The sequence below is a fragment of the Somniosus microcephalus genome, chromosome 12, assembly GCF_052327205.1.
Source record: "Somniosus microcephalus isolate GS21.2 chromosome 12, FLI_Smic_1.0, whole genome shotgun sequence".
NCBI lineage: Eukaryota > Metazoa > Chordata > Chondrichthyes > Squaliformes > Somniosidae > Somniosus > Somniosus microcephalus.
Genome location: NC_140998.1, coordinates 122800952 through 122873040, shown reverse-complemented (window position 1 = coordinate 122873040; position 72089 = coordinate 122800952).

Below are 72089 nucleotides of genomic sequence, written 5' to 3'. Positions count from 1 at the left end.
GAACCATGTCAGCCACTCTCGGGCCTTGCTCTCCTCTGCCAAAACTGCTCATTACTCCAGGATTATCCTGGAAAACAAAGCTAACCCCTGGCTCCTTTTCTCCACTACCAACTGTCTCCTTAATCTCCTCTGCCCTGCCCCCTCCACCCTCACCCCAAACAACAAGTGCGAGGAGTTCATGGAGGTCTTTGTCACTAAGATTGAGATGATCCATTCAACTGCTTCTATCGCATCCCCCTGCACCATTGTCCACCAAACTAAACGTCCGACAAAGTTCCCTGGGATTTCATTTGCTTTCTAATTTCTCTCCCATCTCCCTTCATGCCCTTTCCAAGCTTGTCTTGTTCATGAGGCACACCTCCCATTCCTTTGACTCCATTGCCACTAACCTGCTGACTACTGAAACTCCTTTCCTGGCCCCCATGACATTGTAAATGGTTCCTTCTCCTCAAGTACTGTTCCCTTTCTTTGATTTAGTCCCCTCCTCAAAAAACCACCCTTGATGCTTCTGCAAACTACTGCCCCATCTCTGACCTCCCTTTCAACTCCAAAGTCCTTGGAAGTGTTGTTGCCTCCCTAATCGAAGTCCATCTTTCATAAAACTCCATATTTGAATCTGTCCATTTAGGTTTCTGCCCCTGCCATAGCAATCAAGCAGCCCCCAATCAAAATTACAAATGACACCCTCTGTGACTATGCTTCACTATCCCTCTTCGTCCTTCTCAACCTCTCTGCAGCCTTTGAGAAAGTCAACCTCACCATCCTTCTCTCCTCCTTTGCCCAGCTCAGTGCAACTGCACTCATGGTTCAACTTTTACCTATCTGATTGTAGCCAGAGCATCTCCTGCAATGGCTTCCCTTCCCACCCCCACATTGTTATCTCTGGGCACCCCTCCAAGGATCTATCCTTGCCACCCTCCTATTCCTCATCTACATGCTGCCCCTCGGCAGCATCATCCGAAGACTGGGGCCGGGATTTTCCCATTTCCCACCCGCACGGAGCGGGGCGACCCGGTAGACAGCGGGAAACTGTTTTCCCAGCAAGCTGTGGAGTTTTAACAGTGTGTGTGCGACACAATGGGCAGGTTCTGATCCCCGACCGCAGGGGGTGCGATCCCTGACCCCAGGGCTGAGTTGCGATCCCGGGGGGGATCCGATCCCCAACCCCGGGGAGGGGCGGGCTGTTGGTGGGTGAGCTTGGGGGTCTGGGAGGAAGCACTCCTGCTCCTCCAAACCCACAAGGATTGCTCCCCGAGGCTGTGCTAACTTCATTGCAGCTACCGGGAATCCCGACCCCTGGGATCCCCGGCCACCTGCAGCAAAACCTGCACAGCAGGTTAAAGCAGAGGCTTCAGGCCTCATTATAATATTTAAATGCCAACCCGCCTCTTGGCAGCGTGTTGGAGGCGGGTTGGGGTCGGGTTTTAGATTTTAAAAACTTTCACTTCCCCCCCCACCCATTTTTGATGTGAAAATTCCTCCAAGGTGTCAGGTTCTACATGTAAGCTGACAACACCTAGCTCTGCCTCTCCACCACCTCTCTCAACCCCTCTCCTGACTTGGTGTTGCCAGACTGCTTGTCCAACATCCAGTCTTAGATGTGCTGCAATTTCTTTCACTTAAACATTGGGAAAACTGAAACCATCATCTTCAGCCCGGGTCACAAACTCCATACTCTTGCTACTGATTCCATCTCTCTCCTGAGCCTCTTTCTCAGGTTGAACCAGATTGTAATTTTGACCTCCTATTCGACCACGAACTGAGATTCCAACCACATATCCTCTTAAATACAAAAATTGCTTACTCCCATCTCTATAATATCACCCATCCCTGTCCCTGCCTCAGCCCAACCCTCATCCATGTCTTTATCATCTCCAGATTTGACTATTCCATTGCTCTCCTGATAAGCTTCCCATCCTCCACCATCCATAATTTTCAGCTTATCCAAAATTCTGCTGTCGATATCCTATTCTGCACTAAGTCCCACTCACCCACTACCTCTGTGCTTGCTGATCAACATCGGCTCCCAGTCTCCTAATGCTTCAAGTTTAAAATTCTCACCCTTTTGTTCAAATCCCTTAATGGCCTCAGCCCTCCCTATCTCAGTAACCTTCTCCAGTCATACAACCATCCAAGAACTGCATTCTCCAACTCTGGCCTCTTATGCATCCAGAAATTCATTCACCCCACTATTGGAACCAGTGGATGTGGTGTATTTAGACTTTCAGAAGGCTTTCGATAAGGTCCCGCATAAGAGATTAGCGTGTAAAGTTAAGGCACATGGGATTGGGGGCAAGGTACTGACTTGGATAGAGAACTGGTTGGCAGACAGGAAGCAAAGAGTTGGAATAAACGGGTCTTTTTCCGAGTGGCAGGCTGTGACTAGTGGGGTACCGCAGGGATCGGTCCTAGGACCCCAGCTATTCACAATATATATTAATGATCTAGACAAGGGAACTAGATGTAATATCTCCAAGTTTGCAGATGACACAAAGCTAGGTGGGTGTGTGTGCTGTGAGGAGGATGCCGAGAAACTCCAGTATGATTTAGACAGGTTGGGTAATTGGGCAGATGCATGGCAGATGCAGTATAATGTGGATAAATGCGAGGTTATCCACTTTGGTGGCAAAAACAGGAAGACAGATTATTATCTGAACGGCAATAGATTGGGAGAAGGGGAAGTGCAACAAGACCTGGGTGTCCTTGTGCACCAGTCGCTGAAGGTAAGCATGCAGGTGCAGCAGGCGGTTAAGAAGGCAAATGGTACGTTGGCCTTCGTAGCGAGAGGGTTCGAGTACAGGAACAAGGATGTCTTGCTGCAGTTGTACAGGGCCTTGGTGAGACCACACCTTGAGTATTGTGTGCAGCTTTGCTCGCCTTATCTGAGGAAGGATGTTCTTGCCATGGAGGGAGTGCAGCGAAGATTCACCAGGCTGATACCTGGGATGGCAGGAATGACGTATGAGGAGAGATTGGGTCGATTGGGCTTATACTTGCTGGAGTTTAGAAGAATGAGAGGGGATCTCATTGAAACATATAAAATTCTAACAGGACTAGACAGACTAGATGCAGGAAGGATGTTCCCAATGGCGGGGGAGTCCAGAACTAGGGGTCACAGTCTAAGGATAAGGGGTAAGCCATTTAGGACAGAGATGAGGAGGAATTTCTTCACCCAGAGAGTGGTGAACCTGTGGAATTCTCTACCACAGAAGGCAGTGGAGGCCAATTCATTAAATATATTCAAGAAGGAGTTAGATATATTTCTTAAGGCTAAAGGGATCAAGGGATATGGGGAGAAGGCAGGGACAGGGTACCGAGTTTGGATGATCAGCCATGATCTCATTGAATGGCGGAGCAGGCTCGAGGGGCCGAATGGCCTACTCCTGCTCCTATCTTCTATGTTTCTATGTTTCTATGTACGTTCAGCCACCTAGGCCCTAAGCTCTGGAATTCCCTTCCTACACCTCTCTTCCTATCAACCTTCCCCTCCTCCTTTAAGACCCTCCTTAAAACCTGCCTTTTTAACCAAGTTTTTAGTCACCCTCCCAATATCTCTTTTATTGGCTCAATATTGATTTTTGTCAGATTACACGTCTAAGAAGTGCCTTGGGATGATTTTCTACATTACAGTTACTATATAAAGGCAAAATGTTCTTCAATTAGTGAAAAGCAAGTGATAAAATCATATAACATAGAAAAATAGGAGCAGGAGTAGGCTATTCGGCCCTTGGAGCCTGCTCCGCCATTCAATATGGTCATGGCTGATCCTCTATCTCAATACCATATTCCCGCTCTCTCCCTATACCCCTTGATGCCTTTTGTGTCTAGAAATCTATCTATCGCCTTCTTAAATATATTCAGTGACTTGGCCTCCACAGCCTTCTGTGGTAGAGAATTCCACAGGTTCACCACCCTCTGAGTGAAGACATTTCTCCTCATCTCAGTCCTAAATGTCCCACCCCATATCCTGAGACTCTGGCTGCGATAAAGGTGACAATGAACTACCCTTTAGATTTCAAGATGTTAAAGCTTTTCAAACATGGCAACAATAACAATTGATTTACCTGTAACCATGCTCGTAAGATTTCTGAGGCCAACTTTCTGTTTTTAAATTGAGCACTTGTTGGCATTATTGAATTCTTATAAGCACTGATGGAAAGTCGCTCCAGTTTTACAAGTCTTCTGCGTGCATGGTCCAAATTAAACTGAGTCCATAAAAAGTTAAAAGTTTAAAGGTCCAGCCTTCTTTTTTTTTATTCGTTCAGGGGATCTGGGCGTCGCTGGCAAGGCCAGCATTTATTGCCCATCCCTAGTTGACCTTGAGAAGGTGGTGGTGAGCCGCCTTCTTGAACCACTGCAGTCCGTGTGGTGAAGGTACTCCCACAGTGCTGTTACGCAGGGAGTTCCAGGATTTTGACCCAGCGACGATGAAGGATCGGCGATATACTTCTAAGTCAGGATGGTGTGTGACTTGGAGGGGAAATTAGAGGTGATGGTGTTCCCATGCGCCTGTTGCCCTTGTCCTTCTAGGTGGAAGAGGTCACGGGTTGGGGAGGTGCTGCCAAAGAAACCTTGGCAAGTTGCTGCAGTGCATCTTGTAGATGGTACACACTGCAACCATGGTACGCTGGTGGTGGAGGGAGTGAATGTTTAAGGTGGTGGATGGGCTGCCAATCAAGTGGGTGGCTTTGTCTTGGATGGTGTCGAGCTTCTTGAGTGTTGTTGGAGCTGCACTCATCCAGGCAAGTGGAGAGTATTCCATCACACTCCTGACTTGTGCCGTGTAGATGGTGGAAAGGCTTTGGAGAGTCAGGAGGTGAGACACTCGCCGCAGAATACCCAGCCTCTGACCTGCTCTTGTGGCCACAGTATTTATGTGGCTGGTCCAGTTAAGTTTCTGGTGAATGGTGACCCCAGGATGTTGATGGTGGTGGATTCAGTGATGGTAATGCCGTTGAATGTCGAGGGGCGGTGGTTGCACGCTCGCTTATTGGAGATAGTCATTGCCTGGCACTTGTGTGGTGCGAATGTTATCTGCCACTTTTCAGCCTAAGCTTGAATGTCGTCCAGGTCTTGCTGCATTCGGGCATGGACTGCTTCATTACCTGAGGAGTTACTAATGGAACTGAACACTGTGCAGTCATCAGTGAACATCCCCACTTCTGATCTTATGATGGAGGGAAGGTCATTGATGAAGCAGCTGAAGATGTTTGGTCTTGTTGTTGACTCATTCCCAGTTTAATGACAGCACATGCCCAGTGTCAAAAAGTGAAAAGAATGAAAAGGTCCAACATCAGCATCTTCTCTTTGACAAATCGTGTGGAAATATATTGATCACATTGCAAATTGCAGTGAGCCACTATTTCAGCCTATGTGTGTAAATAAATGAGCACATGAACTTGTTTGAATCCCTTCCCCTACTCCTGCTGTGCACCCCGTCATGGCGCTGTGCATTTCAGTGTAAGTAGGTCAGCTGAAAGTGGCACTGGCTATGACTTGGCACAGTTTGAAGTGGAACAGCTGCAGATCCCAGTATAAATGGGGCTATATAGAACTTATGAATCAAAATAACTTTAGACACATTTTTATTTACATAAAAAGTAGTTTAAAGTCAACTTTTTCTTTTCTATCCTCTAATGGAACCATCAGTCAGCACTAGAGCAGTTTCCAACATCAACACTCAATCTTTACAAGACTGATTAAACTTACCAAATATATACCCTATATACTGAATTACACAAGCACCTTCTTACAAGGGCACTTTTTCTTGATGTGAAGAAGGCTTTTGAAACTATATCTAATGTCACACATTTAACAAACTCTCCTACCTCTGTGCTTTGGTTTCAATCTGATTTTTCAGCTAAGTATCAAAAAACAGTCCTTTTGAACCTCTGAGGCAGCTGCAACAAGGGATCTAACCTGGGTCCTTTGCTGGACTCCTCTTACTGAACTGCACAAAAATGTGGAGTTATGTTTAGCTTAATATGCATGCTCGTTATAGTTTGCTTTTTAAAATGTTGTTGACTTCTTTTCTGAACCTTTCCCTTCAGATCTGCGGCATGTTGTAACTTTGCTGGAGAACAGCTGTCCACCCCATACAGATTTATCTTATTTAATATCAGAGGGCTTGGCAAATGCAGGTAAAATGTGCATTTTGAAGTAGTGAACTATGTGGAAATACATCGTAAGCATTCCTTTCATTTCAATTAGATTTTAAGAGCTACAAGGCAGAATTTTAACTCCCTCCACCCGGTGGAAACCGGTTGGAATGGGGGTTAAAATCCAAGTGGTACACTTAGCACACTTTTATCACCTTGCAGCAATTTTAATGCCACTGTTTTCTTGGAGAGGTGAGGCGTCCACCTGACTCAATCGGCAGCCTCCTGAATAGCTGTAAATCAGAGTCTTCTGATGTCATTCGGACCCTAATGTTATTTTAACCACCTACTGAGCATGTTCGTTTGCAACCCACTGCAGCACCTGAGAAAATAGAAATACACTTACCAGCAAACTGCAGGCGATCAGTCATCTGTCCTTCAGACTGCTGGGGAATATGAGCACAGGGGGAGTCTGGTGGCAGAGCTTGTTGAAGCTCCAAGCCTTTGTTTCACAAAAGGGTATCACTGATACTGCGCACAGTGAGTTCTGATCGCAGCTTTGCAGAAATGGGAAGAAGTAAGTGTAGTGATCAATAACATGTCATTCTGTAGTGGACACTAGGTAGAGCTGGGTAGAGCTGTATATAGCTGTATGTATTAAGACTACACTACCCAGCTGTATGATATTAAGACTACATTACCCATGAGGCACTAGGCTACCCACAAGGCAACAGTCAAGATGGCAGCCTGCACACAGGAGCACACATGGAAGCCTCTACAGATACTGTACCTAGAGAATGAGTACTGAATAAATAACTAGCTAGAAGCTAGCTGTGTTCATAATAAGAATGTCTAGTTATTAATGAACATAACATGGTACCAGGGTGGTGAAGATCTGCTGAAAATTGTGAAAAGCGACATGGAGAATTTGAAGCCACCAGAGCGTTTGAATCTCACAGAAAAAATCAACTATAATTGGCAGACTTTTAAACAGCAATTCGAACTCTACACTGCAGCCATCAGATTTGGTACAAAGCCAGACGCAAGGAAGATAGCGTTGCTGCTTACGGTTGCAGGCCCACAGGCGATAGAGGTATTTAATACATTTGTATTTAATCCAGCGGAGAACAGAGAAAAATTAGAAGATGTGCTAAAAAAACTTTGATGCACATTGCTCTCCCAAAAAGAATGAGACGTATGAAAGATACATCTTCCGTTCTCGGACACAGCAACAAAATGAGACTTTTGTTAGCTTTATAACTGATCTGAAACTGAAAGCACAGACATGTAATTTCTCTGAGCTCGAAGCATCCATGATTCGTGACCAGATTGTGTTTGGTATTCATGATAAAAAAGTCAGGGAACGTCTGTTGAGAGAAACCGAACTAAATTTGGAAAATGCAGTGAAAATATGCCAAGCCAGCGAGCTAGCTCGAAATCACGCGAAGACTTTCAGTGAAATCAATAATGATGCGAATGTAATGAGTGATAATGCTGCTGTCAGTGCTGTGTCCTACAAGGGGAAGAAACGTGGGCAGAACAGAAATGAAAAGCAATCGGAGGATGAAATTTTTAATTGTAAATGCTGTGGTTACAAACACCAGTTAAGACAATGCCCAGCGTTTGGAAAAATGTACACAAAGTATAATGGAAAGAATCACTTTACCAAACAATGCTTTTCAAAAGTAAAAACGACGAAAGGGCAACAAGTTAATGTGATTGAGGACACTGATGTAAGTGAGACATTTTTTGTAGGAATGGTGTCATGTGACGATATCAAAAAAGATACAGAAAATGTGCAGCCCTCAGAAATGGACAATGCTGAACATAAAGTTAATGCAGTAAAAGAGGACAAATGGATGATCCCACTGCAGATAAATGGAGCATTAGTTACATTGAAACTGGACACTGGGGCAAAAGCAAACTTAATCAGTATGAGTGACATTAACAATATGAAAGAAAAGCCCAAAATACAGAAAAAGTCAGTATTACTGAAGGACTATAATGGACAGAAAATAGATAGCTTAGGTGTATGCAGACTTAAAGTGACAGGCAAAGACAAAGTGCATCATCTCATGTTTTCTGTTGTGGCTGAAAGGCTTGATTCACTACTGGGTGACAAAGCTTGTGAAGACTTAGAACTGGTCAAGAGAGTCTACCGTATAAACTGTGCCATAAGCAGACCAGATGACTCAGGTGATGAAGCAGAGAGCCCATCAAGGATGAAAAGGCCAAAGGGTATCCATGTCTTCAAAAAGCCTAGTTTCTCCAAGAAGAAAGAAAAAGACTTTAAGGTCAAAGAGAAGCAAAAGGAAGAAAAGCACAAAGAGAAAAAACACAAGGAGGAAAAGTCCAAAGATATAACCGCAGCAGATGTTGGTAAGCAGTGGAAAGAGAAAAAGAAAAAGAAGAAGCCTGCACCAGAGCAGGAAGCAGTTCTGGTGGATACTCCTTCTTCCCTCAGGCCAATCTTTGGTGTTCCATTAGCCGAGGCTGCTGAGAGGACTATGCTGTATGATGGGATCCAGCTGCCAGCAGTTTTTCGAGAGTGCATTGACTACATTGAGAGTTATGGCATGAAGAGTGAAGGAAACACTGAAACCCTCTCCAAGCAAAGATCGCAAGGAGACCTCGATCTATACAAGAGCAGATTGATGACAATGCCGCAACTGCATCTTGTCATTCACCGCCAGAACAATCTCATGAAGACACATCAGACTTACCCGTGTTGAGAAGATCCACATGTGAAGTAAAAGAGCCTGATAGACTTAATCTTTGAGTACAATGTAAAGCTTTGAAAATGTGTTGACTTTTGAAAATGTTTATGTGTATAGAGCACTAACAAAAGTGTTACTGATATTATCTTCATTGTTTTCTTGAAAGTTGATTGATATTGATTTTGTTAAACCTCAAAGAAAGGAGGATGTAGTGATCAATAACATGTCATTCTGTAGTGGACACTAGGTGGAGCTGTGTAGAGCTGTATATAGCTGTATGTATTAAGACTACACTACCCAGCTGTATGATATTAAGACTACATTACCCATGAGGCACTAGGCTACCCACAAGGCAACAGTCAAGATGGCAGCCTGCACACAGGAGCACACATGGAAGCCTCTACAGATACTGTACCTAGAGAACGAGTACTGAATAAATAACTAGCTAGAAGCTAGCTGTGTTCAAAATAAGAATGTCTAGTTATTAATGAACATAACAGTAAGTAGACGTTAAGAGGATAATTTTGTGAGTTCGCTCTCCTGGCAGGGAATCTTGTCCGCTGGCTGCGCCTATCGGGGAATTATGGGTGTGATGCACATGGTTTTCCGTCCATTAAAATTAAGTGACAGAAAATTGTGAGAACACGATTTCCCAATAGGCCTGTCTGCCCATCGAGGCTCCCCACCAGTAGCACAAGTTCAGAAAATCAGCCCCTACGTGCAAATCTACATAGCTGCTCCTCACTTTTCCAACTATTATTAGAAGCCTCATGCTGGAATAAACGTTTACCCTGCTCCCAGGTGAAACACCATTACAGTTAATGCAGACGTTCAGTCCTCAGTTCGATGAATAGCTCATAAGTACGGGTCCCCACAAGTTTGTAATAATAAGCTTTAACTGGAAATTGAGCTGAGCAGAATAACCTTCGGAATGTTAAGGAACAGTTTAAATGCCAGTCACAATTTATCTGCACAAGTGACCTGCCGTAGTAATAGGAATTAGCAGTAGTTCATTAGGGTAGTGAGTGAGTTAAATATATTCACAGCCCTGTTTCTCCTAATCACTGTATTCATATTAAACTGCTGTCTACTGCCTGCAGGCAAGCTGTTCAACAAATATTGCTAAACCCATTATGAAAATGTTTTTTTTCTAGGGGTAATTCCTCTGGTCGCTACATGTTGTAAATGTGTTACGGTTATTTGGTCCGTCCACATGGTAATTTGAATACAAATACTGAAATCTTCAAGATGCATTCACAATGTTGCTACACACATTGATTAGAGGCTCTTGCCTCAGGTGACCCATGTAGTGATGCGCTGTGCTGCAGGGTAATTGGATGTACATTCCCACCCATGGTCAAACTGGAAGGCAGCAGTGCTCAGGTAGTTTCCCAAAGGATAACTGGATGGAAAATTAGACGGTGATTGACCCAATGCACTCTCAGGACTAACAGAAGCTTGACAGCAAATAAAGAAATGGTGGCTGGCTCAGAGATGTCTAAGAAAGGATAACCTAAAAAGGGGAAAATATTATAAAAAGTTGAAGGGATTTTTTTTTTTGGAGTCATTTTAACTGAAAGAACTTGGCATAGAACAAGATATCCATCTTCAATAAGTTTTGTTCAAATATTCAGCTATTATCTAACGGAACATAAATTAGGAGCAAAAGGATTACACGGTTTTATCTTTCTCAATTTACGTGTATGTTAATTATTGCTACTTCCTCTTGTTTCTCCGGCTTCTTCTTCTTAGTTTAGTTTGATAAATATTTCTATACTCTCTTTTACCTTTGCACAGTAGTAAGCTGTCGTGCTTGCTCTCAAGATTTACCCTGGATAATAAAATGTTAAAGCAAGCTGCCAAGTTCACTGAGAGGTAATGCTATAAACAGACAGTTTATCATGTGTGATACAGGCCAGACATATTCTTGAACTGTTGGTACCTCGTTTGTATGAAGGTTGCTCAAAGCCCTTTGATGTGAAATTAAAAAAGTAAATGAGTATGACCTTTAGCCTTGGCAAGAGTTTATGCTTCCTTTAGACAACTGCGGGTTTGTTTCCCTCAAGGAGCCTGAACCCTAAAGTTCTGTTTTTGTGGTCACTTAAAGTTGAAATGCTGTATGTCAATTGGCTTCAAAGCTGCTTTGCCTTGCTGTTCCCTGATGAAAGCTCAGCATTTACTTAGCCAGTTTTACAGGACCAGGAAGTAAACCAAAAGAGCTCCTGGACTGGAGGCAACCTGAGTTAAAAACAGGAGAGTCACTTATGCATTTATCCATTTTATTTCAAATAGATGTTCAGCTTTGAAGTAGATGCTACAAACCTGCTGTAGTTTAATGCAGCCACCTCTTTATCATTTTACTTTCAGGCTTGGCGTCGATTGCACGGCAGCGGGTGTGATGAGGACCCGCATGATGCGTTCTCAACTCCAGTATTTAAAGGGACACTTCAAAGATAGGATTCACAGGAGCTTGAAGTTGGAAGCAACAGAGGAAGAAAGCTCAGTATACATTCAGGATGATCAAAGACTTCACCGTACTTTAGAAGGTTTGGCTGGAGGTGGCCCAGGAGGTCAGCGGCAGGAGCACTGTGCCACACGCCTGGATTCAGTGCAAGAAGTGCTTTAATGACCTAACCAGATTAGGAAAGGTAAGTACAGTTGCACATTCACCTACATCCTGCTGTGCGCATCATCCCACCCCCTCACTCTGCCTTGTCAAGTCTACTTCATCGCATCACTCCTCACACCCACTTACCTTGCAAGTGCACCCATCCTTCTCTTTCTATGCACTTCCTCACATCCCCATCTATCCACTGCCACTCACCCTCAACCTTATGTAATTTCATGCCTCTCCCTGATAATCACCCTCACCAAATGCATTGCATTCATCGGGTGAACACATGCCATTACAGTCACTCATAGGTCTGTTCTGTCCCCCGTTGCAGGAGAAGAGAGCACAGAACATGAGAGAGAGGGAAATGATCAAAAGTGGGCCTCCACAGATCTCGCAGCTCACAACTGCAGAAGAGGAGGTGCTGGAGATCAGCAGAGTCTCGGTGTGCCTGGCCGTCGGAGATGGGGAGATGGGGGCGCCCAGCTATCTGGTGACAGAATTAAATATCAGACAGCCACATGTCATATAACACTCACTCATTTTGACTTGATGTCAACAGCATGTTCATAATGATAACTTCAAACATTCTTACCTTGACAGTACTCATTCGTGTCTTTTATCTCCCGTGGGCCTTCATGCATGAGTTAGTTGAGGTCGCTGACATTTGACCCCTCAGAGAAGGTCACTCTCTCTGAGGGTGCACCATCACAGGACTCATGCAGACCATGCACCAGCTCAGATACTCGCACTTCGGTGGAACCAGTAAGGCAGATAGCTGGGTTTTCACCTGGTGAATCGCACTTCACAAGTCCTTCAACAAGGGCTTGCAGACTCTGGATGCCACCTTAAATAGGATGAATGATACCCTAGCCGTAGCCCTACCGATCTGCAGAAAAGTGTTCTCCAGCACGGTGGTAGCAGGGAAGTGCGACTGGGCCTTTAGAGGGATGATGGCGAAAGGGGACATGGAGGTGGGGACTCTGCTCAAAGAGCTTCCATTTTCCACCCATTGCACCCCCCCTCAGTCAGTACCTGACATGCTGCCTCAAGGTCCCAATGGCCGAGTCTGTCCCTGTACAGGTGCAGGTGGAGCAGGCTGTGGCGGGGCCCTCACGGGCTCCAAAACCCAGCGAACATCAGCCAAGAGCATCTCAGCAGTCGGAGCAAGGATGTGAGCAGCCTGCCTCAACCTCTGCTGAAGCTACAGGGTTTGCACCATGTAGAAACAATAGGAAAAGGAAGATTAAAGATTTCTGGTGCACAAGGGAGGAGATTGCAGGGGCTCTGACACAAATGTTCAGAACCTCTCTGGCCACAGGGGAGGTGCCAGAGGACTGGAGAACAGCTGACATAGTACCATTGTTCAAGAAGGGTAGTAGGGATAAACCAGGGAATTACAGGCCAGTGAGCCTAACATCAATGGTAGGGAAATTATTGGAAAAAATTCTGAGGGACAGAATTAGTCTCCACTTGGAGAGGCAAGGATTAATCAAGGATAGTCAGCATGGCTTTGTCAGGCGGAGATCATGTCTAACCAATTTGATTGAATGTTTTGAGGGGGTGACTAGGTGTGTGGATGAGGGTAGTGCAGTTGATGTAGCCTACGTGGACTTCAGTACGGCTTTTGACAAAGTCCCGCATGGGAGACTGGTCAAGAAGGTAAGAGCCCATGGGATCCAGGGCGATTTAGCACATTGGATCCAAAATTGGCTTAGTGGCAAGAGGCAGAGGGTGATGGTCGAAGGTTGTTTTTGTGACTGGAAGCCTGTGTCCAGTGGTGTACCACAGGGATCTGTGCTGGGTCCTTTGCTGTTTGTACTGTACATTAATGATTTAGATATGAATGTAGGAGGTATGATCAGTAAGTTCACAGATGACACGAAAATTGGTGGAGTGGTAAATAGCGAGGAGGGAAGCCTTAGGCTACAGGACGATATAGATGGGATGGTTAGATGGGCAGAACAGTAGCAAATGGAATTTAACCCTGAAAAGTGTGAGGTGATGCATTTTGGGAGTACAAACAAGGCAAGGGAATACACAATGAATGGTAGGACCCTAGGAAGGACAGAGGATCAGAGGGACCTTGGTGTGCATGTACATAGATCCCTGAAGGCAGCAGGACAGGTAGATAAGGTGGTTAAAAAGGCATATGGGATACTTGCCTTCATTAGCCGAGGCATAGAATATAAGAGGAGAGAGGTTATGATGGAGCTGTACAAAACGTTAGTTAGGCCACAGCTGCAATATTGTGTGCAGTTCTGGTCACCACACTATAGGAGGGATGTGATTGCATTGGAGAGGGTGCAGAGGAGATTCACCAGGATGTTACCTGGGCTGGAGCGCTTCAGCTATGAAGAGAGACTGGACAGGCTGGGGTTGTTTTCCTTAGACCAGAGAAGGCTGAGGGGGGACCTGATTGAGGTGTACAAAATTATGAGGGGCATAGATAGGGTAGATAGAAAGGAACTTTTCCCCTTAGTAGATGGGTCAATAACCAGGGGGCATAGTTTCAAGGTAAGGGGCAGGAGGTTTAGAGGGGATTTGAGGAAAAAAAATTTCACCCAGAGGGTGGTTGGAATCTGGGACTCACTGCCTGAACGGGTGGTAGAGGCAGGAATCCTCACAGCATTCAAGAAGCATTTAGATGAACACTTGAAACGCCATAGCATACAAGGCTACGGACCAAGTGCTGGAAAATGGGATTAGAATAGATAGGGCTTGATGGCCGGCGCGGACACGATGGGCCGTAGGGCCTCTTTCTGTGCTGTATAACTCTATGGCCTAGAAATTCAGTTGGTTGCGCCAGCCGCTAGCGCCTTAAGAGGGCGAGAAGTGGGGCGCTAAGCATCTAGCGACCGGGCGCGGCGCAATCTGCGCCTCTCGCAAAATTCAGTAACGATTTAGCGGCGGCGCAAAACCTTTGCGCGCGCTCAGCTGCGCGCGCAGATCCTGACATCATTTCATGGTGCAACGCCCTTTGTGCGCCCCGAACTGAAAATTCAGTGGCGCCGGCCTATTGTGCGTCTGGCGCCCCCAGCGACTGGTAAAGGGGAACAGTTCCCAGTTGCTGCGGGGCGCGGGGGCGCTAATTAAAGGGGACTCCTCCTGCAGTATAAATGTCAGCCATTTTGCTCCACTCCTTCTTTGTGAGATACTGATACTTGGAGAGAGACAAAGGGAGAGAGCTTTCTGGTTTGAATCAACACTCGCTCAGGTACTTCTGGCTTCAAGCCAGAGCTTTGCACTTGTAATTAACTTTCAGTGCCATAGCATTCATTCAATACATCTAATGGGGGCTGCAATGGGTGGAAACATTGGCTTACTGCATTGCATTCAGAGGGCTCAGAGACGCCGTGAGAGACTGCTAGTCATGGCCAGACGGAGAAGGGCCAACAGGCGTCGGCACAGGGGGCCTTACCCACCCAGGGTATACCGCCAGCAGTTCTCATATCTGAACATGTCTGAGGAGCAATGTGTTCGGAGGCTGCGATTCAGAAGGGAGGTGGTCACAGAGATCTGCCACCTGCTTCAGAGAGATCTGCAGCCACAACTGAGGAGCAGGACGTCTCTGTCGGAGGCAGTGAAGGTGACAGTGGCTCTCAACTTCTATGCCACCGGCTCCTTCCAATCCGCTACTGGGAACATTTCCAACATCTCCCAGTTTGCGGTACATTGCTGCATCCGCCAGGTGACCAATGCCCTTTTCAGAAGGAGACGTCAGTTCATCTCCTTCCCCATGACCCTCGACAAGCAGCAAGAGCGTGCAATGGGATTTGCAGCATTAGCGGACTTCCCCATGGTGCAGGGCGCCATTGACTGCACGCATGTGGCTTTGCGGGCACCTCTGGAGAATGCCGAGGATTACCGCAACTGGAAGGGCTACCATTCGCTCAACGTGCAGTTGGTGTGTGACCATAGGCAGCTCATACTAGCTGTCAATGCCCGCTTTCCAGGCAGCAGCCACGATGCCTTCATCCTGTGCCAGACTTCTATGGTAGACCTTTTCCAGGCCCAGCCTCTCCCATGAGGATGGCTTCTCGGGGACAAAGGCTATCCTTTGTGCACCTGGCTGATGACCCCGCTCCGTGCGCCCAGCACCCCTGCAGAACAGCGATACAATGACAGCCATCAAGCAACCAGGAACATCATTGAGCACACAATCGGCATGCTCAAGCAATGGTTCCGCTGTCTGGATCGTTCCGGGGGAGCCCTACAGTACTCGCCTGAGCAAGTCTCCCATTTCGTTGTTGTGTGCTGCATGCTGCATAACCTGGCTATCCGCAGGACTCAGCCACTGCCAGCAGACATTGGAGGACCACCAGAGGAGGAGGAGGAGGAAGAGGAGGAGGAGGAGGAGGAGGAGGAGGACCAGGATGGGAGGGAGGCAGAAAGTGCAAGGGCCGTCTGTCTGCGGCTTATTGCAACTCGGTTCTAGGCCCCCTCTCAGGGAATGGCTTGTGCCAATGAAGGAAGATGAATGTAGCCGCTCCACAAGCCCTCAGCCAATCAAGGCAACCAATACTTCCAAAAGCAGACGTGGACAGTGCGATTAAAGAAAATTTTTTACTCTTATAACTCTGTGCCCTTCCCGCATGACACACTAATTCAGAGAAACCCCCCAAACAAAAACACACCAGTCTCGGCCTTTATATAAAAAACAAACACACCAGTCTCGGCCTTTATATAAAAAACAAACACACCATTCTCGGCCTTTGTATAAAAAAGAAATACAACAGTCTCGGCCTGTTTATAAAAAAGAAATACAACAGTCTCGGCCTGTTTATAAAAAACAACAAAATTGGCCAGACCTTCTACTTTTTCACCTGCGAGGGTGATCCGTCTCGCTTCCGGGCATGGCCCCTACCCGCCCTGCAGCTCCTCCTCAATGGGACCCCAGTGGCTGCAGCAAGGCTGGGGGAAGGCTGCTGAGGGTTAGTTGGTGAGATAGCAGATGCCCTTGGGGGTCGGCCTGGACCAGCTCTGGGCCTGGAGGGCCCGGCTGCGGACTGCTCCCACTAAGTTTGGGCGGCAGCAGTCTGTCCTACGGGTGGTGGCAGCTGCAGTGGAGGGCTGACAGTGTTGGCTGCAGGAATGCTACCAACCTGACAGAGCAAAGGCACTCCCTGGTCGGCTGATTCACTGGCACTCGCACGGGCCAGCACTGCAGCATGCGCAGCAATCTGCTGAAGCACAGGCTGCTGGGCTGCTGCGGCACAGCGAGTGCCCCGGCGATGCCTGGCCGAGCCAGCGAGTGTGGCAGCAGTTAGTGCCCATGTGGCCCTGGTCTGTGTCTGGATGACACCAGCCAGTGAATGCACGGCACGACTGAGCACTTGGCTGGAGGCCGCCTGTGCTGCAGCGAAGTCCTGCAGACTCCTGGCCTGTGCTGCCCCGAATTCCTGCACACCCCTTGCCAGTGACTCTATGGAGTCAGGCATCATTGCCACTGCAGCCATGAGCTCAGTGTGCCTGCGCTCAGCCTGGGTGCCCATTTCCGCAAGGAGCCGCACCTCCTCTGTGCTCACTGTAGCAGGACTGGAGGCCACACTCTCCCTCCGGGGAGAAGGCCGCCGAGCTTCCCCACCCCTCCCGCGTTGCTGCAGCCCACTGGTCCCCGGAGCATCACTCTGCTCCGACACTTCCCCCCTGCTCCCCTCCAGGGAAGACGTGTCCCCAGCATGGCCATGGGCTGCCTCGGCCTCGGGTGTCCCTGATGGGGCGGCTTCCTCTTCCTCCTCCTCTAGGTCTGAGTCTGACACAGTGCCAGCTTGAGGGGCCGCCTCCTCACCTGGCAAGTCACCATCTGAAAGCAGGGAGGCACAAGAGTTGCTTTAGAGTGATGACATGATGGCAGCGAGGGAGGCATGAGTGCTGCTAAGCACTGCATTGGTTCGATAGTGGCAAAGGATGCTGGCGTGAGGCGCAGGTGGAAAGAGAGAGGTCAAAAAGCTGAGGACCTTACCATTGGTGCCCAGAACAGGGTCGGCATCTCCGGTCGTGACGGGGCCAATCAGCCGGCCTGCCATGATCTGCTCCACTCGCAGCTCTAGGTCGCTGAGCTGCTTAATGTCAGGACAGCCTCCCCCAGTCTGGTGCTGTTGTCTCCGGTTGTGCACCAGCTTGCCCTGCAAGAGAGAGGACGGCCTCTAAGTACAGTGTGAAGCCCTGATCTTGCCTGCACAGCCTCCCATGGTGGAATAGCCCTGACAGTGTGAAGCCCTGATCTTGCCTGCACAGCCTCCCATGGTGGAGTAGCCCTGACAGTGTGAAGCCCTCATCTTGCCTGCACAGCCTCCCATGGTGGAATAGCCCTGACAGTGTATAAACTCCTGAATATGCAAGTGCTTTTCATGACAGTCCCATAGCTGCTGGATGAGGGCTGGGCAGTAGGGCTTTCACGTCCCTTTGGCCATCAACTGAGGAGCACATGCAGGGATGAGGAGGATACTGGAAAGGGTACTCACCCTGACAACCCGAGTGAGGTCGTTGAATTTTTTACAGCATTGGAGGGGAGTCCTGGCAACCACGCTGTTGGAGGCGACCCTGCTTGCCACCTCCCTCCAGGCTTTCCGATATTCAGAGGGCAGCGGCCTCCTGCCACCTTCAGGGAACAGAACATGGCGCCTGCGCTCAACTGCGCCAACCAGCACCCTCAGGTCACCCTCGCCGAAGCGCTGCGCTCTCTCCCTTGGCTTCTCCATTCTCCTGGGCATGGAGCAGATGAATTAGCACTGTTCAGGCCTTCCCTCAGGGCTGCAGTGTGCAGGGCCTGGCAGCCAAACAATTCCACCCCCCCCCTTTAAGTGCTGACCGGCGCCTGACTGTCTGCCTTCAATCAATAACTCGCCGCACCTGCGCTGCGCCCGCCCTCGGTGGTAGCGTCCCGGATCGCCGGCTTAGCGCCTTATGATACTCGTGCATCGCCTGCTTTAGCGCTGCAGCAACCTCTTGGTGCGATGCAACTGAATATCGGCGAAGGTGGCGCTAAGTTGTGCTGGGTGCAAAGTTTTGCGACCGCCCGGCTGTAGCGCCCCAAACGCGGCTATACCGAATTTCTAGGCCTATGACTCTATGACAAGGGTATGCACATGGGTGTCTTACACATTTTGTATTGTTAAGCGTCTTTTCTTCATTTGATGCACATAAATATTATTGTTTTGCACCGTGTTGCCCATTCTTGGTTGCTGGTTGGCAAGTGACCTTTTCAGTTGTTCGATGATGAATGGGAAGACCTGAATTCACAGCGCCCAATGGGGGGATGTGAAAGGGATGCTTGGTTGATTGTAGGACTGCTTTGTGTTAGTGGCATTTGGGGCCGGGGGCTGGGGCAAAACTGTGAGATAGGTGAACTGGTGGAATCTAAGTGAACCTCGCAATAATCAGAGCATCCCGGGCAGCAATGTGCACCGCTGTTGATGCATTGCCCTCATCACCTTCTGCCTCTTCATCTTCCTCCTCCTCCTCATCTTCCTCCTCCTCCTCCTCTTTGGAATCCTCTGAAGAGGCTCTGTACTCTGCACCTTGTACCTCCTGCAGGTCCAAACCTCGCTGCTGGGCAATGTTGTGCAGAGCACCGCACGCCATAACCATTCTGGAGACCCTGGCTGGTGCATACTGAAGGGCTCCTCCAGATCTGTCCAGGCACGAGATGCGTATCTTCAGCATGCTGATGGCTTGTTCAATGACACATCTGGTGGTCAAATGGCATTCATTGCAGCACTCCCGGGCCTCATTCCTCGGGTTTCTGAGAGGTGTCATCATTCATGTTTTAAGTGTGTATCCCTTGTCTCCAAGCAACCAGCCAGTAACTCTGCTTCCAGGTGTGAAAAGATCAGGGAGGGTGGCCAGCCAAAGGATGAAAGCATCATGGCAGCTGTCCGGGAACCTTGCGCACACCTGCATAAAGATCTTTTTGTGGTTGCGCACCAACTGCACATTGATGGAGTGGAAGCCCTTGCGGTTGACGAACATTCCTGGGTGACATATGGGTGCCCGGATTGTCACGTGTGTGCAGTTGATTACACCCTGCACCTGTGGGAAGCCAACCAGAGCCGCAAATCCAAGTACCCGCTCATTCTGACTGGCATCATCAGTGGCAAAGTTGACATAATTGGCCCTGGCAAACAAGCTATCAATCACCTGCCTTATGCATTTGTGGGCCGCCGAATGCGCGATCCAGCAAATGTGTTCAACAGTGCCCTGGAAGGATCTAAAGGCAAAAAAGTTGAGGGCGGTGGTGACTTTGACAGCCACTGGATAAGCGTGGCCGCCAGGTTCTGCTTGCAGTAGGTCTTGTTCAAACAGGCTGCAAATGTTTGCCACCACCTGATGCGACACCCTGCGCCTCCTCAGACACTGGTGTTCAGACATGTCAAGGAAGCTTATCCTCTGCCTGTAGACCCTGTGTGCCGGGTATGGCCTCCTGCGAGCTGCACCTCTCTGCTGCACCCCTCTCTCCTGTGGAGCTATAGGTTACTGCTGCCGCAGTTGCTAGTGCTTTTGCTGCTGCTGGTCATCTTGGTCGTCATCTGAGGTCCAATCTAAGGCAGCGTAAGTGGCACCCATCCTGAACCAATAGATCAGAGCTTCAAAGTGCAGATCAGAGCTCCAAACCTCCAAAGTGTGAAGAAACCTCCAAAGTGTTGAAGCAACCTCTAAAGTGTGTGAAGTAGCCTCGCAGCATAAGTACTGAGAGCAAACCCTTTCCCGCAAGCAGGTAAGAAAGCAGCTGTGAGTAGTGAGTACTTATTGGCATATGTAAGGGGTTTTCAATCGCAGAAGTTTCTCTCTCTAGCGGCCTCTCTCTCTTGCACAGTAAAACCTTGAGTGGTTCGACCCACTCGCCCCTTAGGTTCTAGACACTGGACTTGGATGCAGGAACTACAATGTAGAGAATACTCGATAGGCCAGGTTTAATGGAAACGAAATGAAATTTTATTGCATGGAGTAAAACAAATCAAATGCAAGTCAATAAAAGGGTACATGGGAGGGAAAAACAAATTCATAATACATTACTAACTGAGATAGATACAGGCATATTATACGTTACAACAGTCATCATGAAATGGGGAAACACACGGAACATCGAGGGACAACAATTCATTACCCCTAAAATGCCCACCCCCTAAGCCTAGCTAGATCAGATTGTGAGGGGCCAGAACCATGCTCACCAATCCAGTTGGAAAGTATAGAGTTTTGAAACAGGTCTGCGTTTTGATCCTTTCAGGCGTCCTGTCTCCACGTGGTCAGCGCTGCGGGCTGCGACACTCTCTCTTCTTCCTCAAGGTAAAGGTCACGGAGAGGCTGGACACTGGCAGGCCCGGACGTCGACGGGGACGGCGACCACCTGTTTGACCATGGTTGAAGAGGTCTCTTCGCGGAGTCCAGCTGATTACCATTTTCAGCTAGATTTCTTCTGTAGGGCTGCTGTCCTTTGTCTCGTCAACGGCCCGGGGTTTGTCGATGATCTCCCGATGGTTACCCCGGGGTGGGACGCAGACTCAAATCACCTTCTTGGTCTCTGGATCGACGTTCCTCCACGGTTCTCAAAAGGACAAGCTCAAAGTGCATCTGGCTGCTCGCTTGATGGCTACCCGGGACTCCAGTTGTCCTTCTCAAAGAAGCCTTTATCTCCCGCCAAATCAAGGTTAGTCTTTGTTTAACTTTTGGCGGGCTTGTATCACAACGGGGTAGTCATTATATTTAAACTGCTTTCGGGATGGCCGGTGATGGCCATCTCTGGTCTGGAATGACCTCGTATTGTTGGTATGTCTTCTTGATGTCTTTAATGCGTCTTTGATGCTCCCCTTATGAATATAAAACTGTTTCCCTTTGCCTGGGTAAACATTTAGATGGCCTTTATCTACAGGCCGATCTGACTGGATCTGCATCCAATCCATATGTATGTGGCTGTGTCTGGTTTCATTTTCTCCGAAACGGCCTCCCAGAACTTACTGTAGGCTGAATCCACAAAGGCTGTCTGGGGACTGCAGGAACCATTTTAAAGCGTCCAGAAAGCTAGTCACGGGGCCTGGCGGCCATTTTGTGTGTCCCTTTTCTGGGCTTCTTTTAAAACAGTCTTTTAAAAGTAAAGGCCTCTTCTGCCAAAGGACCCTTATCTGACAATATTAATTTTGCGAATCTTACACATATTTCCCTGAGGTTGCTTCAGCCCCCTCAATTGCCACTGTGTACTCACCTTGTTTTCACTGGTGAGTTCCAGGAAGCCCGGGAAACCCGTGGACCCAAAGTTAAACTGAAAAATCCATGTCCATATTGCTCTAATTGAGCGATTAATATGTGTTAAGTGGCAACCCGCCTCTTCCGAGGGGGTTGCTTGCACGCAGCCTCATGCGCTGGAGTGAAACCCAGAAGTCGGCGGGTTGGAGCCAGCTTCCCAACACGATGTTAATTTCACTAGTTTTAACCCCCCTCCCTCCACCCGCTCCCAAACCCACGAACGCCTGCACATTAAAATCCAGCCCTTTGTGCCAAAGTGCATGTTTTTCTTTGTGAATCCTTGTAGTGGAAGCTTTAGCCAGTCTTGCCCAATGCTCCCTCCATTCTCCACTGTTCTCATACTTTTGCGAATGTCTGACCTTTTTACAGTGTACAAACAGTAAGTAAATCACAATGAAAACCTGACACACTACAAGGATGTGAGAGGCTATCCTAATCCAAGAAGGGACTTTTATATTAGAGAATAGATCCCACCACGGTGGGGTTACTATATCTAGTATGTTTGCCCCTATTTCTAAAGTCTTCTGCTCCAGTGTGTAAAAATGTTTCTGTGAAACGACAACGGCTTATAGTATCTTGGTGAGGTGTTCAGGGAGAGGGGGAATGATATACCCAAAATGTGCAATGAATCGTTACAGATCGGTGAAATTCTCTATGACAGTGAGGTGAACAGTGGAAGGTTCAGGAATGGGGACAATTCGCTCTTGGGCCACTTGAACTTCTGCCTTGGGTTTGAAGCAGAAACTGCTATCACTCACCGGACACCAGCCGTGCTGTCCATGTTGGTAGTGGGGCGCTGCAGTGGTGACACAGTATGTCCCACCTCCTATATATGCCACCTGCGGGGCCACATGGCCTTGTGCCATTGCCTCCATGATGCAATTTATAGGCTTCGCGCCAGCAGTTCTGAACCCGCACTGTGGTTTCGAATAGGCATTCAAGTGCTGGGGACACAGGATGATGTGTGCTCCCCGGCTCCGGCACCCCGAGAGGTCGGTACCCGTCATTGCATGCTCCCATCGAATGACGTACGGTGAGACCGCTGTGTAGCGAATGTGTGCACCCCCTTGAATGACTCCAATGTTCTCCACCCTGTATACCGGGGCGGGTTTAACTGTCTTTCCCATCACCGGCATTCTTACCACTATACCCATAATGGTGTGATTAGACCGCCCACTGTCCACTGGGACTGGGTAGGCCTCTGAAGCTAGTCTGAGCTGGCACGGACTCAATGCGTTCTCAAAAGGGTGGAGGGCTGTGAGGTGCTTGTTGCTGATCCAGAAGGGGACCAAACCTTGTTTTACATCCTCCAGATTACTGCGGCCCTTGCCCAGTAACCACGCCCCATACAGCACGCATGCCTCGTTCTGCGCAGCCTGATCGGACGCATTCCGATCCTCCCTGATGAGAGCATTTACCGTTTTAGCGTGTTTCTCCAGCTCCGCTATAATTTCTTTTAAGTGTAGTGTCATGGCCTGGTCCTCATGTAGCTCAGAACCCACTACCTTATTCTCATCCGTCAGTATCTTTCTTAACTGCCCTTTTAAATCATTAATCTGAGTCTGCAGCTCCACGTCATCCAGAGTGTTGATGACAGAAGTCCCTGTGTTAAAAGCTGTAAAAATATCATTTACTGCACCCTTTCTTTGTCTCCCTACCCTGTCCAAAACCTCATGTGGTGTGGTGTACAATCTGGCTCTGTCTACATCAGCAAAGTCGAATTCATAAAACTGTCTGAACATGTTTGTTAACAGGACCTGGTACAATTTCTCCGTTTCTTTGGGGCACCACTCTGGCAATCGCACCTCGGGGAGGTTTAAAATCACCGAGGCCACCACGTAGTGTAACCCTTGGTACAGCACCTGACCTGTGGGCACTAATATCAATCCGTTCCTGGGTCCTTTGGTAGTGGTGGGGCACCCTTCCTTGAGGACTCTAGCTACCGGAATCATGGGCAGGGGCTTGCGGGGGCGGGTGATAAGCTCAGTGGCGTTCACCGGGATCTGAGAGTATGGGACTCCGCACGCCCGTGTGCTGACGTCCCACCTCATCCCTTTTCCAGCATCCTGCCACTGTCTTTGGAAAAAGATGGAGGTGCCTGTGGGGCAGACGCGTTCTGAACCCCACATACAGATGTAAATCCCCTCATCTGGTTCCCACCATTTGTCCCAACAGACACTCAATCCCCCATGAGTCCCCGTAATAGTCCAATGGGTATTGTTACCCAGTCTCTCCCACTCGACCGTGGAGTTCTTCATGGTCTTACTCAGCTTCCTGAGCCACCACCATCGGTCAAAAGGAACATGTCCCGTACAGTTCAAGCAAATCCTTTTCCCGACGGTAATGCTGACTCTGGGTGCGATGATCCTCACCCTGGGACATATTAGAGAAGTCTCTCTGTACTTAAAACCCGACTGGCTGGAGTATTCCGTAGAGTTTGACCCCAGCCATCCTGGCCACCTCCCTTCGTGGAAATAGGTGGCTGTCTCCTCGACATCACGTCTTCCCGTCCCATCGGTCGCGATGGGGGCTGTGTCTCCGGAGCAGCCGTACACGGTCGAGTTCTTGGTGTAGCCCCGGTAGGCCAGGCTACACCCGACCACCGTGAACGCGACGAGAATCCCTTTCATTATCCTTTTGGTTCCTGTAACAAATTAAACGATACAGCCAGGCTCCTGAGAGATTCTGGCCTAGGTGAAGGCATGATCGGGTCTTTCGACCTCGATCCAAAACAACACACATGCTGGGCAGATTCCAAAACTATTACGTATACACATTATTGCCTTAAAATTACACACCTTAACTTAACTAAACTTAAACTTAACTTATGTACAACGCCGCCCGTCCCCGGGCGGCCTGCCTAATCCCTGTTTGGACTGCAGCTCACTGCTCCCTGTGGCGGAGCTGCACTGACCTGTTGCTTGGGTCCCCCGCAGCCTTTTGCTGCCAATTGGGAACTGCGTCTTTCTAGGGATTTCCCCAGTCGGTGTCTGCTGACGTAGAGGGAATCTGGCCAGAGCTTTCTTGGCTGAGGCGTTCGAGACGACCTGCGAGAGGGTGCCTTGGGCGAGGCTCCCTTAGCGAGTGGACCTGTGGTTGGGACTTTAGCCCTCACAGCCCGTGGCTCCTCCACGACTGCCGGCTTTGGCTCCCTTCCCTCAGGCTCCACCCCTTTGGGATTTGGGTCTGTGGCAGATGACTTCTCCCCACCCGTCCCTGCAGGTGGAGAATCTCCGCCCCCAAGTTCTACCTCCCCTACGCCCGAGTCGAGGGCGGGACCTCCGTCCTCCGACTCCACCTCCTCCAGAATCGTGTCAGGGGCGGGGCCTGGCTGTTCGGGCTGCCCCCTAACTGTACTCGGGTCAGACGACCTGCGAGGGGGTACTTCGGTCGAGGCTCCCTTAGCGAGTGGACCTGTGGTTGGGACTTTAGCCCTCACAGCCCATGGCTCCACCACGACTGCCGGCTTCGGCTCCCTTCCCTCAGGCTCCGCCCCTTTGGGATTTGGGTCTGTGGCGGACGACTCCTCCCTACCTGTCCCTACAGGTGGAGAATCTCCGCCCCCAAGTTCTACCTCCCCTAAGCTTGAGTCGAGGGCGGGTTCTCCGCCCTCCGACTCCACCTCCTCCAGAATCGTGTCGAGGGCGGGGCCTAGCTGTTCGGGCTCTTCCCCGTCCGAGTCCCAGGCCAATGGGGAAACCTCCCAGATGGGAGGGATAGCTCCTCCCCTCAAGCAGGCTGCGGTGCCAGCCTGTGTGGTCTGTGACTTATTGCACGCCTCAGGCTGAGGATTTTTACCCTCAGACCTGGCTTCGGTTGTTGGCTCTTTTGCACCCGGCTTAAACAGTTTGCACTGGTTGATGTGAAACCATTTAGTGCGTCGGGGCAACTTCACCACGCTGGTGGCGGGGACCGGTGGGTCTTGCACCGACTCCCGTCTAGCCTCTTCTATGGCTCTCTCCCCAGCGCGGATGGTCAGACCTAGAAATTTTATTTCCTGCCAACCGACCCGTGCCTTCTTTGGTTTCACCTTAAAACCCTCTTTTCCTTTCTCTCCCGTACTCGTTCCCCAGAGACAATGATTTCTAAGATCCACGAAAATCCCATGTTCTACTAGGAAATCGGACCCAAGGACCCCCTTTCCACCCCCCCGCCTCCCACTTCATTAGGGCACACTTCCACGTGGTGCGGAGTGGTCCTAAACGAATGGAGAGGGGAATGGAAAATGCGCCAGCCTGTTCTTCGCCTGTGAAGCCCGATAGCATATATGGAACCCCGGTGGACAGAGGTGAGGTGACAGGGTTATCTGAGTGGATCACGGTACACGATGCCCCCGTATCCAACAGATAGGTCCCCTGCACCTCCTCCACCTCCATCTCCACGATGGGTCTTTCCCATACATCATATCGCAGCGCGCACAGATAGACGGGCTGCGCCGGCTCTAGTCATTTGGGTGCAGCGGTCGGGGCTGCAGGAATGACAGGACCGGTGGCGACGGCTATCCTCCCCTGCTCTATCATAAGAGACCGCATTGTCTCTATAATTGACTCTATCACAGCGGGATCCATAGCTGCACCGGTTCCTCTTTCAGGGGCAGGGGCTGCGTCTTGGACCTGGACTCGTGCTGGAGCGGCGGTCTGGGCTTGGGCTTGGGCTTGGGCTGCGGGAGCTTTTCCCTTATTATCCTTCCATGGATTTTTACAGTCCCTGCGCCAATGTCCATCCTTCCCACACCCGTAACAATTGAACTTGGCTTGGGCAGGGCGATTCCCCTCCTGACACCACTCCTTCTTGCTTGGAGCTGCGGGCTTTGCCTCATGCACTTTTCCCTTAGAGGGAGGTGTCTCCTGACTTCTACAGTTCTTGTACACAATGTTAAGCTGTCGGATCACGGTCTCCTCCGTGATACCAGGACCTTGGGGGTCAAACCAAGATTTGGCTAGGGTCCGTACCTGGGGCAAGCTGTTAGCAACCAGACAACGGAGCCAATGAACCCGCTGTTCGGCGTTCATTGCGGCCCGTTCCGGCATGCCCGGACAACTGCGCCGATACACTGGCCACAGCCTTTCTGCGAAAACCCGCGGGGGTTATCCAGTTAGCTGCACAGTCCCTTCCACGTGGAGGAATGGATTACCATCGTCCACTCCCAGAACCTCCAAGACCTCGTCCCTGAGTTCCACATACCCTGTCCGCCCCCGTTTACTCCCGTCTGAGAGGCACTGAAGGATTGTGCTACCCAGGGAGAAGAGCAGCATCTTTGCCTGTTCAAGATCATCACAATCATTGATGGCGGCTGTTTCCTCTACCTCCCTGAACTGGACTGAGGGATCTCCCTTCTCGGAGAGTTTTGGAAGGTGGCTTATCATTGCTCTGAGTTGTTGGGCACCGTGGGGCACCACGAGTTGGTTCATGTGGGGTCCGTCCGCGCCATCTGTGGCGGTGGGACCGAACCTCTGGTGCCGAGTAGGACACATTGGTGCCGGCTCCGGCTTTACTCCCAGGGGTTGTTCCTCCTCCTGTTCCACCTCGGCTACCCTTTCTTTCACCACCTCCCCTTCTGGCCAAGCCTCACTATAGCTCGGTGGCGCTGAGGGCTCAGTGGCTGGTGCCACAACTACTTCACAAGGAATCGGACATTTGGATTCCTGCAAAAAGTCTATGTGACTTGCTTTTGGGCTTACGAGGCATACCATGCCTTTTGCCTTAACCAAGGCCGTTCTCAGGTCCTCTATGGTCTTTTGGCAGGGGCCATGGTCTGCACTCTCAAACCCGTGTTCTAGAGCCAGCTTGTAAGCTGCCTTGACTTCCACTACTCTCTCTTCCTGCACTCTTAGCTGTTGTGCGAGGCGGGTGTTTTTCTCCCGTATTCTCGCTTCATGCATCTTTGCCTCAGTAACCTGGCATTCCAGGTACTCTATTCTAGCCTGGTGTTGGCTGGCTACAACTTGGCATTCCTGATTCAGCGCGTGAAGCGCTGTGATGAGTTTTTCCCCACCCATGGCCTTTTCCTCTATTTCTGCTTCCTGTGCAGTGATCTTGGCTGCCTGTGCTGCAACGACTCTGTCCAAAATCTGGACTTGTTTCTTGTAGCACATCAGCCACACTGCCTTTTCCACTGACTTTTTATGTTCTTTGCTCTCTGTCCACCTGATGGCTGCATCTACCGGACGTCCATCCAGTAAGAGATCGGAAATCCACTGCTTAGTGAGATTTACCTTGCCAAAGACATAATCCGCTATCCTCTCATCCATAACATTTCGGCCATTCAAACCTGGGTCTAATACATTGCAATCCTGCTGCCGGAGTCCTGCCGCGGTCACCATTTTCTGTAAGGGGTTTTCAGATCGCAGAAGTTTCTCTCTCTAGAGGCCTCTCTCTCTTGCACAGTAAAACCTTGAGTGGTTCGACCCACTCGACCCTTAGGTTCTAGACACTGGACTTGGATGCAGGAACTACAATGTAGAGAATACTCGATAGGCCAGGTTTAATGGAAATGAAATGAAATTTTATTGCATAGAGTAAAACAAATCAAATGCAAGTCAATAAAAGGGTAAATGGGAGGGAAAAACAAATTCATAATACATTACTAACTGAGATAGATACAGGCATATTATACTTTACAACAGTCATCATGAAATGGGGAAACACACGGAACATCGAGGGACAACAATTCATTACCCCTAAAATGCCCACCCCCTAAGTCTAGCTAGATCAGATTGTGAGGGGCCAGAACCATGCTCACCAATCCAGTTGGAAAGTATAGAGTTTTGAAACAGGTCTGCGTTTTGATCCTTTCAGGCGTCCTGTCTCCATGTGGTCAGCGCTGCAGGCTGCGACACTCTCTCTTCTTCCTCGAGGTGAAGGTCACAGATAGGCTGGACACTGGCAGGCCCGGACGTCAGCGGGGACGGCGACCACCTGTTTGACCATGGTTGAAGAGGTCTCTTCGCGGAGTCTAGCTGATTACCATTTGCAGCTAGATTTCTTCTGTAGGGCTGCTGTCCTTTGTCTCGTCAACGGCCCAGGGTTTGTCGATGATCTCCCGATGGTTACCCCGGGGCGGGACGCAGACTCGAATCACCTTCTTGGTCTCTGGGTCGACGTTCCTCAATGGTTCTCAAAAGGACAAGCTTAAAGTGCGTCTGGCTGCTTGCTTGATGGCTACCCGGGACTCCAGTTATACTTCTCAAAGAAGCCTTTATCTCCCGCCAAATCAAGGTTAGCCTTTGTTTAACTTTTGGCGGGCTTGTATCACAACGGGGTAGTCATTATATTAAAGTGGGCAGCACGGTGGCATAGTGGTTAGCACTGTTGCCTCACAGCGCCAGGGACCCGGGTTCGAATCTGGCCTCGGGTGACTGTCTGTGTGGAGTTTGCACATTCTCCCCGTGTTTGCGTGGGTTTCCTCCGGGTGCTCCGGTTTCCTCCCACAGTCCAAAGATGTGCGGGTTAGGATGATTGGCTATGATAAATTGACCCTTAGTGTTAGGGGGATTAAATACGTGGGGTTACGGGGATAGGGTGGGATATGTGTTGGTGTAGGGGTTATGGGGATCGGGTGGGATATGTGTCGGTGCAGGCTCGATGGGCCGAAATGGCCTCTATCTGCACTGTGGGGTTTCTGTGATTCTGTGAAACTGCTTTCGGGATGGCCGGTGATGGCCATCTCTGGTCTGGAATTACCTCGTATTGTTTTGAATGTCTTCTTGATGTTTTTAATGGGTCTTTGATGCTCCCCTTATGAATATAAAACTGTTTCCCTTTGTCTGGGTAAACATTTAGATGGCCTTTATCTACAGGCCGATCTGACTGGATCTGCATCCAATCCATATGTATGTGGCTGTGTCTGGTTTCATTTTCTCCGAAACGGCCTTCCAGAACTTACTGTAGGCTGAATCCACAAAGGCTGTCTGGGGACTGCAGGAACCATTTTAAAGCGTCCAGAAAGCTAGTCACGGGGTCTGGCGGCCATTTTGTGTGTCCCTTTTCTGGGCGTCTTTTAAAGCAGTCTTTTAAAAGTAAAGGCCTCTTCTGCCAAAGGACCCTTATCTGACAATATTAATTTTGCGAATCTTACACATATTTCCCTGACGTTGCTTCAGCCCCTTCAATTGCCGCTGTGTACTCACCTTGTTTTCACTGGCGAGTTCCAGGAAGCCCGGGAAACCCGTGGACCCAAAGTTAAACTGAAAAATCCATGTCCATATTGCTCTAATTGAGCGATTAATATGTGTTAAGTGGCAACCCGCCTCTCCCGAGGGGGTTGCTTGCACGCAGCCTCATGCGCTGGAGTGAAACCCGGAAGTTGGCGGGTTGGAACTGGCTTCCCAACACGATGTTAATTTCGCTAGTTTTAACCACCCCCCCTCCACCCGCTCCCAAACCCACGAACGCCTGCACATTAAAATCCAGCCCTTTGTGCCAAAGTGCATGTTTTTCTTTGTGAATCCTTGTAGTGGTAGCTTTAGCCAGTCTTGCCCAACAGCCTTGCTGTGTCTAACCTAACAATTCTTGATATTGAAAAGGATCTACCTTACCATGAGGTTTTTCTTAAAGATATAATTAATAAAGATATTTTTATTTTAGTGGTGGACCGATAACGTGTGGCTTGTGGGATAACACAAAGACTGAAGGGTTACACCATAATCTGACTGACAAACGGCTATTAGTGCAGATATTAGTTTGATTGAGGTTCCATTTGTTCATTGCATTCTGGAAGTCAGGCTACTGCCGTGTTTTGAGCGCTCTTGTTTTACAACAACAGCAACAACAACTTGTATTTATATAGCACCTTTAACGCAGTAAAACATACCAAGGAGCTTCACAAGAGTATTATAAGACAAAAAAAAATTGACACCAAGGAGAAATTAGGGCAGGTGACCAAAAGCTTAGTCAAAGAGGTAGGTTTTATGGAGCGTCTTAAAGGAGGAAAGAGCGTTAGCAAGGTGAAGAGGTTTAGGCAGGGAATTCCAGAGCTTAGGGCCGAGGCAACTGAAGGGACGGCCACCAATGGTTGAGCAATTATAATCAGGGATGCTGGAGATGGCAGAATTGGAGGAGTGCAGATATCTCGGGGATGTGGTTGTGGGGCTGAAGGAGATTGCAGAGAAAGGGAGGGGTGAGGCCATGGAGGGTTTTGAAAACAAGGATGAGAATTTTGAAATCGAGGCGTTGCTTAACCAGGATTGTTTTAGATACGCACTGCCTTGTAATCTGTACTGACAAAATGGAAAATGTGGCTGAGTAATACTTATCTTCATTTCAGATTGAGCTGATAATATTTAGCTAGATGTGGGCGACTGGCGCTTTATTTGTTACAAGGCATCACCTACGTTCCTGAGCATCAAAGCCCCAGAACCATTTCTCCTGCTGATACTGACAGTAACTGAAGTAGCCTGGGGGTGTGTAATTGTGTGAATGTTTTGATGGCAGCTGTTATCATTTTTATTCTAACATACTCCACAGTAAAAATAAGAGTTTGTGGTGGAGCCACCAAAGGACTCAAATCGTTTGTATATAATTCCTTTAACAACATGGTAGCTACAGCCTGAGTCTGTATCTTTATTTATGCTGTTTAACTGTACAGAGCGTGGTTACTTTAACAGCGCGGCTAAAACGTGATGATGTCACGCCGTTCATCACATGATTCCCCACTGGCGGGAAAACATGATGACGTCATGACATCAGCCACGGGACTGCAGATTTTCGCGGAAGATCTTCAGCATGGAAACGAACGCCGTGACTCTGAAACTGCCACAGTTCTGGGAGCAACAACCAGCCGCGTGGTTTATCCAGGCTGAAGCCCAGTTCGCCATCAGGAACATCGTCGCAGATCAGACACGTTATTACTACGTGGTCTCCGCCACTGCCTCGCGGATCGTAGGCCTCCTCGGTAGTCCTCCTACTGACCGCAAGTATGATACGTTAAAGGCGCGGTTGCTACAAGTCTTCGGGCTCTCGAAGTCAGAACGCGCTCGCCGGCTCCTCGCTATGCCCGGCCTCAGGGACTCCAAACCGTCCGAGCTCATGAGCCAAATGCTCACGCTCTTAGGTGCCGAACCGGAATGCTTCCTCTTCCAGGAGCTATTCCTCTGCCAACTGCCGGAGCAGGTGCAGGCTGCCCTAGCCAAGTCCGAGGTCACAGACTGCGCCGAGCTTTCTTCCGAAGCAGATAAGATTTTCACAGTAACCCAGCAGTGCTGCGCTGCCACGAGACGCCCATCCCCCACAGACACGGCTCCAGCTCCTCTTGCAGCGGGCTGGTGCTCCTACCATGCCCGTTTTGGCGCAAGAGCACGACGCTGCCGCTCTTCCTGCAGCTTTCCGCCCCCCAAAAAAATCAAAGCTCCTGCAGCGTTCCTGGCAAAGGAGGACCGAGTCTAACGGGCGCTCCGCGGCTGCGATGGCCATCGGGTCGTCGGGGAAACTTCTTTACATCACCGATTCCCTATCGGGTCGATGTTTCCTTTGTGACACCGGGGCGCAGTGTAGCATCCTACCTGCGTCGAATCTCGATATGCAAGCTGGGGACCACAGCTTTTCCCTCGTGGCAGCTAATGGCGCAGCCATTCGAACTTTCCGAAAGCGGCGGGTCCAAGTGCGTTTCGGCGGTCAGCGCTTACATTGGGAATTCGTCACGGCCACAGTTTCGCAGGCCCTCCTAGGGGCGGATTTTCTGTGTGCCAACGGCCTCCTCGTCGATGTCCGGCACCGCCGGTTGATCAACACGGCCACCTTCCACTCGATTCCGTGTCACCACGGTACCGCCGTGTCGTGCTCTATCGCCTGTGCGTTCCCATCTCTGGCTGACTTCACTCGGCTCCTCGGAGAGTTACTGGAGCTGACCAGGCCCACTTTCTCCTCCTCGGCCACGAAGCATGGTGTTGAACATCATATCACCACTACTGGCTCCCCAGTTTATGCACGGGCTAGAAGGCTTGAACCCGGCAAGCTCGCGGCTGCGAAAGAGGAGTTCGACACGATGGAGCGGCTGGGGATTATTCGCCGGTCGAATAGTCCCTGGTCTTCGCCTCTCCACATTGTTCCGAAACCAGGCGGCGGCTGGCAGCCATGCGGTGACTACCTTCGCCTGAATGACGCCACTACTCCTGATTGTTAACTGATCCCGCATATTCAGGATTTCTCGGTCCATTTGGCGGGAAATTCTATCTTTTCAAAAGTCGACCTCGTCACCACCAGGTTCTTGTGGTGTATGTGCCTTTAAGAGCCCCTGTGTACTGTAATGCCGGTAGTGGCCACTCGGGCTATATAAGCCTGCATAGTGTCTTGTATCTGTTAGTTCACCTCCAGACTTTGTCCAGTAAACACCTGTAAATCAACTCCTGCATTCCGTGTCTTCATTAACACACGGATACAACAGTGGTGACGAATTGGAAATGGACTTACCTGCAATTCGGCAGCACCTCAGGGAGATCGATTCTTCAGACGAAGGAAGAAGAAAAAAAGAAAAAAAAACTGTGGTTTCACCAGCTAACCGGGCTGGTGGCAGGTACTGCAATAATCCTTCCTGGGCGGCGGGCTGGGGCTCGATCGGCTGGCTCTACAGTGGGACCAAGCAGTGAAGGCGCAGGCAAACAAAGACGAGGGGTGGAGCACTCGGGAGATGGCCAGCTCTGCAAAGCAGGTCGGCGTTCGGACCACGCAGAGGGCGGGGAAAGTCTCAGAGAGTCCGGCGAGAACAAGTCCCCGACTATTAAAAATATTTGTATAAATAAAAACCGCAGAGAACAGCGTTGTCAGCAGCAACAGCGGCGGGAAAGCGAGGGAGGCGCCATTTTTTTTCAGCAAGGAAGAAAGGAAAGCGCGGGAGGCGCCATTTTTTTTCAGGATGCCTAAGACTGGCAATATTACTGCTTTCGATAATGATGTAGAGGATTGGACCACATATGTGGAAAGAGTGGAGGTATATTGCACAGCAAGTGAAATAGAGGATGATAAAAAGGCATCGATACTCCTAAATCTAATGGGCGCAAAGACATACGGGCTGTTACAAAACTTGATCACTCCAGCCAAACCGATGGACAAGAATTTTAAGGAAATTGTTGATACCCTACAGGAGCACTTAAACCCAACACCGCTGCTGATAGCAGAACGGTTCAAATTCTTCAGGAGGAATCAGCACAAGAATGAAAGTAACGCTGATTACCTCACCGAATTAAGGAAGCTATCAAAGCACTGCCAATTTGGAGCAGGACTGGCAGATTCGCTTCGAGACAAATTCGTCTGCGGTCTCCAAAGTGAAGGAACACAGAAAAGGCTACTTTCTGAGAAAGATTTAACACTGGACAAGGCTTTCAGTATGGCTGTATCATACGAAGCAGCAGCGAGAGGAGCTGCAGAGATACAGCAAAAGCCACAGGATTTCGGCACCCATGAAATGACACAGGGTTTCAAGAGATGTTATCGCTGCGGCAGACCCACCCATGACCAAAGGGACTGCTGGTTCAAGGACAAAGCATGCAGGCAATGTGGAAAGATGGGACACATTGCACGTGTATGCCGATCTGGAAACAAAAAATCCACTGACAAAAAAAAAATCAATAAAGAAAAGTACAAAAAGGTACAAATGATGACGGACAGTAGCTCCGAAGGCCAGAAGAGCGATAGCGACTCCGAAAACAAGAGACTAAGCTGTCTCAAATTACATAATGTAATTGCCAAAGAAGGTTACCAGACCATTTGGGTTACCCTCACGATAGTAGGGTCCCCAGTCAAAATGGAGCTAGATACAGGATCAGCTCTGACCGTCATAAGTCGACAGGATTACGAGCGGCTATTTCCGCATATACCCTTGAAAGACACATCCATTATCTTAAAAACATATACGGGGCAGAAAGTATACCCCAGAGGGAAAATAAGGGTGCCTGTTGTATACAATGCAAGGAAATACAGAAGTTGTATTTATACATTCTGCAAAATGGTGGTACACCGCTGTTGGGACGTGAATGGATCAGAAAGATACATTTAGACTGGCACTCCATTCAGGCACTGACGGTGACCAGTAAGAAAAAAAATGATGATGACGTCATACCTGAACGATTGAAAGACATCTTGGCCAACGCCAAAGAAGTGTTCCAACAGGAACTAGGAACCTTGAAAGGCGTCACCGCCTCAATAAAGGTGGAAGATGCGGCAATTCCCAAGTTTTTTAAGGCAAGGCCGGTGCCATACGCAATTCGCCCAGCAGTCGAGGCAGAGCTGGAGAATTTGGAAAAGACAGGCGTGTTATCCAAGATAGATTGGAGCGAGTGGGCAACACCCATCGTCCCGGTCATGAAGAAAACTTTGAATAATGATAAATCTGAAGAACAGAGAAAAATTCGCATCTGTGGGGACTTCAAGGTGACTGTAAACCCGGTCCTTCACACGGTACAGTATCCTCTTCCGAGAATAGAAGATATTTTCGCCTCACTATCCGGAGGGAAACGTTTCACAAAAATTGACTTAGCACAGGCATATCTACAGATGGAGGTTGAGGAGACCTCTAAAAAGTATCTCACGATAAATACACACAAAGGCCTGTACCAGTACAATCGACTGGTTTTCGGAGTAGCATCTGCTCCAGCTATCTGGCAAAGAGCTATGGAGCAAGTCCTCCAAGGGATTCCTAGGACTCAATGCTACCTAGACGACATCCTTGTAACAGGAGAAAACGACAACGAGCACCGTGCCAATTTGGAGCAGGTGCTCACTAGGCTGAGAGACCGGGGCCTACGAGCAAACCGCCCCAAGTGTGAATTTTTCCAGAAACAAATATCATATTGTGGCCACATAATTAACGAAGAAGGGTTGCATAAGTCCCCTGAAAAAATTGAAGTGGTCATAAAAGCCCCAGCACCTGAAAATGTCTCACAATTAAGGTCGTTCCTGGGATTGATAAATTACTATCATAAATTTTTACCGAACTTGTCAACTGTTCCGCACCCTCTTAATGAACTGCTACAAACGGGAGTAATTTGGGAATGGAGCGAGGACTTTAAACGTGCCTTCCATAAATGTAAAGGCTTGATCACGTCCAAGGAAGTTTTGGCTCATTACAACCCATCACTGCCAATCACACTGGTGTGCGATGCATCCCCTTACTGCATAGGAGCGGTATTATCGCATAGATTCCCTGATGGCTCGGAGCGGCCGATAGCTTTTGCTTCACGCTCATTGAACTCAGCTGAGCGTAACTATGCCCAGATCGACAGGGAAGCACTCAGCCTGGTATGGGGAGTGAAGAAATTCAACCATTACCTACACGGACAAAAATTTACCTTGTTGACTGACCATCAACCCCTCGTCTCCATATTCAACCCTAAAAAGGGCGTTCCCATTATGACAGCACAAAAGCTACAGAGGTGGTCCCTTTTCCTAGGGGCACACCGATATGAAATAGAATACAAAGGATCAAAACAGCATGGAAATGCTGACCATTTATCGCGCCTACCGTTGCCAACGGTAGAAGAGGCACCTACAGTGGACCCAGTGGAGATGTTCCACTCAACCATAGTGGAATGTCTACCAGTAACAAATTCTACCATTGAAAAGGAAACGAGAAATGACCCGACTCTCTCTCTCTCGAGTCTACGATTTAACGGTGAAGGGATGGCCAGCACATGGCGAACCACTGTTGCCAGCATTCTCGCAAAGAAGAGAACAGCTGTCAGTGTGCCGAGGAACCTTGATGTGTGGATCCAGAGTGGTGATTCCACCCAAACTCCAGGATAAAGTGCTAAAGGAGCTTCACGAGGGGCATCTGGGTGGAGTGAAAGTGAAGAACCTAGCCAGAGCGTTTGTGTGGTGGTCAGGTATCGATGGAGACATCGAAGAAATGACCAAGAGCTGTCTAGGATGCCAGAAGGTCCAAAACGCCCCACCACAAGCCCCTCTACATCCATGGGAGTGACCTTCATCTCCATGGCAAAGGGTACACATCGACTTTGCTGGTCCATTTATGGACTCAATGTTCTTAATCGCGGTTGATGCACACTCCAAGTGGCCGGAGGTAATAAAGATGTCCTCCACCACCACGGAAAAAACCATCACAGTATTAAGGACCATATTTGCCAGGAATGGGCTGCCTGAACAGATCTGTTCTGATAATGGACCACAACTTGTGTCCGAAGAATTCAGAAAGTTCTTAAAAAACAATGGGGTTAAGCACTATACATCCGCCCCATACCATCCCGCCACCAATGGATTGGCTGAAAGGTTTGTCCAGACCTTCAAGAAGGCTATAAAGGCTATGGGTGATGAAGGCATTAATCTACAGCATAAGGTAGATAACTTCTTGTTTGCCTACCGGAATGCAACACATGTGGTTACAAACCAAACTCCCGCCATGGTGTTTTTCAATAGAAGACTAAGATGCCGGCTGGATTTGATCAAGCCAAACATCAGAAGGGACGTAGAGAACTGACAATTTCAAGGCATGAATGAAAGGCCAACTAGAACCTTCCAGATAGGTCAACAAGTTTTGGCCCGGGACTACCGTACCGAGAAATGGCAGCCTGGAACTATTTGCACACGACTAGGACCACTGATGTATACCGTGGACATTGGAGAAAGCATAATAAGGCACCATGCTGACCAGATCATAGAGTCATCCGAAAAGGGACAACCTACACCACCACCTATACGCCTAATGATGAAGTAGAGATATCCATAGTATCTACCTCCGATCCAGTGATACTGGAACCAGATGAACCCGACACTGGCATTCAAGCCGAATCGACCTTGCCAAAGGAACCTACTACACCACCAAAAACTATTACACCACCGAAAACTACTACACCACCGAGGCGTTATCCGGACCGAGTCAGGAAGCCTCCAGAGAGACTGACTTATAATTGATTAACTGCAGCAAATGTTTAGATTATTGTTCTTGTACACATGTTAATAACAATTACTTAAAATGTTATGTACTGGTTATCTAAAAGGGGAGGAATTGTGGTGTATGTGCCTTTAAGAGCCCCTGTGTACTGTAATGCCAGTAGTGGCCACTCGGGCTATATAAGCCTGTATAGTGTCTTGTATCTGTTAGTTCACCTCCAGACTTTGTCCAGTAAACACCTGTAAACCAACTCCTGCATTCCGTGTCTTCATTAACACACGGATACAACAGTTCCCGTGCACCCGCAAGACATCCCGAAAACTGCAGCCATCATCCCTTTCGGCCTTTTTGAGTTCCTGCGGATGCCATTTGGCTTGAAGAACGCGGCACAGGCTTTCCAGCGCTTGATGGACTCCATGCTCCGAGACCTAAACTTCATCTTCGTCTACCTCGATGACATTCTCATCACCAGTGCTAGCAAGGAAGAGCACATCTGCCATTTGCGTACCCTCTACACGCCTCAGTCAGCACGGTTTGATCATCAACCCGGCCAAGTGCCAGTTCGGCCTGCAGCGGATCGATTTCTTGGGACACCGCATAACATCAGACGGCGCCGTCCCCTTACTGACGAAGGTGGAAGCTGTTACCTCTTTCCCGCGCCCGCCAACCATCAAGGCCCTGCAAGAGTTCTTCGGGATGGTCAATTTCTAGCACCAATTCGTCCCTAAGGCGGCTCAGCTTATGCAGCCTTTGTACGGGGCCCTCAAGGGCAAATCTGGTAAGGATCCAATCAGCTGGACGGCCGAGATGGACCAGGCGTTCGTCAACACCAAGAGCGCTTTGGCCAACGCAACCATGCTGGCGCACCCACTTCCAGGTGCCACCATTGCCCTTACCACAGACGCGTCAGACTACGCCATCGGCGCAGTGCAGGGGCAGTGGGTGAACGGCACGTGGCAACCGCTGGCGTTTTTCAGCCGTCAACTACGGAGAAATGAAAGAAAATACAGCACCTTCGATCGGGAGTTGCTGGCCCTTTTTCTAGCCATCCGCCATTTCCGGTTCTTATTAGAAGGACATCCCTTCACGGCTTTTGTCGACCACAAGCCTCTAACGTTCGCCATGGTCAAGACCACCGAACCGTGATCAGCTCATCAACAACGTCACCTGACGTTTATTTCTGAATTTACCACAGACATTCAACATGTGTCTGGTAAAGACAACCTGGTAGCGGGTTGCCTCTCCCACGCGACGGTCCATGCGGTTCACCTTGGGATTAACTACACCCTCATGGCTGCGGATCAAGTCTCAGACTCAGAGGTCCAATCATACAGAACCGTTCCCTCTAGTTTCCAAGTGACCGACGTCAGTTTCCAGGCTGCAGGCACCACGCTCCTTTGCGACATCTCCATGGGCGTTCCCCGACCTGTCGTGCCAGTCGCATGGCGCCGGAAGGTGTTTGACGCCATACACGGGTTGTCGCACCCTGGTATGAAGGCTTCACAACGGCTAATGTCGGCGAAGTTCGTCTGGAAGGGTATGCACCTCGATGTCCGTGATTGGGCCAACACCTGCGTGGTCTGCCAGAAGGCCAAGGTCCAGCATCATGTAAAAGCTTCAGTGGCTACGTTCGCTGTTCCGGAGCATCGTTTCGACCATGTGCATGTGGACCTTGTGGGGCCACTTCCGCCTTCCCATGGTTATACGCATCTCCTCACCATGGTGGACCGCACCACTAGGTGGCCAGAGGCAATTCATTTGGTTTCCACCACTTCGGCAGACATCGCTAGAGCTTTCATGTCCTGTTGGGTTGCTCGTTTCGGGGTACCGGTGGACATCTCCTCCGATTGTGGACCACAATTTTCCTCGGAGCTCTGGAACGCTGTAGCTCAGGGGCTCGGCACCAAACTTCATCGCACCACCGCCTATCATCCACAGGCGAACGGCCTGTGCGAGCAATTCCACAGGTCGCTTAAAGCCGCCCTACGGGCCAGTCTTCAAGGTGCGGGATGGGTGGACAGACTCCCATGGGTCCTTTTGGGTCTTCGTACGGCGCCCAAAGAAGACCTGCAATCGTCCTCGGCAGAACTCGTTTATGGCCAGCCTCTCGGAGTACCAGGGGATTTCCTCCCTTCTCCCACAGAGCCATGGTCCGCCTCCCAGCAACTCGTCAGCCACCAGGAAGCGGCCAGATGCTTCGCTCCGGTGCCTACATCAAATCACGGCCTACAGAGCTCCCACGTGCCAGCGGAGCTGAAGAACGACGAGTACGTATTTATCCGCCACGGTGCTCACCAGGATCCGCTCAAGCCCCCTTACATTGGTCCTTTCCGTGTCATCGAATCAGGAGACAAATCCTTTTCGGTTGACATCGGAGGAAAGCCGGATCACATTTCGGTGGACCGGTTGAAGCCGGCTCACTTGGACCTGGACCGCCCAGTCGTCATCGCTCAACCGCCGAAACGTGGCCGACTGCCCGCAGCCGCCATGCCAGATCAACCACAGCCACCCGCCAGCTCGACCACACACGCCGCACCAGCTCAACCACAACCGCCCGCCAGCTCGACCACCGTCCATCAGCTTCCTCTGCAGGGTTACCGAAGTCGCTTGGACAGACTTGTTAGGCCTCCTCGATGCCTCACTTTTGCTGTTAAAGACAATTCTGGGGGGTTGCGTACGTGGCGGAGCCACCAAAGGACTCAGATCGTTTGTAAATAATTCCTTTAACAACATGTTAGCTATAGCCTGAGTCTGTATCTTTATTTATGCTGTTTAACTGTACAGAGCGTGGTTACTTTAACAGCACGGCTAAAATGTGATGACGTCACGCCATTCATCACGTGATTCCCCACTGGCGGGAAAACGTGATGACGTCATGACGTCAGCCACGGGACTGCAGGGGCAGTCCTCGTGGAGCCTCCAAAAAGAGCAGACCTACATTCGATGTTATCCTGCAGTTTCTTGTTAAAACCTGTTTGTTTCATTAAAGTTCGTTTTGTTTGATCGCCTGAGTAGAACTCAGCCTTTTAGTTAGGAACCCACGTTCCTACAAGTTTTTATTTGTTAGTTATTTGAAACAAGAAACTTTGAGTGAAAGAAGTTCTCATAAATCTAGTTGCCATTTTGAAGATATTAGTCTGTTTTACAGAAATGAAAATGAATGTTTTCCTTTTTCTTAATGGTCATCCACAACATGACACATCCCAACCATAATATTTTGTGAAGGGTGCCCTTAAAATTCTCAACAAATCCTTAAACAGTCTATCCTACATTTATTTTATATTTTTATGAATTAATTTTGCTTTTAAGTATATCAATTTCTAATGTTTTCAAACTGGGATGTGTAAGTGTCTATGGGTGAACATGTCAAATTCACATCAGTCAATTGAAGGCTTGAAGCTCTAGTTTTCCTGTCCCTCTGATTCATTGACCATTGTTTTGATGAATTGCGTCACCCCTCAGCTAGGCTTAGTGCCATATTAAAACACCAAGAGGGCGGTGTTTGTCTGCCTCCCGGGCTGGTCATGCTCATAGATGGGGTGACAGACAGACAAAAATTGTAAGAAGAAATCTCCAGGCCACTGGCCACCCGAGACCCGCATGAAGCGATTTTCGAGCAGGCCTTGAAAAGGGCAGCCAGCACTCCCCGCCCGAAACAGAGACGGCAAGCAGGAGCCTTATTTCAATATTTAAATCTGAGTCCTGTGCTGGTTGTAGAACCCCAGTGCCATTTTCAGGCACCAATGAGCAGTGCATGTGCCCATTTTAGGAAGGCAGACTTTGAGGAATGAGGAAGCAGTAAACGGAAATGAGCTGGAATAGTTAGTTAGAAGGACAAAGCTTGGAGGACAAGTTGTATACTGCACAGTGTGAAAATTACAAAGTCACTCGATAAGAAACACAATGGAATATGGGAAACCCTTGTGGGTAACAAATTATGTTCCAAGGAATAGGAATAAAAAAGATGTTCCTCAAATATAGAAGTTAAGGTTCAGGGTCGTAAATAACTGAAATAAAAGCAGAAAATGCTGGAATTACTCAGCAGATCAGGCAGCATCTGTGGAGAGAGAAACAGAGTTAACGTTTCAGGTCACTGACCCTTCGTCAGAACTGGAAGAAGTTAGAGATACAACAGATTGTTACATGACCTGACGATAGGTCATCCACCTGAAACATTAACGCTGTTTCTCTCTCCACAGATGCTGCCTGACCTGCTGAGTATCAACCCAATTCATATATGGACCAGGGTCAAGTAAGGCTGTGTCATCACACCAATGCTCTTCTCGACCTTCCTTGGACCTACCCATTACGACACAGGGATTGATCCCTGTGCCGAGTTTGCAGCACAAACCAATTCTTAGGCCTGTGTGTTTAATTGAATGTAGGAAGTTTTCGACGCGAGTGTCCTCAACTCCATCCCGCAGCATGCTACCCGCCACCACCTCAGCACAACCCCAGCCCAGCATGAGGTTGAAAAGGCTATCTGACAACTGAAGAATAACAAGGCCTCAGGAGCAGATGGAATCCCGCTGAGGCACTAAAACATGGCGGAGAAGCACTATTGGTGCGAATACATGAACTCATTTCTCTTATTTGGAAGGAGGAGAGCATGCCAGCGATCTCAGAGACGCCATAATCATGACCATCTTCAAGAAAGGTGACAAGTCCGATTGCAGTAATTACAGAGGAGTTTCCCTGCTGTCTGCCACAGGGAAAGTCATCGCAAGAATCCTCCTCAATCACCTTCTCCCAGTGGTTGAAGAGCTCCTACCAGAGTCGCAATGCAGATTCCGCCCACTAAGATGCACATTGGACATGATCTTCACCGCGCATCAATTATAAGAGAAATGCAGGGAACAGCACCAATCGCTGTACATGGCCTTCTTTGACCTAACACAGGCCTTCGACACTCTCAACCATGAGGGATTATGGAGTGTCCGCCTCAAATTCGGCTGCCCTCAAAAGTTTATCACCATCCTCCGCCTGCTTCATGACCACATGCTAGCCATGATCCTTGTTAAGTCCGTGAATGATTGAGACACGGACCAGCAGGAGTGAAAACAACAAGGCCTAGAAATTCAGTTACGGCCCGCCAGCAGGCTAACGCCCAAAAGTTAGCGCTGCGCGCGGAGCCACTTGCGCCCGCCGGAAATTCAGCTTCAGCGCCCCAACTCAAAGGCGACCGCTATTCAAGGGTTTCGGCGCCCCCGCTTGGGGCGCTGAAACTGAATATCAGCGCTCTTGGCGCCGCTGCGCCAGCCGCTGCGGAGCGGCAGGCTGCGGTACTGCAGGCCTCCTCCTTCTCTTAAGGGGGAGGTGCCTGCAACAGCCGGGGCCCCGATCGCGAGTGCCGGCAAAAGAGCCCGGCACAACGGAGAAGTGCCGGGCTCGCGGAAAGCAGCCAGCAATGCCGCGGGGGGGGTGGAGGAGGCCGGGGAAGGAGGTGCGGGCAGGCGGCCGCCGAAAAAGCGGCCGGCCGCACCATCCCCTTTAAAGCGCCCCAGTAGCGCAGCAGTACGGCCCCGTTTTTCCAGCGCTGTTTGCGGCCGCTGCAGAAGAGGCGGCCGCAACTAAATATGGGGTTTGGGCCGGAAGCGGGGCGGAACCGGGGCACTGCGCACACCGATGACGTCATTGGTGTCGGCGCAGCGCTACCGGCTACCGCCGCCATTAACGCAGCACTGAATATCAGCGCACCCTCTTACACTGGCGCAGAAACCCTATTTGGGCGGTAACTGGGCGCAAAGCCCACTGAATTTCTAGGCCCAAGTCTTTACTGGTGGAAGTCAATAGTGAAAACTAACAACAGAGGCTCTCTAGCGCCTTTTATACAGGGGTGGTGACTGCCGGTACTGCAGTCTGAGACCAGTTATTCTCTTAAAGGTACATACACAACAATTCCTCCCCTTTTAGATAAACAGTACATAACATTCATTTAACAACTAAATGATAACGAATTACAATCACAATTACTGTTGCTAGATACATTGGTTAAGTTTAAGCAATTATAAGTTCAGTCTCTGAGGAGGCTTCCTGATTCTGTCTGGATAACGCCTCTTTGGGGTATCAGGTTCTTCGGGCAATGTTGCGTCGGGATCAATGTCTTTGTTTGGTTCATCTGCTTCCAATATTACCGGGTCTGCGGTAGCTGCAATTCGAACATCAATTTCATTACCAGGTGTATCAGATCGTGGTGTGGAGTTGACGTTTTCCAGTGACTCTAGAATCTGGTCAGCATGGCATCTTACAATGCTCTCCCCAATGTCCACGGTATACATGAGAGGTCCTTGTCGTGTACAAATTGTTCCTGGCTGCTATTTCTCAGTGCGGTAGTCCCGGGCCAAAACTGGTTGACCTATCTTAAAACTCCTGGTCGGCCTTTCATTCATATTCTGAAACTGCCTGTTCTCCACATCTCTTCGGACGTTTGGCTTAACCAAATCCAAGTGGCATCGTAGTCTTCGATTGAAGAACATCATGGCTGGAGTTTGGTTGGTAACCGCATGTGTCGCATTCCGGTAGGCAAACAAGAAGTTGTCCACCTTGTGTTGTAGGGGTATATCTTCATTACACATTGCCTTGATAGCCTTCTTGAATGTTTGGACAAACCTCTCGGCCAATCCATTAGTGGCTGGATGATATGGGGCAGATGTGTAATGCTTAACGCCATTGTTCTTTAAGAACCTCCGGAACTCTTCAGACACAAACTGTGGTCCATTGTCAGAGCAAATCTGTTCAGGCAGCCCATTCCTGGCGAATATGGTTCGCAAAACTGTGATAGTTTTTTCCGTGGTGGTTGAGGACATTTTTATTACCTCTGGCCACTTTGAATGTGCACCCACCGCAATTAAAAACATCGAGTCCATGAAGGGACCAGCAAATTCAATGTGCACCCTTTGCCATGGAGATGAGGGCCACTCCCATGGATGCAGAGGAGCTTGTGGTGGGGCGTTTTGGACCTTCTGGCACCCTGCACAGCTCTTGGTCATCTCTTCGATTTCTCTATCGATTCCCGGCCACCACACAAACGCTCTGGCTAAGTTCTTCATTTTTACCCCACCCAGATGACCCTCATGAAGCTCATTGAGTACTCTATCCGTCAACTTAGGTGGAATTACTACTCTGGATCCACACATCAAGGTTCCTCTGCACACTGACAGCTGTTCTCTTCTCGGCGAGAATGCTGGCAGCAGTGGTTCGCCATGTGCTGGCCATCCCTTCACCGTTAAATCATAGACCCGTGATAGTGTCGGGTCATTCCGTGTTTCCTTTTCTATGTTTGCATTCGTCACAGGGAGACATTCGACTATGGTCGAGTGGAATAACTCCATTGGATCCACCGCAAGGTCTTCTTCTTCCACCATCGGCAACGGTAGGCATGACAATCCATTAGCATTTCCATGCTGTTTAGTTCCTTTGTACTCGATGTCATATTGGTGTGCCCCTAGGTAAAGGGACCATCTCTGCAGCTGTTGTGCTGTCATTATCGGTACGCCCTTCTGAGGGTTGAAAATGGAGACAAGAGGTTGATGATTGGTTAGTAGAGTAAATTTTTGACCGTGCAGATAGTGATTGAACTTCTTCACCCCCCACACTAGGCTGAGGGCCTCTCTGTCAATCTGGGCGTAGTTACGCTCGGCAGAAGTTAACGAGCGTGACGCAAAAGCTATCGGCCTCTCTAAACCATTAAGGAATTTATGTGACAGTACCGCCCCAATGCCGTAGGGAGACGCATCACACGCCAGCCTGATTGGCAGTGCTGGGTTGTAGTGAGCCAATACTTCCCTTGAAGTGATTAAGTCCTTACTCTTCTGAAAAGCACGCTTACAATCATCGTTCCATTTCCATGCTACCCCCGTTCGTAGCAGGGCGTTCAGTGGGTGCAGAATTGTTGACAAATTCGGCAAAAACTTATTATAGTAATTCACCAACCCGAGGAATGACCTCAGTTGTGACACATTTTCAGGCGCTGGGGCCTTAACAACTGCTTCAATTTTGTCAGGGGACTTATGTAACCCCTCTTCATCAATCACGTGGCCACATTACGATATCTGTTTCTTGAAAAATTCGCACTTGGGGCGGTTGGCTCGCAGCCCATGTTCCCGTAGTCTAGTGAGCACCTGTTCTAGGTTGTTAAGGTGTTCACTGTCATCTTCACCTGTTACAAGGATGTCGTCCAAGTAACATTGAGTCCCCGGAATCCCTTGCAGGACTTGTTCCATCGCTCTTTGCCATATCGCCAGTGCCGATGCTACTCCGAATACCAATCTATGATACTGGTAAAGACCTTTGTGAGTGTTTATCATGAGATACTTCCTAGAGGACTCTTCAACCTCCATCTGCAAATGTGCTTGTGCTAGGTCAATTTTTGTAAAACGCTTCCCTCCAGACAGTGAGGCGAAGATGTCTTCTATCCTTGGAAGAGGATATTGTACTGTGTGAAGGACAGGGTTCACCGTCACCTTGAAATCCCCACAGATGCGAATCTTCCTTGGCTCTCCGGACTTATTGCTTAACGTTTTCTTCATGACAGGAACGATGGGTGTCGCCCACTCGCTCCAATCGACCTTAGACAACACGCCCGCCTTCTCCAGATTCTCCAGCTCTGCCTCGACGGCTGGGCGAATTGCATATGGTACCGGTCTTGCTTTGAAAAACTTGGGAACTGCATTCTCTTCTATTTTTATCGAGGCGGTTACGCCTTTAAGCGTGCCCAGTTCTTGTTGAAATACCTCTTTGGCATTAGCTAAGATTGTTGACAATCGTCCAGGAGTGACGTCTTCATCTTTTTTACCATCCACCGTCATTGCATGATGGAATGCCAATCTAAGTTTATCTTCCTGATCCATTCCCGTCCCAATAACGGTGGTCCACCATTTGGCAGTATGTAGAGATACAATTTCCGTATTTTCTTGCCATTGTATTCGACAGGCACCCTTATTTTTCCTCTGGGGTATACTTTTTGCCCTGTATATGTCATCAAGACGATGGATGTCTCTCTCAAGGGTATGTGTGAAAATAGCCGCTCGTAGTCTCGTCGATTCATGACGGTTAGCACTGATCCTGTATCCAATTCCATTTTAACTTGGGACCCTGCTATCGTGAGGGTGACCCAAATGGTTCGGTGATCCTCTTTTGCGATTACATTGTGAAGTTTGAGACAGCTTAGTCTCCTGTTCTCGGATTCACTATCGCTCATCTGGTCTTCAGAACTACTGTCCGTCATCTTTTGTACTTTCTTGTACGGTTCCTTAGTAGCCTTTTTGTTGTCGCTGGTCTTCTTCCCAGACCTGCAAACTCGTGCAATGTGTCCAATCTTCCCGCATTGTCTGCATATTTTGTCTTTGGACCAACAGTCCTTCTGGTCATGGTTAGTTCTGCCGCAGCGATAACATTTTGCAAATCCCCGTGTCATTTTGTGGGTGCCGTATTCCTGTGGTTTTTGTTGAATTTCTGCAGCTCCCCTGGCTGCTGCTTCATACGATACTGCCACGCTGAAAGCCTTATCTAGCATCAGCTCTTTTTCTGAGAGTAACTTCTTCTGTGTTCCTTCACTCAGGAGTCCACAGACAAATTTGTCCCGTAGGGTATCTGCCAGTCCTGCTCTGAACTGGCAGTGCTTTGATAGCTTGCGTAGTTCCGTAAGATACTCAGCATTGCTCTCATCTTTGTGCTGAGTTCTCCTGTGGAATTTAAATCTTTCTGCTATCAACAGCGGTGCAGGGTTTAAGTGTTCCTGTAGGACAGCAACAATTTTGTTAAAACTCTTCGCCTTCAGTTTGGCTGGAGTAATCAGGTCCCGCAATAGGCCGTACGTTCTAGCGCCCATTAAGTTTAGCAATATCAATGCCTTTTTCCCCTCCGCTATTTCGTTTGCCTCGAAATATACCTCGACTCTTTCCACATACGTGGTCCAGTCCTCTAATGTATTATCAAAAGCAGTGATACAGCCAGTCTTTGGCATCTTGCAAATCTAAAATGGCGCCTCCCGCGCTTTGCCTTCTTCCCCGCTGTTGTTAGCGCTGCTTTCCACGGTTTCTTGCGTGTTAAATATTGATTCTTTTTCTTTTATTATTTTCCCGTCGTGGAGCGGACCCTCTGGGACACTTCCCTCCCTCTTCTTAGGTCCGAACGCTGCCCGGCTTCGAAGCACCGGCCGCGCCCTGTGTGCTCCACCCTCTCTCTCTCTCTTTGCCTCCCAACTCGCTGCCCGGCCCCGTTGAAAAGCCACCCGATCGAGCTTCAGCCCGCCGCAGCCCAGGAAGGATCAGAGCACTACCTGCCACCAGCCCGACTAGCTGGGAAACCACAGACTGGTGAACCGAACCTGGCTCTTGACAGTCTCTCCTGCAAGTTTTCAACCCGATGATTGACGGTCGACGCCCGTTTCTCGAGTTTGTTTGGACTCAATTTTTTTTTTTTTCTTTCTTCTGGCTCCGACCTTCAACAACGTCATCTGAGGTGCTGCCGAGTTGCAGGTAAGTTCGTTTCTTACTCGTCGCCAGTGTTAAGTCCGTGAATGATTGAGACACGGACCAGCAGGAGTGAAAACAACAAGTCTTTACTGGTGGAAGTCAATAGCGAAAACTAACAACAGAGGCTCTCTAGCGCCTTTTATACAGGGGTGGTGACTGCCGGTACTGCAGTCTGAGACCAGTTATTCTCTTAAAGGTACATACACAACAATCCTGACCAACGGTTCCACTACAGACCCAATCCACGTATGGACCGGGATCAAGCAAGGCTGTGTCATCACACCAATGCTCTTCTCGATCTTCCTGGCTGCAATGTTCCATCTCACCCTCAGCAAGTTCCCCGCTGGAGTGGAGCTAATCTACAGAACAAATGGGAAACTGTTCAACCTCCGTTGCCTCCAGTTCAGATCCAAGGTCATCTTATCCTCTGTCATCGAATTACAGTATGCAGATGACGCTTGCTTCTGCGCACACTCAGAGTTCGAACTCCAAACCATTGTCAACACCTTCACCGAAGCGTACGGGAGCATGGGCCTTACACTAAACATCCATAAGACAAAGGTCCTCTACCAACCTGCCCCCGCCACACAGTACTGCCCCCTGATTATCAAAATCCACGACGAAGCCTTGGACAACGTGGACCACTTTCCATACCTCGGGAGCCTACTATCAACAAGGGCAGACGTCGATGATGAAGTCCAACACGGTCTTCAGTGCGCCAGTGCAGCCTTCGGTCGTCTGAGGAAAAGAGTGTTTGAAGACCAGGACCTCAAACCCGGCACCGAGCTCATGGTCTACAGAGCAGTAGTGATACCCGCCCTCCTGTATGCTTCAGAGACATGGACCATGTACAGCAGGCACCTCAAGGCACTGGAGAGGTACCACCAACGCTGCCTCCGCAAGATCCTGCAAATCCATTGACAGGATAGGCGCATCGTCAGTGTTCTCGCTCAGGCCAACATCCCCAGCATCGAAGCTCTGAGCACGCTCAATCAGCTCCGATGGGCGGGCCACATCATCCGCATGCCCGATACAAGACTCCCAAAACAAGCGCGCTACTCGAAGCTCCGACACGGCAAGAGCGCCCCAGGTGGGCAGAGGAAACGCTTCAAGGACACCCTCAAAGCCTCCTTGAAAAAGTGCAACATCCCCACCGACACCTGGGAATCCCTGGCCCAAGACCGTACAATGTGGAGGAGAAGCATCCGGGAAGGCGCCGAACACCTCGAGTCTCTTCGTCGGGAGCAAGCGGAAGCCAAGCGCAAGCAGCGGAAGGAGCGCACGTCAACTCAAGCACCCCATCCACCCACCTCTTCAACCACCGTCTGCCCCACCTGTGACAGAGACTGTAGGTCCCACATTGGACTCATCAGTCACCTGAGAACTCATTTTTAGTGTGGAAGCAAGTCATCCTCGGCTCCGAGGGACTGCCTAAGAAGAAGAAGAAGAGGAAGTTGTCTGTATTTTTAAATTGTAATATTAAGCTTTCTGTGCCAAGAAACTTATGTACCAGCAGCAGAAAATGAGACTTCAGTGCTAATCTATAGAAATTAAAAATATGCCTTCTGACAGCTGGTCATTTATTTCATTTGTAGTTCAACAACAAAATTTGTCCCTGTATCTCCATCCAAAGATGGTGGGCATCGGGGGAACTGGATGTGGCATATGGTACCACACATCCACAGTGAACATTTTAAGCATTTACACGTGCGCCCTACCCTTTTCCTTAAAGAGACAGGTCACCATAGCTTAAAAATTGCACAATTTTATCATTTAATATTTTTAGTTTGGCTTGATTCTTGCACACCACATCCAGAGAATTTAACGTGGCCATTTTATTACCCCTCATTTCATCAGAGGTCTCTCTGAAACTGACAGGTGATTTCATAAAGGTACACACAGAAAATCATTTTATTGCCCTTACATTCAGACCTTGGTATTGTGGAAGTGATCCCTGGGGGTTCTTCAATGAGCATAGGAAATACCAGAACATAGTGGGGCAGTAAGGATCGTTGCATGTCCAAAATAGTAATCTTTTGTGGGGATGAGGTTGTTTGATAACTGCCCACATAGATGGCCACAGTGCTGGTTTAAAACTAAAAATAATCAGAGGAAGTTGTGGCTTAGGAATAACTTCATTCATGCAGATCTGCCAAAGCTAGTAATCTTTGCTAGGCCACTGCTTTGAAGCTTTCCCAATTTGCCAGTCCCTCAGCACAATTTTGGTCTCACTGACCATGAAGTCAGTCAATAAAAATCATACCGCAGCAGGTTTTTAGACACTCCACACTCGAATGTCGAAAATATCTCAAGTTGCAGCAAAAATACGCAAGAGCATGGAATGAGCCACTTTCGGCAAGCTCCGAAAACAACCCCCACACAGGGTAATTTCTAAAAACCTCTGGAACCTCTCAGGATCCACCAACCAGCTTGTTGGTGTTGTGGGGGGCGGGGAGGGGGGGGGTGTGGGGTGGGGAGGAAGTAAATAAAGTAATTTTCCTTTATCCTGATGTGAGAATTATGAAGATTTTGGATGTTCCCAAAGATTAGATTGAACCAAGTGTATCCTAGTTAGATATGGATTCTGATACCTTCAGTCCCATTTACAAATTCAAACTATTCTTCAAAGATATACAGGAAACTCTTTATTATCCGGCACCAATGGGACCGGCGTGGTGCCAGTTTATCAAAAAGTCCGGGTTACAGAGAGGTATAGTTTAAAAGGTACGAGAGCTCTGTACATAGCAACAAATCCAGACTTCCCTGTTGCTTAGCAACATGTGCAGGAACTCCGGCCACAGACCAAGCGTCCCTGTTGCTTAGCAACAAGTGCACGAACCCCAGTTACACAGCCACAGCTCCAGGAACAGCCACTAAGATGAAGTAAAACTTACCTGAACCTATTCCTGAATTTTGCCGGTTAACAGAGATTTCCGTTAGTTAATCTATCACTCACACTTTAATTTCTGTCATCTTATTTTGTTTCATACATCAGGACAGCTTTGCTTTATCTGTTATGTGGTACCAATACTCAAGTGAGCCTAAACGATCTGCAGTGTCCCAGGGCCACCATGTCAAAGGCTGCAGACAGGTCGAGAAGGATGAGGAGGGTTAGTTAACCACAGTCACAGTTACATAGGATGTAATTTGTGACTGTGAAAAGGGCCATTTCAGTGATGTGGCGGGGCGGAAACCTGATTGGAGGGGTTCAAACATGGAGTTGTGGGAAAGATGGGCACAAATTTGGGAGGTGACAACAAGTTCAAGGACTTTGGAGAGGAAAGGAAGGTTGGACATGGGGAGTAGTTTGCAAGGACAGAGGGGTCAGGTGGGTTTTTTGAAGAGGGGGCTGGTGATGGCAGATTTGAAGGGGAGGGGAACAGTACCTGAGGAGAGGGAGCCATCAACAGTATCAGCTAACATGGGGGTCAGGAAGGGAAGTTGAGTGGTCAGCAGTTTAGTAGGAATGGGGTAGATTCTGGGCACGCATAAAGTGCTGTGAGCCATCAGCAGCAGCAGAATTGTTTTCCACCACAATCTGTAACCTCATGGTCCGGCGCATCCTTCACTCTACCATTACCATCAAGCCAGGGGACCAGCCCTGGTTCAATACGGAGTGTAGAAGAGCATGCCAGGAGCAGCACCAGGCATAACTGAAAATGAGGTGCCAACCTGGTCAAGCTACAACACAGGACTATGTGCATGCTAAACAGCAGAAGCAGCATGCTACAGACAGAGCTAAGCGATCCCACAACCAATGGATCAGATCAAAACGCTGCAGTCCTGCTACATCCAGTTATGAATGGTGTTGGGCCATTAAACAACTAACAGGAGGAGGAGGCTCCATGAACATCCCCATCCTCAATGATGGTGGAGCCCAGCACTTGAGTGCAAAAGACAAGGCTGGAGCGTTTGCAACCATCTTCAGCCAGAAGTGTCAAACGGATGATCCATCTCGGCCTCCTCATGAGGTCCCCACCATCACAAATGTCAATCTTCAGCCAATTCAATTTACTCCACCTATCATGAAACGGCTGAACACAAGGATACAGCAAACATTATCTGCCCCAACAACATCCCAGCTATAGTGCTGAAGACTTGTGTCCTAGATCTAGCCGTGCCTCTAGCCAAGCTGTTCCAGTTACAACACTGGCATCTACCCTACAGAGTGGAAAATTACCCAGGTGTGTCCTGTCTACAAAAAGCAGGACGAATCCAATCTGGCCAATTACTGCCACATCAGCCTACTCTCAATCATCAGCAAAGTGATGGAAGGTGTCGTCGACAGTGTTATCGGCTCAAGACCACATTACAGCCTTGGTCCAGACATGGACAAAAGAGCTGAATTCCAGAGGTGAGATGAGAATCAGTGCCCTTGACATCAAGGCAGCATTTAACCGAGTGTGGCAGCAAGGCGCTCTAATAAAATTGAAGTCAATGGGGATCCGGGGTGAAACTCTCCACTGGCTGGAGTCATACCTAGCAGAAAGAAAGATGGTTGTGGTTGTTGGAGGCCAATCATCTCAGCCCCAGGATATCGCTGCAGGAGTTCCTCAGGGCAGTGTCCTAGGCCCAACCATCTTCAGCTGTTTCATCAATGACCTTCCCTCCAACATAAGGTCAGAAGTGGGGATGTTCACTGATGACTGCACAGTGTTCAGCTTCGTTCGTAATTCGTCAGATAATGAAGCAGTCCATGCCCGCAGACAACAAGACCTGGACAACATCCAGCTTGGGCTGATAAGTGTCAAGTAACATTCATGCCACACAAGCGCCAGTCAATGACTATCTCCAACAAGCGAGAGTCTAACCATCTCCAGTTGACATTCAGTGGCATTACCATTGTTAAATCCCCCACCATCAACATCCTGGGGGTTACCATTGACCAGAAACTTAACTGGACCAGCCACATAAATACTGTGATGGAGATTTTGACCAAATATTTTAGGCGCTAAAGAGGTAAAGAGGTGGCCAAGATGGGGTCTTAAGCTGCAACGCTGGTTTAGCCCGCGATTAGCACGAGACGCCATCTTGGTAAAGGAGTTGAAATGCGCGCTAGGAACAGCTGCCCGGTGGATCGTTAAGGGGCTGATTGACAATTAAATTGCTTGCTAACACTCATTAAAGAGGCTGCACACCATTTTGGTGGATAAAGCTTCATTTAGCAACCTCTCCTAACAGCGACCAACTGAACAGGAGTAAACAAGTCATTGCTGAGAATTCCGAGCATTACGTAAGCTGCTGGAGGTTTGAAGAGGACTTTTCAAACACATCGGTAGACTTTCTGGGACAATTTGTCAAGACTTCACCAACACTCTATCAACATTTATTCTGGAAATTCTCTGAGGACTTTACCTAAAAAGAGTGAGGGCTGTGCTGCTCTACCTTATTGGACAGCTTATATGAGTCACCAGGGGAAAGGGAGTGATTGGTCAACGGTATCTTGCTAGGGGTCCATCTTGGTCTGCAAGGAGGAAATGAGGCCAGGCAGAGCAGCACCAGTTGCTGCGCGAAGGAGGGACAAGAGAGTGAGGTGGACTGCTTCCCCCCTGCGGTACAGGACACCCCTCTTCCTCTGGACCTCCTCCACCTGGACCTCCAGTGCTGTGTCCGAGAACCTGCGCGCCCTCTTACTTGGTCCCTGAGCCACCCTGAGACCTGTCGCTGTGTGTCATAGAAACATAGAAACATAGAAGATAGGAGCAGGAGTAGGCCATTCGGCCCTTCGAGCCTGCTCCGCCAGTCAATGAGATCATGGCTGATCACCCAAATTCAGTACCCTGTCCCTGCCTTCTCCCCATATCCCTTGATCCCTTTAGCCTTAAGAAATATATCCAACTCTTTTTTGAATATATTTAATGAACTGGCCTCCACCGCCCTCTGTGGCAGAGAATTCCACAGGTTCACCACTCTCTGGGTGAAGAAATTCCTCCTCATTTCAGTCCTAAATGGCTTAACCCTTATCCTTAGACTATGACCCCTGGTTCTGGACTCCCCGGCCATCATAAACATCCTTCCTGCATCTAGTCTGTCCAGGCCTGACAGAATTTTATAAGTTTCGATGAGATCCCCTCTCAATCTTCTAAACTCCAGTGAGTATAAGCCCAATCGACACAACCTCTCCTCATACGTCATTCCTGCCATCCCAGGTATCAGCCTGGCGAATCTTCGCTGCACTCCTTCCATGGCAAGAACGTCCTTCCTCAGGTAAGGCGACCAAAACTGCACACAGTACTCAAGGTGCGGTCTCACCAAGGCCCTGTACAACTGTAGCAAGACATCCTTGTTCCTGTACTCAAACCCTCTTGCTACGAAGGCCAACATACCATTTGCCTTCTTAACCGCCTGCTGCACCTGCATGCTTACCTTCAGCGACTGGTGCACAAGAACACCCAGGTCTCTTTGCACTTCCCCTTCTCCCAATCTATTGCCATTCAAATAACAATCTGCCTTCCTGTTTTTGCCACCAAAGTGGATAACCTCACATTTATCCACGTTATAGTGCATTTGCCATGTTTCTGCCCAATCACCCAATCTGTCCAAATCGTACTGGAGTTTCACGACATCCTCCTCACAGCTTACCCTCCCACCCAGCTTTGTGTCGTCTGCAAATTTGGAGATATTACATCCAATTCCCTCGTCCAGATCATTAATATATATTGTGAACAGCTGGGGTCCTAGGACCGATCCTTGCGGTACCCCACTAGTCACTGCCTGCCACTCGAAAAACGACCCGTTTATTCCAACTCTTTGCTTTCTGTCCGCCAACCAGTTCTCTATCCAAGTCAATACCTTGCCCCCAATCCCATGTGCCTTAATTTTGCACGCTAATCTCTTATGTGGGACCTTATCGAAAGCCTTCTGAAAGTCCAAATACACCACATCCACTGGTTCTCCCTTATCTATTCTACCAGTTACATCCTCAAAAAATTCCAGTAGATTAGTCAAGCATGATTTACCTTTTGTAAATCCATGTTGACGTTGTCCGATCCTGTCACTGCTTACCAAGTGCTCTGCTATTACATCTTTTATAATAGATTCTAGCATTTTCCCCACTACCGATGTCAGGCTTACCGGTCTATAATTCCCCGCTTTTTCTCGACCACCTTTTTTGAATAGTGGGGTAACATTAGCTACCCTCCAATCCATGGGTACTGTTCCAGAGTCTATCGAGTTCTGGAAGATGACCAGCAATGCATCTACTATTTCCAGGGCCACTTCCTTAAGTACCCTGGGATGTAGATTATCAGGCCCTGGGGATTTATCGGGCTTTAGTCCCATCAATTTTCCTAACACCATTTCCCTACAAATACTGATTTCTTTCAGTTCCACCCTTTCATCAGGCCCTATGTTCCCCGGCATCTCTGAGAGGTTATTTGTGTCCTCCTTTGTGAGCCTGCACACTCCACACCTTCAGTGGAAGTGGGTGTGTGGAGCCCACAAATACTGCTCCACAAAAATTGCATCTAATCAGCACTTGAGTGCTATACCTGCAGGTGACTGTTCAGCACCTTCAGGCAAGTTCAAATTATAGTAATGAACAATTAGGCCCAAAATTGCATGCTAAAATCAGACTTTCAAACAGATGTGTCTTATTAGCACAGCACTGATTTAGCGCCTGTTTTCTCCCTTTCACCAAAATAACCCCCAAGGGCTACAAGAGTGGAATGGGAAAATAGATTAAAGGGTAAGACGATACATGATCAGTGGTGTACATTTAAGGAGTTATTTTACAACTTCCAAAAAATATATATTCCACTGAGAAGAAAAGGGTGTAAAAGAAAAGACAGCCATCCGTGGCTAAGTAAAGAAATTAAGGATAGTATTCGACTAAAAATAAGGGCATATAAGGTAGCCAAATCTAGTGGGAGGATAGAGGATTGGGAAAACTTTAAAAGACAGCAAAAAATAACAAAAAGATTGATTAAGAAAGGGAAGATAGATTATGAAAGTAAATTAGCAAAAAATATAAAAACAGATAGTAAGAGTTTTTATAGTTATATAAAAAGAAAAAGGGTGGCTAAAGTAAATGTTGGTCCCTTAGAGGATGAGACCGGGAAATTAATGGTGGGAAATATGGAGATGGCAAAAACACTGAATGAATATTTTGTATCAGTCTTTACAGTAGAGGACACTAAGAATACCCCAACACTGGACAAATAGGGGGCTATAGGGGGAGGAGGAGCTAAACACAATCAAAATCACTGAGGAAGTGGTACTCGGTAAAATAATGGGACTCAAGGCGGATAAATCACCTGGACCCGATGGCTTACATCCTAGGGTCTTGAGGGAAGTGGTGGCAGGGATTGTGGATGCATTGGTAATAATTTTCCAAAACTCCCTGGACTCAGCAAAGGTCCCGGCAGACTGGAAAACTGCTAATGTAACACCCTTATTTAAAAAGGGCAGTAGACAGAAGGCTGGAAACTATAGACCGGTTATCCTAACATCTGTGGTAGGTAAAATTTTGGAGTCCATTATTAAGGAGACAGTAACAGGACATTTGGATAATCATAATTTAATAGGACAAAGTCAGCATGGTTTTATGAAGGCGAAGTCATGTTTGACAAATTTGCTGGAGTTCTTTGAGGAAGTAACATATAGGGTGGATAAAGGGGAACCAGTGGACGTAGTGTATTTAGACTTCCAAAAGGCATTTGACAAGGTGCCACACAAAAGATTATTGCTTAAGGTAAAAAATCACGGGATTGGGGGTAATAATCTGGCATGGATAGAGGATTGGCTATCTAACAGAAGGCAGAGAGTTGGGATAAATGGTTCATTCTCAGACTGGCAATCAGTAACTAGTGGTGTTCTGCAGGGGTCAGTGCTGGGTCCCAAACTCTTTACAATCTATATTAATGATTTGGAGGAGGGGACCGAGTGTAACATATCAAAGTTTGCAGATGATACTAAGATGGGAGGGAAAGTAGTGAGTGAGGAGGACATAAAAAACCTGCAAGGGGACATAGACAGGCTAAGCAAGTGGGCAGAGATTTGGCAGATGGAATACAATACTGGAAAGTGTGAGGTTATGCATTTTGGCAGGAAAAATCGTAGAGCAAGTTATTATCTTAATGGCAAGAAACTGGAAAGTACTGAAGTACAAAGGGATCTGGGGGTCCTGGTGTACGAAACTCAAAAGGGTAGTATGCAGGTGCAGCAAGTGATTAAGAAGGCCAATGGAATGTTGGCTTTCATTGCTAGGGGGATAGAATATAAAAATAGAGAGGTATTGCTTCAGTTGTGCAAGGTATTGGTGAGACCGCACCTGGAATACTGCGTACAGTTTTGGTGTCCATACTTAAGAAAAGACATACTTGCTCTCGAGTCAGTACAAAGAAGGTTCACTCGGTTAATCCCGGGGATGAGGGGATGGACATATGAGGAGAGGTTGAGTAGATTGGGACTCTACTCATTGGAGTTCAGAAGAATGAGAGGCGATCTTATTGAAACATATAAGATTGTGAAGGGGTTGGATCGGGTGGATGCGGGGAGGATGTTCCCGATGATGTGTGAAACTAGAACTAGGGGGCATAGTCTTAGAATAAGGGGCTGCTCTTTCAAAACTGAGATGAGGAGGAACTACTTCACTCAGAGGGTGGTAGGTCCATGGAATATGCTGCCCCAAAAAGCTGTAGAAGCTACATCATTACATAAATTTAAAACAGAAATAGACAGTTTCCTAGAAGTAAAGGGAATTAAGGGTTACGGGGAGCGGGCAGGAATTTGGACATGAGTCTAGGTTCGGATCGGACATGGCCCTGTGGGTAGCGGAGCGGGCCCAGGGGCCGTGTAGCCTGATCCTGCTCCTATTTCATGTGTCTAATTCTGTTAGATTCAGGAGATGGTTCTGTGATAGTAGATTGGTGGTTAGGATCAGATCAGCCATGATCTTATTGAATGGCGGAGCAGGCTCGAGGGGCCGATTGGCCTACTCCTGCTCCTATTTCTTGTGTTCTTGTGTTCTTGTGTCAGAGGCTGGGTATTCAGCGGCGAGTGTCTCACCTCCTGAGTCCCCAAAGCCGTTCCACCATCTACAAGGCACAAGTCAGGAGTGTGATAGAATATTCTCCACTTGCCTGGATGAGTGCAGCTCCAACAACACTCAAGAAGCTCAACACCATCCAGGACAAAGCAGCCCGTTTGAATGGCAATGCATCTACCATGTTAACTATTCATTCCTACCACCATCGATGCAACAAGGGTATAGTATGTACTGTCTATAAGCTGTACTGCAGCAACTCACCAAGGCTTCTTCGACAGCACCTCCCAAACCCCCAACTTCCACCACCTAGAAGGACAAGGGCAGCAGACACCACCACCTCCAAGTTCCCCTCCAAGTCATGCACCATCCTGACTTGGAAGTATATCGCCAATCCTTCAGCATTGCTGGGTCAAAATCCTGGAACTCCCTCCCTAACAGCACTGTGGGAGCACCTTCACCACGCAGACTGCAGCAGTTCAAGAAAGTGGCCCACCACCACCTTCTCAAGGGCAATTAGAGATGGGCAATTGTAGGATCAATTCCTTCCCCCCAACGGTAAAAATATTGGACTATGATATATAAAAACCCAGAACTACAGAGCCCGCAAAAAGGGCTCGGCAATAAAGGGTTAATTCAAGCATTGCAGCCGAAACTATGACTGGATCACAGACAATTTAAAATCTGAACAAGAACATTCGCATATTCATGTACCTTAAGGGATTACATTGTTCACCTTAGACCATGGCCCCCGAATAACTAGTATCAGTGAAGGCCTAGACAATGGGCCGGGCCTTGAACCTTTTGAATACAAATGCTAACAGAAACCAACAACTTCACATATGCAGTCACTTTGGGAAGTTGCATTGGCAGAAAGGTATCTCTTATCAATGGACAATACCAGGGACAATTCACACATTTTGAAATGGCCATCGTATGCTCAGGAGGGGGCCAAAAATATGTGTCAAGACACTGCAAGTTGGCTTTGGTTTAAAGTAAGATCACTTTGAAGACAGTGGTGTGGGAAGCAGAACAGCGAACCGAGAGATTCGGGTCTACAAGCAACTCCAAGAGACAGCCGATCGGGAGTGGTGATTGTATGTTTCAGCCAAATCATAGAGGGGGCTTTTATGATTGAGTCCGAGTAAGTTTGTGAGTTTCAGTCAGCTCACAATAAGGGCTTTGTGATTGAGCCTGGGTAACTTTATATGTAACAGTCAAATCGCGGACAGGTTTAACTGTGTCATATTGTCTCGATGCAAATGACCCTTGCGCAGGGGTTTCTATTTTGGGGTTGTTAGCCTGATATAAATCGTAGGGATTTATACTGGGGAAGTAATTGTGTGTGTGTGTTCAATAAATGAACGAATCAAAGGTTGAGCCAAAACCCTGTGTCGTGTGTATTTTGTTCTTATAAATCCTGATGTTAAAGAACTGTGTGTAACGGTGGACCGGTATTGGAGAAAACCCTTTACACAATAAATGCTGGCCTTGCCAGCGATGCCCACTTCCTGTGAATTAATTTAAAAAAAATTTTAAAGGTGGAGGGAGGTTTAACAAGACGGTTTGTAATGGAAAAGAGAAGCCGAGGGCTATCTTTGCATTCCAGGATGATCCTGGAACAGTGAGCAATTTTGGCCGAGGAGAGCCGGACCCGATGTGATATCATCCTTGTAAATATTGCACCCTCTCCAGTGCCTCTGTGTCCTTTTTGTAGTATGGAGAGCAGAACTGTAAACAGTACTCGAAGTGTGGTCTAACCAAGCTTCTATATAAGTTTAACATAACTTCTCTGCTTTTGAATTCTATTCCTCTAGAAATAAACAGTGCCTTGCCCACGTGTTTTGTGGCTTTGTTAACCTGCGTTGCTACTTTTAATGATTTGTGTATCTGTACCCCGAGGTGCCTTTGCTCCTCTACCCCATTTAGACTCTTAGGGGGTAATTTTAACCCCCAAAAGCGCGTAGGTTTGTTTTGGGTGGGAGGGAATAAAGCTAAAATTCTGAAACAGGAACCGACTCCAACTCGAACCCACCCACTTCCGGTTTTAATGGAGACAGGACAAGGGGCGGGCAACCAATCCACTCGCAGAGGGCCAGTCTGTTGGTGAAACCTTTTAAGGAGGCTGTGTGCCTTCATTTTAACAGTGATTCTAGTTGTAACCAGTCAGCCTGGTTTCCCAGGCCTCGGGAAACCCAGCAGGTAAAAGGAGGCGAGAAGGGCTGGATCCATAAGGTAAGTGCCTTTACAGCACTGCTTGTGGGCCAGGAGGAGCAGGAGTGTTGCCCCCATCCCACCCTCCCATGATCTGTCTGCTCTCCCCCACGCACCCCCCATGATCGGACCCTCCCACCACCATCTGCTCCCCCCCCAGCACCATCTGATAACCCCTCCGCAATGATCCGACCCCTGCCACCACCATCTACTCCCCCTGACGATCGGACCCCCCGACGACCATCTCCCCCCGTGTTCTCTCCCACACCACCACCCCACCACCCCCCCCCAACCAGAACTACCTGCTATCAGCTTGACTGTGGCCTTGTGCTGCAGGCTTTCCCACCCCCCCTCCCCCACCCCGACAGGCATCTAGCCTGTCAATCAGGCTGGCTGTCAGGCAGGAAACCTATAGAAAAAAAATTAAAATACGTCCTGTTTAAAACTGCAGGACTTTCGACAATCCCGTACTTCCGGGTTTCCCGTCCATGACTCCAACCCCCACACTGAACGTGCCTCAAAGATAAGATCAGGACCTTATTTTCCAAGGAGTAGGTGGCGTCCTTATTCCTCCGACCAAAAAGCATCACCTCGTATTTATCTTTATTTGACGGGATTGAAGGCCGATAAATCCCCAGGGCCTGATAATCTACATCCTAGGGTACTTAAGGAAGTGGCCCTAGAAATAGTAGATGCATTGCTGGTCATCTTCCAAAATTCTATAGACTCTGGAACAGTTCCCATGGATTGGAGGGTAGCTAATGTAACCCCACTATTGAAAAAAAGTGGTAGAGAGAAAACAGGGAATTATAGACAGGGAAGTATAAGCCTGACGTCGGTAGTGGGGAAAATGCTAGAGTCCATTATAAAAGATGTAATAGCAGAGCACTTTGAAAACTGTGACAGGATCGGACAAAGTCAACATGGATTTACAAAAGGTAAATCATGCTTGACTAATCTACTGGAATTTTTTGAGGATGCAACTGGTAAAATAGATAAGGGAGAACCTGTAGGATTCGCAAAATTGGATTTTATATTAATTAGGGTCAAATGGCAGAAGAGGCCATGATTTTAAAGACTGTTTTAAAAGAAGCCCAGAAAAAGGGGCATACAAAATGGCCACCATACCATGTGACCAGCTTATTGGGACACTTTAAAATGGTTCCTGCGCAACCTCAGACAGGTTTGTGGATTCAACCCACAGTAAGTTCTGGAAGCCGTTTCTGAGAGAACGAAATCAGACCCACAGGTATGCATATGGATTAGATGCAGATCTAGTCAAGATCGGCCTGGAGACAGAGGCCATCAAGATGTTGCCCCAGACAAAAGGGGACAATTTCATATTCATGAGAACAGCACCCAGGACTAGATAATGAGATCAGCAGGCCATTAAAAACAATGGAGGTAATTTCAAACCAGAGATGGGCCTGTTACCAGCCGTTTAAGACATTAAAAAATATAATGGCTACCCCACTGTGCTCGCAGCCCGCCAAAATTAAAACAAAGACTAACCTGATTTTGGGCGGGAAGTGAAGCCTCTGGAAGAAAGGTATATCTGGAGAGACCTTTTCGGCAGCGACACACACTCAGGACAAGCAAGGAGGAAGAAGAAAGCCAACATCGCGAAGGCCGTCTCGAAACCGGCGTTCCGCCCCGGGGAAGCACATCGGGAGATCATCAACCATCCCCAGGCCATTGCCGGAACGAGAGGCCACCGACCCAGCTTGGGAGAAGAGATAAAAAAATAAAACCCCAAGCGAAGAAACCTTCCAGCCACCCCGGCTCGGGAGACGAGAGGAAAGGAACCTGAAGAAGCGATGGGAGCCAGCCCAAGGCTCCTCTAACCAGGGTCGAGCCGACGATCCTCGACCCCGCCGACAACCAGCCCCGCTGGTGTCCAGCCGCCCCGACCCCCACCTCAGGAGAGAGGTATGGCGCCGCTTGCAGGAGCTCCACGATCCACGTGGAGACGAGACACCTGAAAGAACCAAACACAGACTCGATTTCAAAACCTTGCACTTCCTAGTGGGATTGGTGAGCATGTTTCTGGCCCTTCACAATCAGATCTAGATAGGTTTAATAAGGGGTGGATTTAAGGGTACAATTAACATGAGTTGTTGTCCCTCGATGTTCCGTGTGTTTCCTTATTTCATAATGATCTTTGTGGAGTATAAGATGCCTGTATTTGCTTTAGTTAGTACTGTGTCATTATGATTTGTTTGTGTGTTTTTCCCTCCCATGTACTCCCTTATCTGCTTGCATTTGATTTGATATTTTTCCTTATGCAATAAAATTTCATTTTGTTTCATCAAACTTGGTCTACAAGAGTTTTCTCTACATTGTAGTTCCTGCGCCTAAGTCCAGAGTACAGAATCTAAGGGGCGAGTGGGTCAAACCACTCAAGGTTTACTGTGCAAGAGAGAGAGGCCTCTAGAGAGAGAAACCTCTGGAGGAAAACCCCTTACAAACCAGTGGATGTGGTGTATTTGGATTTTCAGAAGGCTTTCGATAAGGTCCCGCATAAGAGATTAGCGTGCAAAGTTAAAGCACATGGGATTGGGGGTAAGGTACTGACTTGGATAGAGAACTGGTTGGCAGACAGGAAGCAAAGTGTTGGAATAAACGGGTCTTTTTCCGAGTGGCAGGCAGTGACTAGTGGGGTACTGCAGGGATCGGTGCTAGGACCCCAGCTAATCACAATATATATTAATGATCTAGACTGTAGGATTCGCAAAATTGAACTTTATATTATAAACGGTCAAATGGCAGAAGAGGCCATGATTTTTAAAGACTGTTTTAAAAGAAGCCCAGAAAAAGGGGCATACAAAATGGCCGCCATACCACGTGACCAGCTTATTGGGACATTTTAAAATGGTTCCTGCAAATCCTCAGACAGCTTTGTGGATTGAACCCACAGTAAGTTCTGGAAGCCATTTCTGAGAGAACGAAACCAGACCCCCACATATACATATGGATTAGATGCAGATCCAGTCAAGATCGGCCTGGAGACAGAGGCCATCTAAATGTTGCCCCAGGCAAAAGGGGACAATTTCATATTCATGAGAACAGCACTAAGGACTAGATAACGAGATCAGCAGGACATTAAAAACAATGAAGGTCATTCCAGACCAGAGATGGGCCTTTACCGGCCATCTAAAATATTTTAAAATATAATAACTACCCTGCTGTGCTCCCAGCCTGCCAAAAGTTAAACAAAGACTAACCTGATTTTGGGCGGGAAGTGGAAGCTTCTGAAGGAAAAGTATAATTGGAAGAGGAGTTGTTGTTGAGCAGTTGAATTCGGCGGTTGTTGAGTTGAGTTGGAGTGGAGTCGGAGCTTTTTCGGAGCGGTTGGGTGAGCCTCAGCTTTTCGAGCTCAGCCCTGGAGCGTTGGCAGCCGGTCCAGCTTTTGAGCTGGGTAAAGAGGAGTTGGTTTGGGAGAAGATCAGCAAACTCCTCTCCACCATCGGAGGAAGAAGAAGAAGACTAAGTCGCCATCAAGAAGACCGTTCAAGCCTGCGTCCCATCCCGGGGTCAAACTTCGGGAGATCATCGACCAACCCCGGGCCGTTGACAAAAACGAGAGGCCCTCTCCCGGCTCGGGAGAAGAGACAAAATAAAACAACAGAAGTAGCCGGTGTCCAGCCACCCCCGACCCCCACCTCAGGAGAGAGGTGTGGCGCAGCTCGCTGGGGTACCACGATCCATGAGGAGACGGGACGCCTGAAGGAATCAAAACCCAGACTTGTTTTCAAAACCTGGTACTTCCTAGTTGGATTGGTGAGCATGTTTCTGGCCCTTCACAATCAGATCTAGATAGGTTTAAGGGGGTGGATATTTAAGGGTATAATTAACATGAGTTGTTATCCCTCGATGTTCCGTGTGTTTCCTTATTTCATGATGATCTTTGTGGAGTATAAGATGCCTGTATTTGCTTTAGTTAGTACTGTGTCGTTATGATTTGTTTGTGTGTTTTTCCCTCCCATGTACTCCCTTATCTGCTTGCATTTGATTTGATATTTTTCCTTATGCAATAAAATTTCATTTTGTTTCATCAAACTTGGTCTACAAGAGTTTTCTCTACATTGTAGTTCCTGCCCCAAAGTCCAAAGTATAGAATCTAAGGGGCGAGTGGGTTGAACCACTCAAGGTTTTACTGTGCAAGAGAGAGAGGCCTCTAGAGAGAGAAACCTCTGCGATCTAAAACCCCTTACAGAAAATGGCGACCGCGGCAGGACTCTGGCAGCAGGATTGCAATGTAGTAGATCCGAGTTTGAATGGTCGAAATGCAATGGATGAGAGGATAGCGGATTATGTCTTTGGCAAGGTAAATCTCACTAAGCAGTGGATTTCCGATCTCTTACTGGATGGGCGTCCGGTGGACGCAGCCATCAGGTGGACAGAGAGCAAAGAACATAAGAAGTCAGTGGAGAAGACAGTATGGCTGATGTGTTACAAGAAGCAGGTCCAGATCTTGGACCGAGTCGTTGCAGCACAGGCAGCCAGGATCACAACCCAGGCAGCAGAGATAGAGGAAAAGGCCATGGGCGGGGAAAAACTCATCACAGCGCTTCAAGCGCTAAATCAGGAACGTCAAGTGGTAGCTAGTCAACATCAGGCTAGGATAGAGTACCTGGAGTGCCAGGTTACTGAGGCAAAGATCAATGAAACGAGGACACGGGAGAAAAACACTCGCCTCGCACAACAGCTAAGAGCGCAGGAGGAGAGAGTAGTGGAGGTTAAGGCAGCTTACAAGCTCGCCCTCGAGCACGGGTTTGAGAGCACAGACCACAGCCCCAGCCAAAAGACCATAGAGGACCTAAGAACGGCCCTGGTTAAGGCAAAAGGCATGGTGTGTCTCGTCAGCCCGAAAGCCAGTCACATGGACTTTTTAAAGGAATCAAAACAGCCGATTCCAGCTGAGGTAGTTGTGGTACCAGCCACCGAGCTATAGTGAGACTTGGCCGGAAAAACAGTGGGTGGTAAAAGAGGAGGTAGCCGATGTGGAATGTGAGAAAGAGCAACCACTGGTAGCAAAGCCGGGACCGGCACCAATGTGTCCTGCTCGGCACCAGAAGTTCGGTCCCAACGCCGCCAATGGCAATGTTGGACCCCACCAGAACCAACTCGTGGTGCCCTACGCTGCCCCGCAATTAAGGTCCATGGTGAGCCACCTCACATGACTCACAGTAAAGGGAGATCCCTTGATTCATTTCAGGGAGATAGAGGAAACAGCAGCCATTAATGACTGTGATGAACAGGAACAGGTGAAACTGTTGCTTTTCTCCCTGGATTGCACAATCCTTCAGTGCCTCTCAGATGAGAGTAAGAGGGGACGGAAAGGGTATACGGATCTTAGGGAGGAAGTTTTAGAAGTGATGGGAGTGGATGACGGTAGTCCATTCGACCGTGTAGAAGGGACCGTGCAGCTATCTGGAGAACCCCCACGGGTTTTCGCAGAAAGGCTGTGGCCAGTGTATCGACGCAGCTGTCCGGGTATGCCTGAACGGGCTGCAATGAGCGACGAACAGTGGGTTCATTGGCTCCGTTGCTTGGTTACCAATAGCTTGCCAGAGATACGGGCCCTAGCTAGATCTTGGTTTGATCCCCAAGGTCCCGGTATCACGGAGGAGACGGTACTCCGTCAGCTCAATGTTGCGTATAAGAATTGTAGAGGTCAGGAAACACCTCCCCAGAAGGGAAAGGTGCATGAGGCAAAACCCGCAGCCCCAAGCAAGAAGGAGTGGCGTCAGGAGGGGAATCGCCCTCTCCAAGCCAAGCTCAATTGCTACGGGTGTGGGAAGGAATAACATTGGCGCAAGGACTGTAGAAGTCCGTGGAAGGATAATAAAGGGAGATTTCCCGCAGCCCAAGCCCAAGCCCAGACCGCCGCCCCAGCACCAGCCCAAACCCAAGCCGTAGCTCCTGCCCCAGCACAAGGAGCTGGTGCAGTTATGGATCCCGCTGCGATTGAATCAATCATAGAGACAATGCGGTCTCTGATGATTTCACAGGGGAAAATAGCTGTCACCACCGGTCTTATCGTGCCCGAAACCCCGGCCGTTGTGCCCAAATGACTAGAGTTGGCGCAGCCCGTCTACCTGTGTGCGCTGCGATATGATGTATGGAGATGACCCCTCGTGGAGATGGAAGTGGAGGAGGTAAAAGGGACCTATCTGTTGGATACGGGAGCATCGTGCACCATAATCCACGCAGATAACCCCACCGCCTCGCCTCTGTCCATCGGGGTCCCATACCTCCTGTCGGGCTTCACGGGCGAAGAACAGGCTGGCGCACATTCCCTTCCCCTCGCCATTCATTTAGGACCACTCCGCACCACGTGGAAGTGTACACTAATGAAGTGGGAGGTGGAACGGGAGTCCTGGGGTCTGATTTCTTGGTGGCCCACGGGATCCACGTGGACCTGAGAAATCATTGTCTCTGGGGAGCGGGTACGAATGTGGAAGAGATAGAGAGTGTTAAGGAAAACCGAACGAAGGCGCGGGTTGGCCGGCGAGAAGTAAAATTCGTGGGACTAACCCTATGCGCTGGCGAGAGAGCCGTAGACCAGGAGGATAGACCGGAATCGGTGAAAAATCCACCGGTCCATGCCAGTCGCACAGTAGAGGTGTCCCGACGCAACAAGTGGTTTCACATAAGACGGTGCAAACTGTTTAAACCGGGTGCAAGAGCATCAGCAACCGAAGCCAGGTCTGAGGGTAAAGATCCTCAGCCTGAGGCGTGCGATGAGTCACAGACCACACAAGCTGGCGTTGTAGCCTGCTTGGAAGGAGAAGCTGTTGCGCCCACCTGGGGGGAGGCTTCCCCTATGGCCTGGGACTCGGACAAGGAGGGGCCCGAACAAGGTCCCGCCCTCGACACGATTCTGGAGGAGGTGGAGTCGGAGGACGGAGGTCCCGGCCTCAACTCAAGCGTGGGGGAGGTAAAAATTGGGGGCGGAGATCCTCCACCTGTAGGGACAGGTGAGGAGTCGTCGTCTGCCACAGACCCAAATCCCAAAGGGGCGGAGCCTGAGGGGAGGGAGCCGAAGCCCACAGTCGTGGAAGAGCCACAGGCTGTGAGAGCTAAAGTCCCACCTGAACATAAGAACATAAGAACATAAGAAATAGGAGCAGGAGTAGGCCAATCGGCCCCTCGAGCCTGCTCCGCCATTCAATAAGATCATGGCTGATCTGATCCTAACCGCCAATCTACTATCACAGAACCATCTCCTGAATCTAACAGAATTAGATACACGAAATAGGAGCAGGATCAGGCTACACATCCCCTGGGCCCGCTCCGCTACCCACAGGGCCATGACGGATCCGAACCTAGACTCATGTCCAAATTCCTGCCCGCTCCCCGTAACCCTTAATTCCCTTTACTTCTAGGAAACTGTCTATTTCTGTTTTAAATTTATGTAATGATGTAGCTTCTACAGCTTTTTGGGGCAGCATATTCCATGGACCTACCACCCTCTGAGTGAAGTAGTTCCTCCTCATCTCAGTTTTGAAAGAGCAGCCCCTTATTCTAAGACTATGCCCCCTAGTTCTAGTTTCACCCATCATCGGGAACATCCTCCCCGCATCCACCCGATCCAACCCCTTCACAATCTTATATGTTTCAATAAGATCGCCTCTCATTCTTCTGAACTCCAATGAGTAGAGTCCCAATCTACTCAACCTCTCCTCATATGTCCATCCCCTCATCCCCGGGATTAACCGAGTGAACCTTCTTTGTACTTGTAGTGTCCGTGTGTTGATAAAGACACTGAAGACAGGAGTTGGTTCATAGGTATTTACTAAGCAAAGTCTGGGGGGGGGTTCTAACGGATATACACAATATACAGGCTTAGATAGCCCAAGTGGCAATTACCGGCATTACAGCACACCTGGGGCTCTTAAAGGCACATACACCACAATTCCTCCCCTTTTAGCTAACCAGTACATCATATTTTAAGTAATTATTAATTACATGTTATAAGCAAAATAATATACATTGCTGTGGTTAATTAATTATAAGTTAGTCTCTCAGGAGGCTTCCTGACTCGGTCCGGATAATGCCTCGGGGGTGTAGTAGTTTCTGGTGGTGTAGTAGGTTCTTCTGGCAAGGCTGATTCGGCTTGAATGCCAGTGTCGGGTTCATCGGGTTCCAGTATCACCGGATCGGAGGTAGATATGGGTATCTCTACTTCATCGTTAGATGTATAGAGTTGTGGTGTAGGTTGTCCCTTTTCGGATGACTTTATGATTTGGTCAGCATGGCGCCTTATTATGCTTTCTCCAATGTCCACGGTATACATCAGTGGTCCTAGTCGTGTGCAGATAGTTCCAGGCTGCCATTTCTCGGTACGGTAGTCCCGGGCCAAAACTTGTTGACTAATCTGGAAGGTTTTGTTGGCCTTTCATTCATGCCTTGAAACTGCCGGTTCTCCACGTCCCTTCTGATGTTGGGCTTGACCAAATCCAGCCGGCATCTTAGGTTTCTATTGAAGAACATCATGGCGGGAGTTTGGTTGGTAACCATATGTGTTGCATTCCTGTATGCGAATAAGAAGTTATCCACCTTGTGCTGAAGTTTTATGTCTTCATTACCCATGGCCTTTATGGCCTTCTTGAAGGTCTGGACAAACCTTTCAGCCAATCCATTGGTGGCGGGATGGTATGGAGCGGATGTGTAGTGCTTAACCCCATTGTTTTTTAAGAACTTTCTGAATTCTTCGGACACAAATTGCGGTCCATTATCAGAACATATCTGTTCCGGCAGCCCATTCCTGGCAAATATGGTCCTTAATACTGTGATGGTTTTTTCCGTGGTGGTGGAGGACGTCTTTATTACCTCCGGCCACTTGGAGTGTGCATCAACCGCGATTAAGAACATTGAGTCCATAAATGGACTAGCAAAGTCGATGTGCACCCTTTGCCAGGGAGATGAGGGCCACTCCCATGGATGTAGAGGGGCTTGTGGTGGAGCGTTTTGGAACTTCTGGCATCCTAGGCAGCTCTTGGTCATTTCTTCGATGTCTCCATCGATACCTGGCCACCATACAAACACCCTAGCTAGGTTCTTCATTTTCACTCCACCCAGATGCCCCTGGTGAAGCTCCTTTAGCACTTTATCCTGGAGTTTGGGTGGAATCACCACTCTGGATCCACACATCAAGGTTCCTCGGCACACTGACAGCTGTTCTCTTCTTTGCGAGAATGCTGGCAACAGTGGTTCGCCATGTGCTGGCCATCCCTTCACTGTTAAATCCTAGACCCGTGAGAGAGTCAGGACATTTCTCGTCTCCCTTTCAATGGCAGAATTTGTCACTGGTAGACATTCCACTATGGTAGAGTGGAACATCTCTACTGGGTCTACTGTAGGTGCCTCTTCTACTGTTGGCAACGGTAGGCGCGATAAACCGTCAGCATTCCCATGCTGTTTTGACCCTTTGTATTCTATGTTGTATTGGTGTGCCCCTAGAAAAAGGGACCACCTCTGTAGCCTTTGCGCTGTCATAATGGGAGCACCTTTTTTAGGGTTGAATATGGAGATGAGGGGTTGATGGTCAGTCAACAAGGTAAATTTTTGTCCGTGTAGGTAATGGTTGAATTTCTTCACTCCCCATACCAGGCTGAGTGCTTCCCTGTCGATTTGGGCATAGTTACGCTCAGCTGAGTTTAATGAGCGTGACGCAAAAGCTATCGGCCGTTCTGAGCCATCAGGGAATTTATGGGATAATACTGCTCCTATGCCGTAAGGGGATGCATCGCACGCCAGTCTGATTGGCAGTGATGGGTTGTAATGAGCCAAAAACTTCTTCGGATGTGATTAAGTCTTTGCATTTATGGAAGGCACGTTTACAGTCTTCGTTCCATTTCCAAATCACTCCTGTTTGTAGAAGTTCATTAAGAGGGTGTAGAAGAGTTGATAAGTTTGGTAAAAATTTATGATAGTAATTTATTAATCCCAGGAACGACCTTAATTGTGAAACATTTTCAGGTGCTGGGGCTTTTATAACCGCTTCAATTTTTTCAGGTGACTTATGCAACCCTTCATTATTAATTATGTGGCCACAATATGATATCTGATTTTGGAAAAATTCGCACTTGGGGCGATTCGCTCGTAGGCCCCGTTCTTTCAGCCTAGTGAGCACCTGCTCCAAATTGGCAAGGTGCTCGTTGTCGTTTTCTCCTGTTACAAGGATGTCGTCTAGGTAGCATTGAGTCCCCGGAATCCCTTGCAGGACTTGCTCCATAGCTCTTTGCCAGATAGCTGGAGCTGACGCTACTCCAAAAACCAGTCGATTGTACTGGTACAGGCCTTTGTGTGTGTTTATCGTGAGATACTTTTTAGAGGCCTCCTCAACCTCCATCTGTAGATATGCCTGTGCCAAGTCAATTTTGGTGAAACGTTTCCCTCCGGATAGTGAGGCGAAAATATCTTCTATCCTCGGAAGAGGATACTGTACTGTGTGAAGGACCAGGTTTACAGTCACCTTGAAGTCACCACAGATGCGAATTTTTCTCTGTTCTTCAGATTTATCTTTATTCAATGCTTTTTTCATGACTGTAACGATGGGTGTTGCCCATTCGCTCCAATCTATTTTGGATAATACACCTGCTTTTTCCAAATTCTCCAGCTCTGCCTCGACTGCTGGAGGTATTGCGTATGGCACCGGTCTTGCCTTAAAAAATGTGGGAATTGCTGCATCTTCCACTTTTATTGAGGTGGTGATGCCTTTCAAGGTTCCCAGTTTCTCTTGAAACACTTCTTTGGCGTTGGCCAAGATGTCTTTTAATCGTTCAGGTATGATGTCATCATTGTTTTTTTCCTTACTGGTCACCGTCAGTGCCTGAATGGAGTGCCAGTCTAAACGTATCTTCCTGATCCATTCACATCCCAACAACGGTGGATCACCATCTTGTAGAATGTATAAATACAACTTTTGTATTTCTTTGCTGTTGTATACAACAGGCACCCTTATTTTTCCTTTGGGGTATACTTTCTGCCCCGTATATGTTTTTAAGATAATGGATGTGTCTTTTAGAGGTATATGCGAAAATAGCCTCTCGTAATCCCGTCGATTTATTACGGTTAGAGCTGATCCTGTATCTAGCTCCATTTTAACTGGGGACCCTGCTATTGTGAGGGTAACCCAAATGGTTTGGTAATCATCTTTGGCAAGTACATTATGTAATTTGAGACAGCTTAGTCTCTTGTTTTCGAAGTCGCTATCGCTCTTCTGGTCTTCGGAGCTACTGTCCGTCATCATTTGTACCTTCCTGTACTTTTCTTTATTGATTTTTTTTTTCTGTCAGTGGATTTATTTTGTCCAGATCGGCATACCCGTGCAATGTGTCCAATCTTTCCGCATTGCCTGCATGCTTTGTCCTTGAACCAGCAGTCCCTCTGGTTATGGGTGGATCTGCCGCAGCGATAACACCTTTCAAAACCCTGTGTCATTTCATGGGTGCCAAAGTCTTGTGTCTTTTGTTGTATCTCTGCAGCTCCTTTTGCTGCTGCTTCGTATGATACAGCCATACTGAAAGCTTTGTCCAATGTTAATTCTTTTTCAGAAAGCAGTCTTTTTTGTGTTCCTTCACTTAAGAGACCGCAAACGAATTTGTCTCGAAGATAATCTGATAGTCCTGGCAGTACTTTGATAGCTTTCTTAATTCGGTTAGGTAATCAGTGTTACTTTCATTCTTGTGTTGATTTCTCTTGAAGAACTTGAATCGTTCCACTATCAGCAGCGGTGTTGGGTTTAAGTGCTCCTGCAGGGTATCAACAATTTCTTTAAAATTCTTGTCCTTTGGTTTGGCTGGAGTGATTAAATTTCGTAACAGCCCGTATGTCTTTGCGCCCATTAAGTTCAGAAGTACTGAAGCTTTTTTTTTATCTTCTATTCCATTTGCAGTGCA